The sequence below is a fragment of the Pinus tabuliformis genome, chromosome 6 (assembly GCF_031772625.1).
Source record: "Pinus tabuliformis cultivar Carrire ecotype Pingquan chromosome 6, CPIR1, whole genome shotgun sequence".
In the NCBI taxonomy this organism is placed as follows: domain Eukaryota; kingdom Viridiplantae; phylum Streptophyta; class Pinopsida; order Pinales; family Pinaceae; genus Pinus; species Pinus tabuliformis.
In genome coordinates this window covers 16,271,875-16,343,963 of record NC_142292.1, presented here as the reverse complement: position 1 = coordinate 16,343,963, position 72,089 = coordinate 16,271,875, and positions in this window count along the sequence as shown.

The window sequence follows — 72,089 nt, the reverse complement described above, 5'->3', positions numbered from 1 at the left end:
GGACAGGTTTGTGGTCCGAGCTGAGCTTTGGAAGGATCTTATTGATGACTATTCTTTTTCCCATCATTATAGAGCTGCTGATGAGGAATCTATCCAGCCTTGCTGCGATATGATTTTCTCCTGTTCTGTTGTTGGTCCATGTGTATTTGCCTTTAACTGGCTTGAAGTCTACTAAATCCCTCTGTAATATTATGTTCTCCACTGTGGTTAGAAAAGGGTCTCTTAAGTAAGTCCCTCCTCTCTTCTCTTTAGGATCAAGAATTATATTCAGGTCACCTCCTATAATTATGTTCCTGGGATTGTTATGGTCTAGAAACTCTGAGAGTGTCTTCCAGCACTCTCTCTTTTCCTCGTAGTGAACAAGAACATACATATTAAACAATTCTAAGTTGAGATTACTTGTTATATGTCACAGTTCAGTAAATATCCAATGCTGGGTCTCGAATGATCTTTCTAGAGAGAAGGAGTTTTTTACCCAGAATGTTCCTATTCCTCCAGCCATGCCTCTTGCACTCACAACCTTTCTAGAGTTGAATTTCCATTTGGTGTTACTGGTGCTTAGAAGGATCTCCCCTTCTACTTTTGTTTCTTGGAGCATGAGGATGTCCGTGGGTTCCATTTTCAAAAGGTCTTTTATGGCTTCTGCTTTTGTGGGATTCCCCAAACCCCTGCAGTTCCAAGAGGTCAGCTGCATCATTTACCACTTGTAGGGGTAGGCCCTCCTCCCTTGGGAGCCCTAAGCCCAGTATTCCTCCCAAGTGTCATTTCTATGGTTGCTTGACTGCCAAGGGTTTTTTGTCTTTCTGACTCCTCTTCTCTAGTTTCCCTGTTTGTTCTTCTTCCAACCTTTTTTGCTGGCCTTTCAAATGTTTCATCGTCTGATGAGCCCATATTCTCTGTGGTTTTCTTCTTTTGTTTGATTATATCTGCATAGGAAGGGGAGGAAATATTGCTTGGGGTGGGGATTGGGTTATTACCTGGATCTATGGTGTCGTTATTCTCCAGCTGAGGTGGATCTTCTCTCTCTGCCTCTGGAGGGTCTGAGGGTGGCGTGAGAATTTCAAAGGGGTTTTTGTCCCCCTCATTGCTGTTTGTGTCTCTGCTTCCGGTGTTTTGATTGCTTGCACTTCCATTACCTGCTTTATTCTCTGTCTCTTTAGCCTTATTTTTGTTGTTCTGTCTGCTGCTTGTTGGTTTCTTTGCCTGTTTCCATTGTTCTCCCTTTTCCTTCTCTGATGCCTCCTTGTTTCTCTTTTTGCAGTATCTTGTGAAGTGCCCGTACTCATGGCAGTTTCGACACTTGAAGGGCAGTTGTTTGTAGTCGAGCTCTTGGATGTGAGTCCAATCTGCCACCGATAACTTTATTGCTTCAAGAAGCCCGATTTCCAGGTCAACCTCCACACAGATCCTAGCGCAGGAGAATTGATCCTTCCTCGGAGCCTGATCTATGTATCTCCCTAGGGCATTGTCGATGGATTGAAGTGAGTTTTGACTCCAGCAATGAAGGGGAAGGTGCGGGAGGCGCACCCAGACAGGTACAGCCTTGGGCACATCTTGTGCTGGGTCGAAATCTGGAGACCATTTGTTCAAGTAGAGGCCTTGAGGGCCCATGAAGTATAGCCCATTTTTGAAGATCAGGCTTCTATCCTCTGCATTGTCAAACACGAAGACGAATAACCCTTTGCCTACAAAGCGACTCTTTATTCCTTCGTTGACCAGTGGTAAACAGTTTCTTTTAACCCATTCTTCGACTGCTCTTGGGGATGGCCACAGTCTGGTAAACTGGCCAATGAGGCCTCTTTCTGCGAGTTTCAGCATTGATCTGCAGGTTTCTTCCACAGGAAAGGTCACCGTGGGGATGCTATCCAGTTTTTTAACAAACTTTTGCTGCGGGCCTGAGGGCTGGTGTTTCCCTGCAGCAGCTACTAGAGCTTTGAAGGCTTCGAGCTCCGGGGTTAAGGGAGGAGGGGCCGCAGGGCCACCTCCAAGCTCCATGGGGGAGATCGCGTGGAGGGGAGTCGATTCAGGCGGCGTGGCTAGGGTTGCAGCAACGCAACGATCTTTACTAAGGATTATTATTCTTTGAAATACACCTTTTTCATCTGAAATATTTTAACATATTTTTTTCCAAAGTCCTTTATATAATGGTTAGTTAAATTATAATTATATATTGTTTAAATGACATTTTTAATATCAATTTTGCCAAATACTTTATTCATTTTCAAAGGTCATAAGGTAATTAATGCAAATGTAATTTTTTTATAAATTTTTGACAATACATTGGAATATAATTATGAAAGTCATGGTCAAATTGTCACTAGTCAATTTTACCTAAAATCAGATAAAAATTAATTGAAATATCTTTAAATTATTATGCATTCAAAAATACATTATTAAAAAAAAATCATATTTTTGTTCAAAATTATATCACCTAAATATAATAATGTAATTGTGTATTTAGTACATAAAACATTACAACATCAACATTTTCTTAATTTATTAGTTTGTTTATTTTATTGTGTTTGATAAAAATCTCTACTTGAGTGTTCGTTTCACTTGTGTAGAACATATACTTTTTGTTCATGTTTAGTATATTCATATATATTTTTGATGTTTATCTTGAGCATATTCATATGTATTGGTACAAATGTAATTTTGGAATTTGATGAGAGGGTATATATATATATATATATATATATATATATATATATATATATACTTGCAGTTTTAGTTAGCACATTTCCAATGCAAGATAACAATATTTTTTTTATTATTTTTGGTAGAAACATTTTTTGAAGTATGGTTCTAGAATTTTGGTTCCAAAGTTCAGATACTATAAGTCGGAGGTCATTTGCAGTATTCTATGGCTACTAAAAAAACTTTGTTCATTCATTCATGTATGTCTTTATTGTTTTTTACTCTAATTTAAACTTATTTAAACTAAGCAAGAATATCTACAAACATGGCCCTTGTTCAAATACCACAATTAATTCATATTTTCAAAATTTCAATAATTAAACAAAATCACAAAAAACGCTATACAGCCTTATTATAATTAAAAAATTAACCTCCACCTTAACAAAATATTGATATCCAACTTCATAAATTAAATCGATAGAGTTAGAATTATTATGCGTATGGATCAGAATGTATCTCACAAGCCGATGGTTTAATGGAAAAATGAATTTCAAATTCTCAAATTCAATCAGGGCGTCAAAAGGTTTTTTCCTGTTTTGTTTTGGCCTGGTTTCAGAGTTCAGCATCAACTTTATTTAAGCAGACAACAGCGTGAGTTGGTTATCGTTTTTAAAAAGAACCAAAATATGAATTGGGTATATATTTTATTTGCTATAAAATATGATGAACTGCTTGTCATTTTAGATTTGGTGGACCATTTCTTAAAAATGAACAAATGTGCAACTCTATTTTGGTGGACCATTTCTTAAAAATTATAACGTTGGACACTGTTATGAAATGTGACACTGTTTATAAAATATGCCACCGTTCGATCTTCCAACCATTTATGAAAATATGACACTGTTTATGGAATATGACACTTCCATTTCTGTATGTGTGGAAAATGATCTGACATTACTTGTTGCCATAAATTCAAATGTTTCATATCGTTTATTGAATGCGTATGTCACAAGTAAAGAATCAAATTTTATTTTAGACATTTGTGAACTGTTAGAAAGCAATTCACATGATAGTTGATCATATTCGTTCTGATAATAAGGAAACTTGCCTACCAAGCCTCGTATTGATCGTAAGGAAACTTGCACACCAAGTCAATATTGTTGTTATTAATATGTGATAAAATAAATACAAAGCTATTGTTTTTAAGGTGGAAAAAAAATAAATTGCGAAGTTTGTTATATAAATTATGGAACATGGATGGTATAAAGGAAAGTTTAGGAGTTTCTTCTAAAATGTATTGTACACACCAGACATGATGCAATAGGTTATGATCAAACAAATTTTAAGTGTGAAAAGTTGTGTTGTAATTTTTGAAATTTTGGGTATGAGATGCACATTTCAATTTCATGTGTATTATACTTAAGAAAAAAATTGGTTTGATATCTCGAAGAATCAAATTATGAAAGTGTCTTTTGTTACAAATATATATCTTTCACCAAACATGACACATCACATGAAGAGCTTTTCTTTCATGTGACATGTCTTAGAGAAAAATAATCTTACATTATGTCTTTGATGCAGGAAAACCTTGCGTTTACCCACAATATGCATATTGAAATGCATAAACCATTTTTCCCCAGGAATTAATATGACCTACTGGGTCAAATCTTCATTACATAATGGTTAAGGCCCCTTTTACTAATTCTCGGCGGAATGATTTATCAACCTCTGCGGAAACAATTCCATAAACTAATTACAATTCATGCCCTTCATCAATCCTTTCAATCGGGACTTTATTTAACCCTCATAACCTTCACATATAACTTTAATGAACCCTTCGTTAACCCTTAATGCCCGCACATATATAACCTTACCCACTCTTTATCCATTGGTTATATTGGACTTAACCACAAATCTATCTATCGGTGTTATTTCTATCATGATTCTCATACAATAGAAATATTCACAAAAGCATGCGTTACCATACCTTTTCCACTTATTCCTCGTCTCTGCACATTTCTCGATGCATGCCTTATCACAATCACAATTGCAATTGCAATTCTTCGCGGGTCACACTAATGCATGACTTCCTCCATCACATCCTATGTGATAACACATCGGATTCCAAACTACAATAAACCTGAGTCCATTACCTTCTCGGGTCCACTCTTATCGCATGTTGCAAAGCTTCTCTGTCTGCTTACATCGCACTTCGCAATGTCACACATCGCAATTGCTTATGGTTGAAGGTTCATCCCTCATAATTGAAACATTGCGATGCGGGTTTTAACAATGATTCTCCACTGTTGATCTGAGCACCCAATCCGACGGTTAACAATCAGATCGCATTTCGCAATTGTAATCATCCATCGCTTAAGGCCGCTTTACTCACTCTTGAGATATGTTGCGATGCGATTTCACTTATCATGTTCTCTACGACTTAATCTTGTCTGTTGATATGTTAGATCCAACGGTTACTGTGTATCAATACTTTACTTCCTCGTTCCCCTTTTCACTTGGATTATATGCCATTTCTTCAGTTCAACTGTGGTTTCAGATTACTCTAAGGTTTCTCACCCTTCGTTGTTCTGCTGCGCAATTCCTCCTGAGCTTAAGTATGTGTGTTCTTTCATTACTGTCCCTCTAGAGCTTTCACTTTGATCCTTCGAATAGTTTCAAAGGTCCATTATGATCCTCTATATTATTCTTCTCCTCTGTGTATTTGCTTGGACTCTGCCTGCATACATATGTTATACAAAATACTCTGATTCATTCATAATTCATCATTCGATACTCAAACCACACATTTACACACTTTGGAATTAATCTTCTGTATATAAAAACAAACATTTACACAATCTCACTATCTTTGGCCTGATTTTCTAATGTTAGTAGCCTCTGTTTACAATCTGCCCGTAGGCTTATAGTCACCCTCTAGTTAGCTTAACTGTCTAACTATCTCACCCCCTAATCTATGCCTTTTAGGCTTACATTTATACAAAAGGATTCTAAAACCAATTCTTGGTTTAGATCCATAAGCTTCTCAACAAAATCCTAAAATCTCTTCCTTATCCCTAAGGATTCTCTCAAATCCATAAAATCATGAACTAACTCCTAATTTGAGTTTTACAATCAATTCTCAAATCCCTCAGTTCCCTCAACTATCCTAAATCTCTCATATTCTCCTATATTCGAGAAAATTTATAGATATGTCTTACAATATTCAATTAAATCCTATTCTCATTAAAATCACTCTAAAGCCTAAATAATTACATTAATTCAATACTTAGGAAACCAACTTCCCTGAAACACAAAACCCCTATGTCTACTAAAATACAAAGATAATGTTGAGATGAATGTTCTTGCATCAATCTCTCATATCCCTTCTCTATAACTTCACAAGACCTAATGCCGTAATCCAACAAACCCTATCGATTGCATCTTGAAAGGACACCTTGAAAAATGTTCCAATCCAATGTTATCCTTGCGTCTTTTATATACCAAACAAATGAATCACCTCCTCTCCAAGGTCTTGTAGACAAACCCACTAATTAAATAGTTGTAGGAAGCAAAATCTTGTTAAACACTTGTTTTTATTCCTACAGGCACACACATTTCTCATATATCTTAATGATTTTATTAGTCACTAAGACTACAAGCATAAACCCACTTTTAATTAGATAATTGTGCACATTCCTCCCCTTCAAATTCAATTCATGCAACACCATGACATGCAAACATAACTTATGGAATCCATAGGAATATCTTGTTGGCGTATATTTCTAAAAATCTTCATGTCTTCCTTCAATGTCACTGATGAAAACGAATTTTGGGTCTCTTCGTTTTCAAAATTTTTACAAGCCTGATCTTGGGACCTGTGGGTTATGGGTCCACGAAACCTATCTAAGACTTCTCACAGTCTCCTCAACATGATTGCGCAGCACTTTCCATTGATCCAACCACAATGAAACACATCTCTCGCCAGGCAGCTGCTTCCTGATCTCGTCAGTTCGTGACTGTCTTTATCGTCTTCATCTTTGTCACCATAACCAAAATCTTCACTACCATCATCCTCGTCCTCGCTCATGGGCGTGTGACCACCCAGCGTAATTTCTACAGTTACTTGCTGGGCATCCAGATTTTAAGAGCCCGATTGCAGATATCCTTTGCAGGCCGCCCAGTTCAGGTTTGAGAATGCTCTACATGGGAGCCTTCGTTCTTCTAGCCGCACTGGCATATTATCCTCTCTCAAACCGAGGTCTCCAATCATCTTCATCCTTCTTCGCAGATGGCCATATTCCCTCTCATGCTTTTCTCTAGTCATATCTTCTTTATCTCTGAGATCCCTAATGCTTTGGGTTGCCGCCTTTGGGTCTGACAACACTAGTTGCTCTGGATCGTGGGTAGGTTCCCACCAGATCAACACCCGCTTCTTGTTCTCTGTTAATACTGTTCTTCCCAACTTTTTAGCAGTGAAACCATGTCAACCACGTACGTTCGATCAATGGCTTTTCGTGTTTCTCTATCGTGTGGGATATGGTGCCTGCCAATCTGCTGAACACCAAGAAAACGATATCAACGTCTTTCGCCAGATCTGCTTCCTTCGACTAAGGACATATCCCAAACCTTAGCATCGTTTACAGTGTTGGCGAGTCCTTCAAAGGCATCGTAGGGCACTCTTGCGCCTTCACGAGGCCCTGCACTCAGCATGCTCACCAATCCGCAAAACCGGCTAGTATTTGTTACACAAATACGCCATGGATTCTTCATTATTATCGGCTTCCAGGGATTAAAAGGAAAACAAACAATTAAGGCGCGAAATCAATCAATTTCAATCACAAAATTGTCGGAGGGGCCTGACAAATAAAATAAAAAAACACAGATAGACTTAAATTCACTTCAGAGTATTTCTATTATTTACAGAGTCGATTACAAATTTAAGGCATCTCAGCCTTAATCAAGATTTCTCCAGCCACTACATCTTGCCCTCTCTCTCACACACAATCTTTCTTTTTTTCCTCTCCTTCTTGAATTTTTTCACGAATCTTTCATTTTTTATTATACATACATTCAGAGACATTCAGTTTTAACTGATTTTTAACTAAAATTAGTTTATTAACTGAATCTTGTTCAAGATTGGCCTGGCTGTCCATGTGGTTGTCCACCTTTCCTCTTTCTCTAATTTTCTTTCATTGAGGTGTCCAGATGCTCCTGCATCAGACTCCTGAGGTACAAAAATTATGACCTCCTGGTCATATGCTCCCGAGGTACAAAATTATGACCTCCTGGTCATATGTGTTTCCTTCGCAATTCGCAATTCTACCCACTGTTTCACTTCGTCAGTGGAACTGCCTTCTGTGAGCTGCAACCAAACCTCTGCCATAGCAAGTCCTCCCTGCTACCAGATGCCCTACCAAGCTTCTCTGCTGAGCTTAGTCCTCTCGGCATCTCCGCGGTTCTCTCCTCTCGAACCCATTGAGCACTCTTGCTCTAGGTTTGCTGCAATCTTCTCACCTTCACAAACAAACTGTACCTCTTTTTTCTTCGTACCATTTTCTTTGCATGCAAAAAAAAAAAAACTTCTCTCCGCAGGAAATCTTTTCTTGCTTTGATACCACTTGATGAAAACGAATTCTGGGTCTCTTCGTTTTCAAAATTTTTACAAGCCCGATCTTGGGACCTATGGGTTATGGGTCCACGAAACCTATCTAAGACTTCTCATAGTCTCCTCAACATGATTGCGCAGCACTTTCCGTTGATCCAACCACAATGAAACACATCTCTTGCCAGGCAGCTGCTTCCCGATCTTGTCAGTTTGCGACTGTCTTTATTGTCTTCATCTTTGTCACCGTCCCCAAAATCTTCACTACCATCATCCTCGTCCTCGCTCATGGGCGTGCGACCCCCCAGCGTAATTTCTACAGTTACTTGTTGGGCATCCAGATTTTAAGAGCCCGATTGCAGATATCCTTTGCAAGCCGCCCAGTTCAGGTTTAAGAATGCTCTACATGGGAGCCTTCGTTCTTCTAGCCGCACTGGCATATTATCTCTCTCAAACTGAGGTCTCCAATCATCTTCATCCTTCTTTGCAGATGGCTATATTCCCTCTCATGCTTTTCTCTATTCATATCTTCTTTATCTCTGAGATCCCTAATGCTTTGGGTCGCCGCCTTTGGGTCTGACAACACTAGTTGCTCTGGATTGTGGGCGGGTTCCCACCAGATCAACACCCGCTTCTTGTTCTCTGTTAATACTGTTCTTCCCAACTTTTTAGCAGTGAAACCATGTCAACCACGTACGTTCGATCAATGGCTTTTCGTGTTTCTCTATCGCGTGGGATATGGTGCCTGCCAATCTGCTGAACGCCAAGAAAACGATATCAACGTCTTTCGCCAGATCTGCTTGCAGTCTGCTTCCTTCGACTAAGGACAGATCCCAAACCTTAGCACCGTTTACAGTGTTGGCGAGTCCTTCGAAGGCGTCCCAAGGCACTCTCGCGCCTTCACGAGGCCCTGCACTCAGCATGCTCGCCAATCCGCGAAACCGGCCAGTATTTGTTACACAAATACGCCATGGATTCTTCATTGTTATCGGCTTCCAGGGATTAAAAGGAAAACAAACAGTTAAGGCGCGGAATCAATCAATGTCAATCACAAAATTGCCGGAGGGGCCTGACAAATAAAATAAAAAACACAAATAGACTTAAATTCACTTCAGAGTATTTCTATTATTTACAGAGTCGATTACAAATTTAAGGCATCTCAGCCTTAATCAAGATTTCTCCAGCCACTACATCTTGCCCTCTCTCTCACACACAATCTTTCTTTTTTTCCTCTCCTTCTTGATTTTTTTCATGAACCTTTCATTTTTTATTATACATACATTCAGATACATTCAGTTTTAACTGATTTTTAACTAAAATTAGTTTATTAACCGAATCTTGTTCAAGATTGGCCTGGCTGTCCATGTGGTTGTCCACCTGTCCTCTTTCTCTAATTTTCTTTCATTGAGGTGTCCAGATGCTCCTGCATCAGTCCCTTTCTTGGTTATAATATAATCCGAAATGCTCACACTAGTTGCAATAATATCAACATTGTAGGATTCCCTCACTTGACCTTTGACAAAAGTTGGCATTTGTCTTGATGTGTTTACAGAGGTGTAAATGGGACTAACCATGTATTTTTCCCCAGCTGTAATGAAATAGTGGACCTCTTTGGGTGTTTGAGAGCTTAGAAACCTAGAAAAAAAACATGGGTGTAATCATATGGGAGTTGTTTGCCTCTTACTTTTGAAAGGGTCAATTATTATCTCAAGGTGCTTATCCCTATAGCTCTCTACATCACTACATTGAAATCAACCCTTCATATGTTGCTTGAATAATGTGGAATATTCATTGATCTTGACTTGAACAGTGACAAGAGAAAACACGACAAAGTATGACAAGGGGTTTTGGCCATCTTCGATGGACCAGCACATGCTTTGATGAGCAATGATGACAGTGAGGTAAATAAGGGCATGTGGGGTTTTGATCTAAAAATCGTGATCCCCCCTCACACACACACATTACCATACACACTTAAATTTGAAACATAGGTGATTGCACCTTGTTACTCGAATACTTGTTTTTATTATGGACAAATACAATTATTGAGAGGGATATAATTATATTAATATTAATATTATATAGTTTTTTACTTATTAATTTAATTTATGTACATTATTTCTTAGCTTTTAATTAATTAATTAAGTAATATTTTAAGATATAAATTATTCACTGCAATTTTATTCATTAAATGACATTAATAACTTGTGTAAATATTTTTTTAATAGTTAAGAAAGAAGAAGAATTTTATAATGCTTCTTGATTAGTAAGAAAAACAATAGGCATTAACATACTTTATAGAAGAATTTCCCCTTTACCATGCTCGATAAAAGAATTCCCATAATAACTAATTATACTAAATATCATAAATTAAACAAGGGTTCATAAAGTTTACATAATATAAATGTCAAAGATCCCACCACCAAATTGGCATATTTATGTTACCCTTGGTCTTCAACTAAATTGACGTGTCACCTTTACTCTTTGTAAATGATCCTTTCTAAGCATTTCTCTTATTATCTTCTCACAAAATGATATTAGATTTCAATCCAAACAATTCAATAATCTAAGAAAAAAAATGATGAACTAGAGAACTGGTATACATCACACACAAAATTATGCATCTGACATCATTAAATTATGGGCTTAATATAGTTTCAATAATTTTAATCCAAATGCCAATTTAATGGTTTTATGGGGTTGGCCATAGAATAAAAGATAAACTTAATGTTTGTTAGGAGCTCTAAGAAGTGTTTTCCATGGATGGAACAAACTAAAAGAAGAAGATGAGAAATACTTAACCTTGTCACATGTAGTTCCCAATATACTTGATTAAGAAACAACTATAATGCAATTCTTACCTGTTCTTCCTACACTTAACACTCTTAGTCTCTCTTTTTTTTCCATGGTCATGTTTATAAGTATCTTTACCATATTACATTTGAATTTTCAAATTATATTCATTCATTACATTTCTCATTTCTATGGATCCCTTTCCAGCTAGTTCCCTTAAGTATTTGAAATTATTTACCATTCTTACAATAGATGGAATGTAAGTTTAAGGGAGCTTCATTATGACGGTTCAAAGACTAAACAAATGATACCCCTCAATATGTTACAAATCAAAAACTTGACGCCTCCTTAGGAAAAACATGAAAAAAATGAAACATGCATACATAAAATTTATAGAAGAGATCACCATTTATATCTTCTTCTTATTGAGCTTGGTTGATGCATATCCTATTCAAGCTAGACTATTTTTCTTGATTCTAAATATCTTCATCGTTGCAACACATATGAGCTTTGGTACTATTCTAGTCTTCAAGAAATAGATTAAAGGGTTGGTAATCACATGAAAAAACCAACCTACTCAATCTATTAGAACAAAAAGGAAATACAAAGGAGAATTTGACGCGTTGAAGATGACCCCCAATTCCTTAGATGATTTAAAGCTATTTTTTCATTTCTTTGGATACACCACCTTACCAATCATACTGCCTCCATAATATGCAACTTTAAAATTCCAACTAGCATTACCCTTCCCTCTCAATGAATTAGGAACTATCACATTTACATTGTTACTCTCAACCACAAACTGACACAATACACTATTTTTCATCAGCAATATCACAACAAAATAGAAATCCAGTACCCCTTTACCAATATCATTCCTTCCAACAACAACCCCTCTTTTAAGTCTTTGGCTCCCTTAAGTTCTTAATGTCCTCATAACCCACCTAATATATATAATACATAACATCGAAGAAATGAGAAATATGATGTAATAACAATGAAACTCAATAAAATTCAAGGAAACTCTTTCAAGTATTACAGTAAAATTTTAATAATGATTTGGGTGTGGGAAGTGTTAAAAGAACATGAAATTGCTTGAACCCTTTAAGGAAAAATGTCCTAGTTCAAGCATCAACTAAAACAATAGATTGAAGATTGTGTGAAATTGTTTAGACCCACTTAAGGAAACATTAATATTAATATTAGAGAAGAACATACCTTGAGCAAGTTGATGTTAGGCAGAACCTAAACTATTCATAGGAGAGAAACACATTGTTATGGACAATGTAGCATTATACATTTAAGGATATGCATACCATGAAATTGACATGTTTTTCACATGCATAACGATGGGAAATTAAGAGTTTATTACTTCTTGCTATAATGAATTGAGCATTTTACAAATTTCATTTTATTGGGTATTCATATTTTTACATACATTTCTCACAGAACCCTTGTAACCCTAATAAACCTAAAAATTGGAACAAGAATTCAAGTTGGCAATAACTAACCATAATTTAGCTCACTTGGAGCTAATAAATTGTGGCTCTTTATATTTTTCTTCTTGAAATTATGTTGAAGCTTGAAGGCCTCTTGTAGTCCATCCTTGACCACTAATTCAATTTCCTTCATGACCTTGGAAGCTTTGGTCCTATACTTCTCCACATCCCTAGCACCCTTGTCATAGTGGGGGGCATTCTTCTTCATACTATTTGTCTATTTCCTCATGTAATCCTCTATAATATTCCTCCACCTTCCACTCCTCCAATTCGTAGAATTCACATGGAAAAGCCTTTGTATGCCCACTTCCTCTGTAAAATCTTGGGGGTGGCCCCCTATAAAAGAGGGCCTAACCCCCCCTTGTTGGATCTTAGATGGAGGATATGGAATTGTGGGTATAAGTTTTCATGAATTGAAAATAGAAGGGTGTTATCAGTGAAAAGTAGGGTATATTCAATGGAATTGAATTCAAGAAGTGTGTAGTGGACATGTGGCAAGTTTACATAGATTGTAAAATGGATGATGGACACCACGCCAATGGTTGTCTAACCAAAATCAATAAGTATGATAGCCTTTAAATGTCACATCGAAGCATAAGGTGCATTAAGGGTGTGGTTTAGGTAAATTCTCAGTGCGGACACAAACAATTCCTCTAGCTCGAGAGAGCCAGTCTAGCCACAATCAAACAATCTATGGAAAAGTTCCGTAAGCTAGAATCAAATAAGAGGGCATACCTCTTAGAACGCTATTCTGCTTGGTGATGATCCTGCTTCCTTACTCCAGCTACTTTCTGTTTCCTTCCTTAGAATACCTGAAACAAGAAAACAAACAACAACAACAACAACAAACATGATAGCATACAAATTGCATTCAACCTACTTAACAGGTCAAGGAACATTAAGCCATCAAATGTAAGATAACACTTCAATGTAGGAAATCAATCAATAGTTGTATTCATATAAGTTCAGAAAGAGATTACAACCAATTCCTTGATGTTGTTGGTCTCCTCCGATGTATCTGGGTTCCCACACTTCTGCTAGCATCTCATGGATAGCCCCAACAATGGAAGTTTTAAGGCCTCTTCCCTTTAGTCTCAAACCAAACCAAACACACTATTCTCCCTCAAACATAAACTAGAGAGCTACAAGCTATAGATGTCTTGCTGATTATTCAAGCTCCAAAAATACCAATACTGAAAACTAGTGAAGCTTGTAAAAGGAGGGGTTTATATAGCTTGGATAGAGGGGAGATGGTTCCTCTTATCATGGGAGAAGGCTTTATCTCTTGGGTTGGTTCCATCCTAATAGGGGAAAGGAGCCCAAATTGACTTCCTCGACTCCATCCAGCCCAACCATTTACCAGACTTTCGTTACGAAGCTTCTAGACTTGGAAGCTTCAACTCCATATTTAAAAACTTGCCAAAATAGGATTGAAGCAATTGAGAAAACGCTCAGTAGCTGATCTGATAATGAGATCTTAAACAATTATTAAGGTATTACAGACTCATGTGCATGGATTTTCCTATGTTCTTTTGTGCAATGGATCGATAAGATTGCGAAATACATAGACAATGAAGCAGTTAAAGAACATAATATACAAACACACATAAACACAACAAGTTTAATAAGGAGTTCACCCAAGAATCTTGGGCTATGTCTCTTAGTCCAACCTTCAGTGGTGACCTCTCTATTATGTCTTCAGAAGTAGAGTTTTTACAAAAGTGAGATCAATTTGAGTCTCACATAACAGATACAAAACAACAAGGCTTTACTTGGATCCCCAAAGTCTTTCTAAGTACACAGACTCTCCTCACTGACTCTCTGTCTCTGCACTTCTTGTTTCTGTCTCTGTCAGTCTGTGGCTTTAAATCCAATCAGCGTTGTCTGTTCATTTCCCCTTCTCGGGCTCTCTGGCTCCTCGGCCTCTGTCCGCTCAGATCCCCCTTCGAGCGTTAGCAATCATTGCTAAACACCTTCAGGGATGGTGGCCAACTGTTCTGTAACGGAATGGACCATCGGGCCTTTGAAATCCCCAAAATAGTCGTTCTTTGTTTACACAGAGAAATACATTCAAACACGGGAAAAATCTGCCAAAACATTGTTCATCGGACTTCAAATATCCATAAATCCACCGTATACTTCTATCGGGTTCGCCTTTTAATTGATTATCACATCTCCACCGTTGATCTGAGAGATCTGGATCGAATGGCGGAGGTTCATTTCGGGCGGCCCATGCGTATGGGGGTTACCTACCCGAAAAGGGTGGTTTTCTCTCTCCGGCGCCTAGACACATGGCAGCCAGTGTATGGGCTCGGGCGGAGACGGCCAAAACCACTTACCGCCTACGGCCCACCCGAAATCCTGCTTGTTTCATGATTTCCCTTTGTATTTTTTAAAAATACATGAAAACAGTGAAAAACCCCATAAAATGGCTTTAGATAGACTTGAAATATTATATATTTTCATTCATAAACCTTTTAGGGTCCGGTTTCATTGCATTGGCACATTTCCTTCGTATTTCGTTTATTTAACGAAAAACGCAAATACAAAGGAAAATGTTGTTTTCTGGATCTCAAAATATATGAAATATCACCTATATCTCCATCGGGTCTGGCTATCACGAGTTATGTTTATATCGGCCCCACTCCATTGTAATGCTCCAATGCGATGTTGCGATGCGATTGATCGCAATCACATATCGCACATACCCCTGGGCCGTTTGTAAGTGCTCCTCTGTGGTTTGCCGACGCGATATTGTGATTCAACTTGGGCCGTCGATCTGCATGCTTGATTGACAGTCCTCATTGACCTTGCAGATCGCTATCGCCTATTCCATGTGGTCTCCATCGATAGCCTCTGCTTGCCACCGCCGATTGCGATTTGCCGATCGGATCTAGACCATTGATCGGCCATATCCGACGGCTCTTGTCCATTTCTCCGTTGACCTCCGATAGGCTTCATTTCACTATTTTCTTTATGTTTTTGCCTCCCGACAGTGTTATCCGACTTTTCTAAAAGTTCTTCTCATGTGATAGTTTTGAATGTTTGAAGACTTCGAGGGTGTTTTGGATCCATTTTGGATCACGCCTTCCCACTAAAAAATCTCTTGGACCACCAAAAGTTGGTTTTTAAGCATCAATCAAGTGAGGATACAACTTCCTCATTTTTCCATTCTCTATCCATCTTGCACTGCTTGTTTTTGAACCTTTGAGTCTGATTTTGAGGTACTCAACATCCCCTTTGCATGTAGTTCTCACCTTCATGTCCAGAACTATATCTTCCTACAACTCATTGAGATATTCAGGCAACAGATCATCAATAGAAGGCAACTAACTTTGCTCTTCGAGATCTTCAATCAATGAAGGTTCAAACAGTCTCAAGTTCTCTGCATTAACTACTGAATAGATGTGCATGCAAGCTGGCAAATCAAGGCAAAAAGCATTCTCACCAATTTTCTCAAGTATCTTGAAAGGCCCATACCTTATTGGCTTCAACTTCTTACCTTCACCTTTCATTCTGTCTTTGGTGATGTACAGCCAGACTTGATCACCAACTTGGAAGATATGCTCAATTCAATGCTTATCATGCCTTGCCTTGTACTTGGCTTGGCTCTTTTCCAACTATTCCTGCACTGCCTGGTGAATTTCTTGGATCTGTTCAATGAACTTGGTTGCTTTGTCCACATCACTGTGTCCATCAACTGCTATGTCTTTACTAAAGACAAAATCCAAGGGATACCTTGGTGTAAAACCAAAACAAGTCTCAAAAGGAGATCTTTGTGTAGAAGAGTGCTTAGCACGATTGTAAGCATGTTGCACATAACACAAATGTTCATCCCAAAGCTTGGGATGCTTGCTACAATAGCCTTTGAGCAACTGGATCACTGTCCTGTTGACCACCTCTGTTTGGCCATCTGTTTGTGGATGAAATGATGTGCTATTTTTCAATCTGGTGTCCATCAACTCCCATAGACTAGATCAGAAATTCCCAACAAATCGGGAATGTTCATCAGATACAATAGAAGTGGGTAATCCAAAGTGAACCCATACATGCTGAAAGAACAACTTTGTTGTTTGTTCCGCTGTAATGTGCTTGTTACAAGGTATTAAAATACACATTTTGTTGAACCTATCCACAATAACATATAAATAATCACGACCCTTTCTAGATTTTGGCAGTCCCCCAACAAAGTCCATGGAAACGCTTTCCCAAGGATGAGAAGGGACTGGAAGTAGAGTGTATAAGCCTAGTTTTCTATTGCTGGGCTTGCTTTTAGCACACATGGTATACCCCTTAATATATCTAGAAATTGTTTCATGCATTCTTGGCCAATAATAGAATATTTGCAGCTATGCAACTGTTTTACTTACACCAAAATGACCTGATATTAGAGAGTGTGTGCTTCTCGGATTATGTTAACTATTTTAGTTTGAGGAATGCATAACTTTCCCAAATGATATAAGAGTTGGTCCTTAACATGATAATCCAATTCTTCTACTTGTTTGGCATGACTTAAAGTTTCATATACATCTTTAAAATCTACATCTTGAGCATATTGTTCAATGTAGCTTTCATGCAATACTGAGTTATGCTTAAGTATAGTAGATGCATTTATGATTGGTTTGGATAACATATCTGCAACCTTATTTTGTATGCCTTTCTTATATCTGATGACAAGATGAAACTGTTGTAGAAAACCCATCCACCTATAATGTCTTGATTGCTGCAATTTAGTTTGTGAGTGTAAATATTGAAGTGGTTGATGATCAATATGTATAACTATTTCTTTGCCCATTAGGTAATGCTTCCACTTTTTCACACTCTGTACTAATGCATACAATTCTTTATCATATGTAGGATAATTAACTACTGCAGAATTAAATGTCTCAGAATAATAACATATGGGTTTACCATGTTGCATCAACACTGCTCCCATGGCATAGTCACTGGCATCTGTTTCAATCTCAAATGGTCTTTGAAGATCTGGAAATGCTAGTATTGGTGCTGTACTAATCTTTTCTTTCAAGGTGTCGAAGGCTTTCTGCTTTTTGCCTCCCCACTAAAACATCTTGTTCAATCCTGTCAAAGCATGTAAGGGAGCTGCAATCAAGGAAAAGTTAGCAATGAACTTTCTCCAATATTGTGCTGCTCCTAGGAAGCTCCTAACTTCTGTAGCAGATTTGGGTTTAGGCCAGTTTACAATGACTTCAATCTTAGAGGGATCTATCTTCAATTCACCACCCCCTACAATATGACCCAAATAATTCAAAGATGTTTTTCCAAATTCACATTTTGATAACTTAACGTAGAGATTTCTCTTTTCAAAACATCTAGTGTCTTCTTTACATGCTTTAAATGTTCTTCCCATGTTTTACTGAAAACATGAATGTCATCTAAATATACAATTACAAAATGATCAATAAAAGACCTGAGTACATCATTCATAACTCTCATGAAAGTGGTAGGAGCATTAGTTAAGCCAAAAGGCGTAACCAACCATTCATACAGCCCTTGCTTGTTTTGAAAGCAGTCTTCCATGCATCTTGTTCTACTACTTTGACCTGATGATAGCCACTACACAAGTCCAACTTGGAAAAGTAAACAACTTCTTTCAGCTGATCTAATAGATCATCTATGCGAGGAAGAGGATAATGATTCTTGATCGTTATTTTATTCAGTGCTCTGTAATCAATGCACATCCTCCACGAACCATCTTTATTTCTCACCAACACAATTGGAGATCCACATGGTGATGTGCTTGGCCTTATGAACCCTTTATCGAGCCTGTACCTGCTTCTTGATCTTTGCATTCTCTAAAGCAGATAACTTGTACATTCCGATGTTAGGCAATAGAGCATCTTGCTACAAATGAATATCATGTACTATTTCCCTTTTGGGTGGCAGACCTTTAGGTTCTTGAAATAGGATATCATATTCGGAAACAACTTTTTCTAAATCAGCTTTCTGTTTAGCATCACAACCTTCAAATGCATTGGTTTTATTAGGATTCTTTTCCTTTACAACCATTAGTAAAAATTGCTTGCATGAATTTACAATTCTTTTCATCTGCCCTGAGTTTATGAGAGTGTAGTTATTTATGAGCTAATGTGCTCTTACAATATATTCTATTCCATCTTTTCTGAGTTGATACTTATTTTCAGTTCTATAGAAAATGGCCTTTCTATCATACAAGTAAGGAATTCCTAAAAAAATACGACATATATCCAAGGGAACTATATCTAGCTCAACCTCATCTACAAAATTTGACCCAATAGCAAACCTAAGTTTACATTGTCTAGTCGCTTGTAGCTTTGCTTTATCACATACCCAACCTAATGGATATGGCTTCTTATGAGGTGTTGTTAGTAAGCCCAACTTCTTTACAATTGTTTCAGAAATCAAGTTTACTTGTGAACCACTATCAAATAAAGTATCAATCTTTTGATGCTTGGAGATAACTCTAATATGAAAAAGCTCATGTCTTTTCCTCTCATTATCTTCATTATCAATAGATTGAGCAAAATTACTTGTATATGCTTCAGAATTTTTACCTTTTATACTTGTGGCTGTGACTGTTGTTTCATCACCTGATTCTAACCCCAAATCTTTCTGAATAGCAGCAGCAGTCTTCTTCTTCTTACCACCAAACTTTTTGGGTTTCAGCTCCGGATGAAAAGACTAGCAGTGTTCATCACCATGCCCATCCTTCTTGTAGTGAGTGCATGAAGGTTTGTCTTTCTGTACAGTGTTTGTCTTCCTCTCCTTCCATTTTTGCTTCTTCTTTTCCTTGTTCTTGCTTGCAGTGGGTTTTGATGATCCCCCAATCTCTGGGTTCACATTCTTGCCTCTAGCCTCTAGATGTGTAGCTTGAACGGATACCTCATATATTCTAGTGGGGTTAAACCTGAGAATGGTGTACCTCAAATAGCTGTGCAGACCACCTATATACTTTAACAAAGTTTCAGGGGAGTCTAGAGAAATGCCTAGAATTAAAGCTCTTTTTCTAAATTCCTGGGTATAGCTTTGTACACTTTGGCCCTTTAATTGGTGAAGAGTTTGCCAACTCATCATTGCTTGCTGCATATAAGCTAGTGGATAGATTTTTTTTTTAATGGCAGAAACAAATTCATTCTAGGTAGAAAGAATTTTACCATGCTTCTTCAAATCAGCTTGTGTCTTTCCTTCCCACCACACTAGGGCAGTTCCTCCAAGGCAAAGGCTAGCCAGCTGAATCTTTCTCCTTTCTGAATTGATTTTTTGCACCCTGCAATATACATCAATCTGTCTAATCCAGTTATCTAGCTTCTCTGCATTTAATTCACCATCATAAATTGGCAAATCAAATTTAATCACAACAGTTTTCTTCTTTTTCTTTTCAGGGCTAGTTTTATGTGAAGAAGATGATGAGGATGGTGATGATGGAGTAGATGGTGGAGAGGGCCTCTCTTCTTTCCCTTTTCCTTCTGGATGGCCATCTAGAAGAGGTTCCTCTGCTCCTTTTTCTCTTTGAGATGCTGAAGTGCTTTCACCTCGACCTTTCTTAAATTCTCTATACATCTCTTCCACCATGGCTCTCATGGTCATGAAACTATCCATGAACTAAGAGTCTGATTCTAATGAGGTTTGTTCTGCCATCCTCCTCCAAGGATAGACTCTTCCAATTTCTGGATTAGTCTCAACAAGTTCTCTTTCTCCTAGTTTGATCTTTGATCTAGTTAGCATTCAACAATCCAACACAAGCTTGTCTAACCTTAGAAAACCTAAATCTCTGATACCACTTGATCTGATAATGAGATCTTAGACAATTATTAAGGTATTACAGACTCATGTGCATGGATTTTCCTATGTTATTTTGTGCAATGGATCGATAAGATTGCGAAATACATAGACAATGAAGCAGTTAAAGAACATAATAAACAAACACACATAAACACAACAAGATTAATAAGGATTTCACCCAACACTCCTAGGCTACGTCTCCTGGTCCAACCTTCAATTGTGACCTCGCTATTATGTCTTCAGAAGTAGAGTTTTTACAAAAGTGAGCTTAATTTGAGTCTCACACAACAGATACAAAACAACAAGGCTTTACTTGGATCCCCCAAGTCTTTCTGAGTACACAGACTCTCCTCACTGACTCTCTATCTCTGTTTGCTCTCTGTCTCAGCACTGCTTTTTTTGTCTCTGTCAGTCTGTGGCTTTAAAGCCAATCGGTGATGTCTGTTTGTTTCCCCTTCTCAGGTTCTTTGGCTCCCTCGCCTCTGTCCGCTCAGATCCCCCTCTGAGCGTTAACAATCATTGCTAAACGCCTTCAGGGATGGTGGCCACCTGTTCTGTAACGGAATGGACCATCGGGCCTTTGAAATCCCTGAAATAGCCGTTCTCTATTTACACAAAGAAATACATTCAAACATGGGAAAAATCCGCCAAAACATTGTTCATCGGACTTCAAATATCCATAAATCCGCCCTATACTTCTATCGGGTCCGCCTTTTAATTGCTTATCGCATCTCCACCGTTGATCTGAGAGATCTGGATCCAATGGCTGAGGTTCATTTCGAGTGGCCCATGTGTACGGGGGTTAACCGCCCGAAAAAGGTAGTTTTCTCTCTTTGGTGCCTAGAGACATGGCAGCCAGTGTATGGGCTTGGGCAGAGCCCGACGAAAACCACTTATTGCCTATAACCCACTTGAAATCCCGCTTGTTTCGTGATTTCCCTTTGTATTTTAAAAATACATGAAAACATTGAAAAACCCCGTAAAATGGCTTTAGATAGACTTGAAATATTATATATTTGCATTCATAAACCCTTTCGGGTCCGGTTTCATCGCATCGACACATTTCCTTTGTATTTCGTTTATTTAACGAAAAACGCAAATACAAAGGAAAATGTCATTTTCCAGATCTCAAAATATATGAAATATCACCTATATCTCCATCGGGTCCAGCTATCGCGAGTTATGTTTATATTGGCCCCGCTCCATTGTAATGCTCTGATGCGATGTTGCGATGCGATTGATCGCAATCGCATATCGCACATACCCTCGGGCCATTTGTAAGCGCTCCTCTGTGGTTTGCCGACGCGATATTGCGATTCAACTTGGGTCATCGATCTGCGCACTTGATCGACAGTCCTCATTGACCCTGCTGATCGCTGTCGCATATTCCATGTGGTCTCCTCCAATAGCCTCCGCTTGCCACCATCGATTGTGATTGGTCGATCGGATCTGGACTGTTGATCACCTAGATCTGATGGCTCTTGTGCATTGCTTCGTTGACCTCCGATAGGCTTCATTTCACTATTTTCTTTATGTTTTTTCCTCCCGATAGTGTTATCCGACTTTTCTAAAAGTTCTTCTCATGTGATAGTTTTGAATGTTTGAAGACTTAGAGGGTGTTTTGGATCCATTTTGGATTAGTAGCGCCATATGACACTAGTCCTAGTTTTAATCTCTGCAAATCGGCACGAGGAGGAAACTGGTCATTAGCGTCGGTCTTGTAAACTGGGGTAAAAGGAAGATTCTTGGGAAATGATGCAAAAGGGAATTATTCTGCTCATGAAGAGGGACATAATGGGAGTTTCTTCATGATGTAAAAGAATGTAGGGTTCACTGTAGAGGTCCTCCAGGATTGTGGAACGGGAGTATAGGGACAATGACAAAATGTTGTGTAACAGATGGCCCCTAAAGCATGAAGGCCGAACTAGAGTGAGGGGTAAAATTTTTTACAAGTAGATGCGGGGAATCGGAGTCCATCGTCGGAAACCTGCAAGCAAGTATAGATACATATACATCACTGAAAACTCTGATAAATGATACATGAATCATGGTATTGATGCAACCATCCAGAGAATGTTCATGTAAATGAATCCAAGGCATGGGCGGAGCCATTCGATAGAGAGGATCATAATGAAACCAAGGTATGGTCGCAAACATCCAATAATGAGAAGGAGCACATATAACAACTCATGGTATGGCCGCAACCATCCATCTGAAAGAGACATGTATATCAACATGATTATTTCACATTACCTTGCAACCTAGACTTGTGTAATCTGAGCCCAGGGTCTTGCACTCCAACATGACCCGATCAAAGTACAAATCCTAACATGTGAATGAATGTGTTGAAGTCGAACATGCTATAGAGTCGCTTGATTACCGGTCAATGATGTGAACCATTAACAAGCGCGAGAGAAACCACCAATAATGACAATGACTCCCAAGATACTAGTAGCATAGTCCACAGAATATGAGTAAAGGAACTGAAGTCGAACACCCGTGAAATCACCCTATCGAAATCCAATGATGTGAACTTTTCATCGAGTGTGAAAAACTTTCCATGAGGGCATGAAAACTCTAAGGTATTGGAAGGGAGTCTCTCGGCCAGCTTCCTGGATAATGAGCTGAAGTCGACAAGAAGCGACCGCGTCAAAAGAGGGCCATGATGTATCCCACATCATCGACACGAGACAATGGGATGCAATGATTTTAGATGATACAGAGAATTAGGAATAAGTGTAACTGTAGAAGGACTAACTCTTGAACATATCAGCGACACGACTCTGGAGTTTGGCAGCTTTTGGATCCATCGGATTGATGGTCATGATGACGTGGCAGACGTCAAATGGAAAGCAAAAATGAATGGCCCAACCCAGGAAGGTTAAAGATGAAAGGGAGGATATCCAAACCTGACACAAAGAAGAAAGTGTCATGTTCAAGAGTGAGCTACCGACACAACTAATAGAATTCCCAATTTTCCCCCACCATTTCTAGCAAGTACCCAATTATTTTTTATCGCAAGTTTGAAGGGGAAAGCATGTGCTTTCATTTAAGTTCATCCTTTGGACGAATCTGACCTAGCAAGTCTAATGAGCCCTAGGAAGGTGAAGCTCATGTCCGTCACAGTGACAAATCCAATGTCGTTTAATATTTTAGCGAGTCTGACAAAGTTGTAACTCGATATATTTTTCATATTTAGAGAGTTTCAAAAAGACATGGAAAAGAAAATTCCGCATGGTCCCTTTTCGTACATTTATTTCTCTCGAGCCTGAAAAGGTAGAAAACGATACTTGAGAGAACCGCTTGACCATTTCAGTCGAGTACATTTTTCATAAAGTAGTTTATCCTAGCCTGAAAAAGGGGTAAACATATACTGGGTAAATGACATTTCGTAGCCTTTAACGAGTTCAAAACGACAAAAGCTCGGCAATATTTTTGTGTTTAAAGAGTTGGAAAAGAGATTGAAAATAGACCCCCATTTTTATTCTCTTTTATGTGTTTAAAAGGGAAAAATACCCGGCTATCTTTTCATTTGAGTTTTACGAGTTTAGAAAAGGGCTTAAATGTGACTCCAGTACCATCATCAGTAATCCGTCACTTGTCGTTGCACAAAAGGTAAATGCATTATCTAATTTCTAAGGCCAAATGGATTAAAAATACTTTTAAAACCCTAATATTTCATGAAAAATGAATAAAAGGAGGAAAAAGTAATTAATTTTTTACCATTTTATCATTTTACCTTGTGTGAAGAACTTTGCACCCATTTGTGCCCTAGATTTTCAGGAGAAGATTGCGAGAGATCTGGGAGGCCATTCGACGATCTGTCAGGTGCAGGTAAGAGCCAAGACCTTTAGCTTCATTTGATGCTTATTTTGCCTATTTTTAACCACTTTTTGGATTTCTTGAGGAGGATTTGGCAAAAAAAATCGCCCTCGGTCGGCGCGATTTTCGGGCATGGAATCGTGTTGATCAGGGGTTATTAACATTGTCAAGTGTGTCATCAGTGCTACTATTTTTAAAATAGTTGCGCTGGTGCCATGAACACAAAATTTTAAAGTTTTTCCCAAATTTCTCTGATTTGATCCAAATTTCCCTAGCCAAGGATGATTATTGACTTGATTTTATGGTTTTTACAAGAAAAACATCACAAAAAATGGTTGATTGGAAGGAACATGATCATGAGGACATTGATACACAAGCAATGGCAGACCCAAATTGCTTGAATGCCCTGAGGAACTGTGGGCTCCTCAAATTCTTCCTCACACCAGGTCTGTAAGCTCAACCCGAATTGCTTCTCTGGGATGTTAATCGGGAAGTTTTTATGATCTGGGACCAAGAACTGGAGTTGGAAAATTCTGACATTTATTTCATCATAGGATTGTCCCGAAGAGGGGAACTAGTCAATATGTATGGGTCCAATACTATTGGGGCAAGTATGAACATGTTGCTCGCATAACACTGCCCGGAAGCACTAAAATCAAAGAGTGGCAAGATAGAGATCATGAGTGTTCAGGATCTTGTGCTAAAAGTGTTGTTGTTGACCATCAACAGAGTGGTTGGGTCTCAAGCACAACATGAGTCCAACAAGTCGAAGTTTCAGTATGCTATTGACTGTATGGCGCCAACTATCTTCAACTAGGCAGAAGCCAAGAAGGTAAACATGAAGCGCCAGCTATCAAAAGCCAAGACAGGGAACCCGAAATAGTTCTGCTATGGTTCCATTCTAGTGACCTTCCTTTTGGAGTGGGTCCTGCTATTTCACTACCAGCTTGCTGAGGTGGAACCGCCATTGCCATGAGACCCACAAATGGTCCGTTGGAGTGCATTGATACCTAGGATTATCGGGGGCCAATATATGTCAGATAAGCCTGCCTTCTTCTCATGGCTATGGCAACAACTAATCATAGTAGAGGATTGGCCTTATAGCGGTACCAACTTCCGTGATGATCTGGATATGCTGCTCCCAGAGGGAGAAGATTACGACGATGGAGCTAAAAAGAAACAATTTCAATTTTTTATTTTTTATTGTTTTTGAAATACATGCATTCATGACATTTTGATTTTGTAAATGCAGATGTGGGACCACAGCTTCCTGTCGGGATGTCCCCAATTGCCAGGAGCGTTGCTCGGCAGTTTAACATCGCTCCTTATTAGGAAGGAAGCGATAATGAGGAGGAGATCACGTGGAACCTCGAGGGATTGACCCACAATATCCTAGAGTATGCTTGGGTGGGAGACATCCCACGCCAGTATTAGAGGCACATAGTGGGGGTATCAGACCAGATTCGTCGACAGCTAAATTTTGTAGTATGAGCAATTATGTGCTACCTGTTAATGTCAGTATCTTCATCCCTCCATCAGTGATCAAATTCTCTTGTTGCATTGCATGTTAGGTGTCTCATCCAATCAGCTGCATTCCATTAGGGTCATGGATCATCTGATGGTAGTGGCATATTATACATTTTCCCTCATGTTCTTTACTTGTTGGCCCATTTTCATACATATAAATCATCTGCAGTCATTTTTTGTCTTTAAATATGCAAAAGTCATTTTTTAGGGTTCTAGGTCTCATTAGGTCTAGGGTTTCGTCAATAAGGTCTTGTCAACGCTCAATAACAGTCAACAGGTGCATGAGGAGGTCAAATAAAGTCTCAGCAACAATAATTTCAATAATCACATGCTCAGTGATTGATTTTTCCTCAAAACCCTGTTTTTAGGAAAAACAGAGTTTTTTATGTTTCATGTACAAATTTTATGTAATTTCATTTTTCTATATGTAATAATTTCAAGAGGCAGCCTTGGTCACCTTGCCAAGCCTATGCAACTCTAGTTCCTGCAAAAGAAACAAAATGTCAAAGTATTTAGTCCATCAAAGGCAAAAAGTAAAGCAAACTGCCCAAAAACAGAGTTTTTTAAAGCAAGTGAAAATCAAACATTAGGAAAGTGGGTTTTCTTGAGTCAAAAATTAAAGCCATTGCTATATAAAGTGTTTTCATGACAAAGAAGGCTCATTTGTGTCCACAAGTGAAGGAGAGCAAGTGCATTTCCATCTTCAAAGCTGAGAGAGCGATTTTCCATTCAAAATAGGGGAAATTGCAGGCGTGACGCACCTAGGTTAGAGCGAGGCGCACCGAGCCAGCACGGCGCACACAGAGCACGGTTTGTGTTGAAATTTTGTATTGGTGCGATGCACCAAGCCAGCATGGCGCACAGGTCTACAACACATTAACTGCATTCAAATCTTCTTCAGAGACTCTCAAATTATAAATTCTTCATTTCCCAAGTAAGTTCACACTCCAATATGCCCGATGCATGAGTTTGTCTTAATATTCATGGTGATTCAATAGGGAAATATTGAAACCCTAGCTCCTTGCACAGTTTGATGAAAAAACACTGCTTAGGGTTTTACAAATCACTTTTTTGCTGCTAAATCCTACCCCTATAATTTTCACTCCCTCACTACCTCACTTCATTTTCTTCCTCCCTTTTCACTCATATTTACCCATTCCCTATTCCCCATATCCCTAAAAATACTAACCCTAATCCCTAATCTCATTACCCCAAACCTTAATTGCTATCCCTAAACCCTAAATATCATTCCCAAACCTTTCCATTTTCCAAAACCCTACCAGCAGCATTCCCAAACCCCTCATACACAGTCCCTCCATAGTCCTTACTATCAATCCCTATCATTTAGTAGCAAACACCTATTGACACTCTAAAATATCTTCATACTCATCTAAGAAAACTCAAGCATTGGCAAACATGGAGTCAGATTTTTCCTATGATAGAAATGAGGAAACAGTCAATGACTCTTCCAGAGAAATTCATGCACCAAAGAGACCTCATAAGAGTGGAAAACATAATCGAGAGGAGCCTACTTCACTCACCGAGCTGTTGGCTTGTCCTCTTGCTGTCACATGCTTCCAACACCAATCTTGTTATCAATTTTGTGAGATGGTGGAAAGAGTCAAATACCACCATGAGCTTTCCAGACTGTTTGTGCTCCATCTTCACAATGGCCAAGTCAATTTGGTAGGTGTGACATTCCCCTTGACACCTGAGACTATAGCTCAAGCAACCGATATTCCAAATGTAGGTGAGCAGTGGAATAAGGGGTAGCTGGTTGACAGAGGTCATTCGGGAGAAGCAAGATGACATTCATCATTTGTCTCTCAACCTGGAAAGAGCCAAGTGGATAATAAACTATTTGGAGTAGAGAAAAAAACAATTAGAGGATCAGCAAACCATCATGGAGCTCCAAAATATAAGGGCAAACCGGCAAGCTGCCAAGAGGAGGAAAACCAAGTTGACATCACTAGAACAAGAAATTCAAGCTGATCGTGAATCTTGGCTTGAGAGGAAAAATTTGCACTTGGAGAGGATTCTGGAGAAGGCCAACAGAGAGAAAAATATGTTGAGGCACATGTCCTACCACTACTTGGCAAGAAACAAGGTGTGCAAAGCGAGAATTAGGATTTTGAAGGCCAAGTTGAAGAAAGCATTGAGGAAGAGAAAAGAGCAAGATAGACTCCAAATCTTGGTTGAGGCTTCCTTAGCCCAACACAACACTTGATGAAGGACACTCAGCCCAAATTTCAAGAAATTTGGGAGACTTTTTGCAAATTTTGAATTTTTTGAACTAAAAAACAGGTTTTTTTGCCTGGTGTGCCGCGCCACCTGGAGCGTGCTTTTGCTAGGGACCTTCTTTTGAGGAAAACTCAGCATTTTGGATTCCTCATGGAAAAATATGAATGCCCTCACATGGCCAAGAAATTTTGACAAGTTTTGAGCTTCCAAAAAGGTCAAAAACACCTCAAAAATGACCTTTCTGCCCCTTTTTGGCCACACTTGAAGCAGTGTTGGGAGAACTCATTTTTGGAGGGGCAAATGGAGACCCAATTCAGAAATTCCACTTTTTCTGGAAAGTAGACAGGTAGAAATTTCTAACAAGCCCACTTGAAGCAAATTTGGTTCACAAGAAGGCCTCCAAAATTAGCTCCAAAGTAGCACGGCGCACAGGGACAGGAGCGCAGTGCACAGGATGAAATTTTCTCATTTTGGCAAAAAAACTTGTTTTTCGCCTAGTTTCTTCTCAATTTGACTTTTCTCTTTCTAATAGTCAAACTCATGATGTAATTTAATGTGACTTGATGGATTTTGATGTAAATATGCTAAATTTTCACTCATGGAGGTAGATTCATCATGAAAAGGTAGTTTGTAACTGAATGAATCAGTTTCCTAGGTTTTAGAGGCAAGCTGTTCCACTGCCTACTTTTCAGTTCTTAGTTTAGATCTTGTTGAAACAGCTCCTAAACTCATGAATTGGAACCCTAAAGCCTAGCATGAGTTTTTGGTTGCCTATATCTAGTAGTTTTTCAGTCATTGGTAAAGGTTGGACTCTTGTGGATGCTTTGAGCATTATTGTACACTCATATTTTTAGTTTGGCAAAGGAATAGACCAGGGTTTGCAGCACTTTATGGGATTCTTGTGGCAACTTGATTTTGTATAGTTTTTCCTTCTGTAATTGCAAGTTTACATGTGTTTATGTATGCCATCATCTCTATCCGTTAATCTTACCTAAATGAAACAAGGATAAAGGTAGAATTCATTGAAGTTGCAGTGCTCTACCTAGGGTTTGTTTACTTATTTATGCTTTCAGTTGTTTGAAGAGGATCCCTGAGATTTTCATGCCCTCTCCAACTCCTCACCAGTCTAAAATCTCTCCATCTCACTCAATTTGAAGTACTAAACCATTTTCCTACCTCACCCCATAGATATCTCTGCAAGACTGTGTCCATTCCCCAGACCCAAATCTGCCTTTCACATTTGAGCCAGCAAAAAAAAATTAAATTCATTCAAACTCCTCAGCTTACATACCTGGCCTAAAATCAGTCTATACATCAGTCATCTCAAGCTTTATTGGCCATATTTTCCTGAGATTGACAAGGAGAGAGCCCTCTCCTGACCTGGTAGGGCTAGCTACCAGGTTAAGCGTGGTTTGATGTTACCCTAGATCCTGCCTTTCTCAGCCTGAGGTAGATTTAGGCCCTAACACTACCATGAGCACCATGCTGAGTAGTTCATAGGTCTAGCATTCCACATTTTTGAGGCCTATGAGCCATAAATGTATAAGGCCTGCGAGCCATGGATGTATTTGAACATACATATTATTTTTTGGGGGTTTTGATGTATGACAAACATTATCGACACACACACACACACACACACACACACACACATGTATATATATATTTCCTTGCTTCTATGGTACAAATGTTTTGTTTTTTATTTTCACATGTTTCACAAATGTCTGTCCAACACATAATTAGCTAATGCATCTGTCAAAGTATTCATCTGTCTAGGAATATGATGATATGTAATGTAATCAAAATTTCTCTCCAATAGACGAATACGCAAATACATTCGTGATATTTGAGGGTTTCTGATGGAATATTGCTTGTTGAGTTGAAGATAAAACAAGTTGTGAATCAAGGTTGACAACCAATTCCTGGATGTCAAGAGTGATAGCTTCTGACAACAATTCGATAACTGCGCTATACTCAACAATGCTATTAGTTGTTTGACCTAGACAAATACCTTGAAGATCAATCAACTCACCTGGAGGTCATAAATGGCCCATGTCGCAAATGATATATTCCAAGTACTACAGCAAGCACCATCAACGAAACCGATGTGAGGATTCACAGACATTTTCAAAGAAAGTAGAAACATAATAAGCAGGGAAGTTGCTTGTAAAACAACACACCAAACCACACTGAACAAAAATGAATAACACACTATTGTACAAAAGTAGCCATGCAAGATGACCTAGGCATAATACTTTTTGAGATAAAGCCCATTATGGGGCTTGTCTAAGGGATTGCCCTCATAATCAATCAGCTCATAAGCCCCTTTCTGTAACACACGTTTAATAATGTAGGGCCCATGCCATGTGGGTTTGAACTTTCCTACCCCTAGCTTATCATTAGCCTGATCATACAGAAGAACCAAATCGCCCTCAGAAAAAGCTCGAGGAGAGACAGACTGATCAACATGGGACTTGACTGACTTTTTATGTGCTTCGATGACCAAAGCAACAAATTGACGGTTTTCATCCAGTCGTTCTAAATACAAGAGGCGCTCTTCCTGAGGTGAGGTCTCAGGGAGAACTTCGATACCCAGCTTAAGTGAGGGAATTTCACACTCAATCGGTAAAGTTTCTTCCAGACCGTAAACTAGCTGGAATGGTGTGAATCCGATTGCGTCCTTGGTCGAGGTTCGGTAAGCCCGTAGATCTAAAAAGAGCATGAGATGCCAACTTGACTTGTGTATCCCAATGGTGCGCTGAAGCATCGTAACCAAGACTTTGTTCACATCTTCAACTTGGCCATTGGCATGAGTGTAATATGGGGTTGAGCCATCATGCCACAAACCCAAAGTAGAAGTCAGCTCAGCCATCATGTAATCTCAAAAATGGGAGCCATGGTCGATGAAAATGGCTTAAGGCACTCCAAACCTGGAAATAACATGATTGAATAGAAATTGAGTCGTCGTTTTACCATCCACAGATTATGTAGGCATCGCTTCCACCCATTTGGTGAAATAATCCACAACAATGATAATATAACCATGCCCCCCAGCCGAACAAGGGTTACATGTCATATAGTTGATGCCCCATTTGGCAAAAGGACCAATGGTAATAACAGGGTGTAGTTGAGCGGGTGGGGCAGGAATTTTACGTTGATAAATTTGGCACTCATGGCCGTTTCTGGGAAAACTAGTGTCTTTTCAAACGACTAACCCTCTAGGTTTGGTAGCTACCCTAGAAACAACGGTTTAAAGCAATTCATGATTTCTTCTATGTATAATAGATAAGAGAAAGACAATGGGACCAACCTAGAACTTCCGCTTAATCCCTTGCTTGATCTCTCTCCCCCTTGACAGAGCTTGCAACTCCTCCCCGTACTTGTCCCACCAGGAGAGTACCTGTAGAAACACAGTAGCAAAGAACCATCAAATCATCTTGATCTATTATATCATACATGTTACAGAATAAGATATATAATGAACATACAATAGCATTCACAAATGATAACATTCACAATTGCACAATCATATGGAAGAAAACTTGAAGAAATTTATTAAATAGAAGGGAGAATTACAACCCATTTGTCTGATTCAGCATCATCCTCCCAACATCAATCCCTCTTCACCTCATGGAATAGCAAGATCACACCAACAATACAATGCTCTTTCCTCAAATACAAACTATCAACACTTCCTTGCAATTCACAATATTCCAGCCTCTGGATCTCTTAGATGAGGGATCCATTTATAGATATGTGCAAGGGTGTGAGTCATCTCTAGGGTTTTGATTAGTGTCATTCCACTTGTTACAATTGGTTCCACTTGGAGATTTCTTGGATCTCTTACTCATCCCTGGGCGAATTCAGAGAGGCAAGTGCCATAGGAGAGGTTTCTAGAAGATTCCATGAGCAACCACCTAGAAAACTGTCTCGGACATTTGTCAATCCTTGCCCATCACACCCTATATAAGGCCTAATCAGTATGCATCGCACCTGAGCAGTGTACCACTTAGTATGCATCGCACCTGAGCAGTGTACCACTTAGTATGCATCGCACCTGGCCAGTGTAGCAGTCAGTATGGTTCAGTTTAGGCCATTTCTGGATGGTTTTTCAAGTGGAACTTTTGGGGAATGATGTAATCAGATGACCATGTTCTTTTAGGGTATGAAACAACTATTTTAGGGGTTGATGATCCCTAGTTTATCAACATATAAGATTGGGGTTGAAGTGCCCAAATATGTCTATAATAGCTGCCCCCTAAAGCATGAAGTCATAAATCTTGATGTCGGGTGAAATGCTTTATCATGAGGATCCGAGGTTTCGAACTGGAAGGTGACTTGTATAAGATACAATACAGTACATCATCATAATATAATTTTTCATGATCTAGCTGAGGCGGGCATTCCCATGCTAAACTTTATAAATTCATTTCATGTACATAGATCAGATAGTCATCTGTAGATGCAGACTGATGATTCTTTAGATGTAGAGTCATCATCCTTGGTTCGGATGACCATCTATGCAGTGTATTTGTACATTTGATGTTTTTATATCCCTGAATATATCGCAGCCCGGATGGATGAAACTAGATCCGGGGTCTTCAAAATCGTTCAATCTTCACCCGATGTACAAGTCAATCCATGTGAAGAGATGTTCTGAAGTCGAACATGGAAAGACATTGCCTGATTACCAGCCAATAATGTGAGCTGTTAACAGATGTGAGAGGAATCACCGATAATGATAATGACCCTCAAGGTACTACAGTACAATTCACGTGGTGTGAATATATGATTCGATGTCGAACACCACGCAAAATCTTTTGGTCGAAGGCCATTGATGTCAACCTGTCGCCAGAAGTGAGAAACTTGCCATTGAGGTATGCAAGCTTCAAAGCACTGAAAGGGGTGTTTCTAAGTCAACTTCTTGGATAATGAGCTGATGTTGACAAGAAGTGACCTGTCGTAGGAGGGCCTTAATGTATCCCACATGTCCGACACAAAACGAAGCGAATGATTTTTGGAGGTGAAAACGACCTGACGACACAAGGTTTAGGAATGGTGGTTATGAAAAAAATGAAGGATGGATGTAGGTATTGCAGTGGATGAGGCATTAACCGGATTGTGGTTTCTCAACTGAATGACTTCTCTTTAACATGTCGGTGACACTGAGGTGGATTGGTAGTGTCAAACCCAAAAGATGGATGGTGTGAAAGACCAATGGTGAGATGACTGGTGAACAGAATAATCCAACCCGACTCAATAATGGTGATGGAGTGAAAGTGTCATGTTCAAGAGCAACTTGCTACCATAAATTTCTTCAAGTTTCTTCCCTTTTTCCCCAGTCATTGCTGACCAGTACCTCTTTGTTTTGTCAAGCTTGAGGAGGATAACATATGCTTGTTCTATAATTTTCCCTTTGGGCAAACCTGTCGCTATGTTTTAACGAGTCTAGCGACAGTGAAACTTGTTCTTGTCTAGAATGGACAAGTTTGTCGCTATTGTTTTAATGAGTTTAACAACAAGGATAACTCGGTCCTTTTCATGTTTAGAGAGTTTGAAAAGGGATGAAAAGGAAACTCCAGAAGCTCTTTTTCGTAAATTAATCCCTTAGGTTCGAAAAAGGATAAAATAATACAAAAGGGATGACTTTTTCGATCACTTTAATGAGCCGAAAAAGACAAGCGCTCAAACTTTTTTGTGAGATAATCCCTTGGCTCCAAAAAAGATCAAAATATACAAGAGGGATGGCACTTCCATCACTTTAACGAGCTGGAAAGGCCAATTTCTCGACAATCTGGCACTTCCATCACTTTAACGAGCTGGAAAGGCCAATTTCTCGACAATCTTTTCATATTTAACGAGTCTGAAAAGGGTTTAAAGGAGACTCGATTTTGAGGAACGAGTGGTGTCTAGGATATTAACTAGTTCTAGTGAATTTGGAACTTCTCAAAACATGGTGAATTCTATAAAGAAGCTGGCTAATAAGACCACTTGTTGCAACTGTTCCTCAAAAGGGTAAACAACCAAGTGGAAGCGTATGATTGGCCAAAAGAATGGAGGTGATAAGAGGTACACAACCAAGGCTCAAAAGGCTGAAAGAACGGCAATCACAAAGGGTATTTACTCGAAGGTGGGTTCATTTTTTAACGAGCTTGAACCCTGGGGGAACTATGCTGGGTTTTAGTTTCATTTTTACACAAGCTAGAAATGACAAAACTAAAAAGCTAGAAACGACAAAACTAAAAAGCTAGGAACGACAAAGCTAAAAAGCTAGAAAATGAAAATTGAAAAGGGTTTGCACGCCCCCAACAGGATGAAAAGGAGAGTCTCCTGTAACCATATGAGAACTACTGAGGTTAGGCAGGATGGTTTCATCCAGAAGACAAAACACTTCCTTGGCTTCATCCGTAGAATAGACAAAGGTGAATGGTGTGCCAAACCAATCACATAACCTATAGGGAAACTTATCTTTTCAACTGGGTTCATCTGCAGAATAGACAAGGGTGCATGCCCCCTAAGCTTCGTTACATTCACCAGACTACTCATGGAAATTAGGTGGATGGAATGAAGGTTCAAGAGATATCGGTGATGAAAAGGGACCATTTAGGGATGACGATTGACTTGGAGCTATGCTTGGACCGGGAAATGAAAGCTGGTCAACGATGACAATTTTGCCTTCATGTGAGAAACACATCACTTGGAAGAGTGTTGAAACAATAGCCTCCATGTTAAAAACATAGTCACGTCCAAGGAGTAGATTGTAATCTAACGGTCCTAGGACTACCATCACGTTAAGATGAACAGTTTTCCTTCCCAAAGTGATCGGTAACTTAGGAAGGATCCCTAATGGTCGACTGGTTCCTTTATTAAAGCCTAACAGATTTTGTGTAATAGGCATAAGCGATGGCGAACCAAGCGCTTTCCAAGAAGTTGAGGAAAGGATACTCACTGATGCCCCCTCATCTATGATAGTGCCAGATATGATCATTTTGTAAACTTGTACTATGATCTGGAAAGGTACGTAAGAGGGAAGGCAGGATCTTGCTAGTCAATTCCAATCAAGGAAAGTGACTAGACTACTTGGAGGGGGTACTGAATAACAAGAGAAATAACCCCTTGAGTGACGAGAGCCGGAGGGCTTTCCTCTTGTCTAGATGGAACAGGTGGATTGCCCCCAAGTTCATCGGATTTTGAAGTAATAAAAAGAATTTGAACAGTACGATTTTCTGAAGGTAAATCTGCGTCAATTGTCGCCTCGACCTGTTGATTTTGGTCGGGTATAGACTCATAAGATTCACTTTTAGAGAGAGTGGTTTCAACTGATGGTTGATTTAAGTCAGTCGGTTTTTCAACTAGTAAAAGACTTGGGGAGAGTTTCTTGTAGCCAGATGGAAATCGCTGTTGTGAAGCAAGACGGTTATCCAAAACTCTTTTGGCTTCATCTAAAAAGGGACAAAGGTGAAGGGTATGGTTCCCTTCACATAACCAACATGGAAATATAATATTTCTCATCTATCCATGAACTTTATCATCACTAGTTGAAGGTGTGTTATCAACCTGGTCTCCAGATGTTGATGACACAAGATGTTGTGAACAGGGAGACCATTCTCTCAAGATCCGAGGAAAGCAAGGATAGTCTCAAGAAAAATGGTCACCCGCACAAATTACGCATGGAAATTTGGCTTTGGAAAGTCTAATGTGTGGATTTTCACCAGATGAAGTATGGTTTCCCCCTTGCTGAATTGGCTTCTTCTTCTTCTCCTTCCCTTTCTTCTTTTTCTCAGCCACCTGGTTACTAGCATCACTACTTTCACCAAGCGAAGAGGAAGAAGGGGAGGGAGAAACAAATGAAGAAGAAGGTGAAGGGTCAACTTCAGTATCAACTAGATTCTGATTCGATTGCGGAGGAATCACGGTATTTTGAACCAAAGAGGTTGAGAATAGCCATACTGGCAGGCCAATGGTAATTGCCAGAAGGGACAATGTGGCCATATACGGAGCACCAATGTTTCCCTAAGAAGAAAAAGGACTAGGATTCCCATCAAAATGGATTCCTGGATTGGTGGATCCCGGATTTGTCTCCATATAATTCAACCTCAGATCAACTAAGGAACGGAGATGTTATTCCGAATTCAATTAATTTTAATGACGCTTTGACACAACTTTGCTTTTTCAGTTTTTAAGAGTCGAGAAAAAGCTAAAGATGACTCTAGTCCCCTTCGATTTTTAATGAGCCTGAAGTGACAAGTGATTAGATGGACCTTTTCTTTTAAAGAGTCGAAAAGGAACGAAAGTGACTACTCTGGGAAAACTAGTGTCTTTTCGAACGACTAGCCCTCTAGGTTTGGCAGCTACCCTAGAAACAACAGTTTAAAGCAATTCACGATTTCTTCCATGTATAATAGATAAGAGAAAGACAATGGAACCAACCTAGAACTTCCGCTTAATCCCTTGCTTGATCTCTCTCCCCCCTGATAGAGCTTGCAACTCCTCCTCGTACTTATCCCACTTGGAGAGTACCTATAGAAACACAGTAGCAAAGAACCATCAAAGCATCTTGATCTATTATATCATAAATGTTACAGAATCAGATATATAATGAACATACAATAGCATTCACAAATGATAGCATTCACAATTGCACAATCATATGGAAGAAAAATTGAAGAACTTTATTAAATAGAAGGGAGAATTATAACCCAGTTGTCTGATCCAACATCATCCTCCCAGCATCAATCACTCTTCACCTCATGAAATAGCAAGATCACACCAACAATACAATGCTCTTTCCTCAAATACAAACTATCAGCACTTCCTTTCAATTCACAATATTCTAGCCTCTGGGTCTCTTAGATGAGGGATCCATTTATATATGTGTGCAAGGGTGTGAATCATCTCTGGGGTTTTTATTAGTGTCATTCCACTTGTTACAATTGGTTCCACTTGGAGATTTCTTGGATCTCTTACTCATCCCTAGGCGAATTCAGAGAGGCAAGTGTCATAGGAGAGGTTTCTAGAAGATTCCATGAGCAACCACCTAGCAAACTATCTCGGACATTTGTCCATCCTCACCCATCGCACCCTATAGAAGGCCTAATCAGTATGCATCGCACCTGAGTAGTGTACCACTTAGTATGCATCGCACCTAGCCAGTGTAGCAGTCAGTATGGTTCAGTTTAGGCCATTTCTGGATGGTTTTTTAGGTGGAACTTTTTGGGAATGATGTAATTAGATGACCATGTTATTTTAGGGTATGAAATAACTCTTTTAGGGGTTGATGAGCCCTAGTTTATCGACATATAAGTTTGAGGTTGAAGTGCCCAAATATGTTTATAACAATGGCATTTGTGAACAACAAGGATGAAATCCTTGAAGATGGAGGGCCAAAAATAACTAGCGTGAAGGATTTTTTGAGTAGTAGCATATCCAAACAAATGACCACCACATGCGCCGTAATGGCAGCCATTTAAGACTCTCTCAGCCTCCTCGAGAGTGAGACAACAACAAAGAATTGAATCGACACTGATGCAGTATAAAGTATCTCCAATGATATGGTAAGGTTGGGATTGATGTCAAATGTGTCGGTGATCATCCTTGGTCAACGCAGACCAAAAGGTGGATGTCTGGAGATACATGATGATATCACCATACTAGGGTGTTGAAGCCCCAAAAATTGGGTCTACAACAAGGGGGATACCCACCCGGTCTGGACCTTGAAAGCAGCTCCTTTTCCATTTGGGATGGTGGGTCCGACTGGGGATAATGGGACCAGTTTCCCAATTTGTGTGTGATGATAAGAATTGATATTTCCCTTTCTAAAGATTTCTAAGTAAAATGCTTTTAATCTAAGTCTAATTCAAAACATGCAATTATATTCTAATGAGCAACAAATATCTAACTCTAAAACTAACTCGAGATTTAACTTTTTGCTTATGCAATCTAAAATAGTTTCTAACAGCAATTGGTAATAAAGATCATTCAATCGCTACGAGAAAAGAATTTGTTAAAAATGAATTGTTTCATATAAGAAATTAGCCGAAACAATTGTGAGAAGCATATCACATAATAATTCATTCATACATTAAGTATAAACATAATAGTCATCACCATACAAAAGTGCCAAATGATAACTCAAACATTCAAGCTTTCATATATAAATAACTGAATATAAAATATTACTTTGACACATAAGCAAAAATCATTAAGAGATAAAAGTACCATTGATAACAAGTCCTACTCATGAGCTTCAGCAATATAGATTTATCTCTTCCTAATTCAATATCTACTAAGAGTACAAAAATGCATTTCAGTAGCAGACATTAAACACATATATCAATAAACCTTGTTCCATTCATTCATCAAAACCTCCTCCGAGGGTGCAGAAGTGCATGTTCTGAGGAAACGTTTTTGACAAATTTTAGGACCCCTCTCTAAATGCATGAGAGGGGTTAAAATACTACTACCTAAATACTAAAAATAGTTTATTACAAAAATATAGGAGGAGGTTTAAATGACCGTCCTCATCTAAGGAAAAAATAAATAAAAAAATAAAACTAAAACTGTATCTTGAAATTAACTATCTATGTATCTGTTCTCTGAGATCGCAAGCATTCAGCATCAGTTGGCCAACCTCTGATTCTAGTTGTCCTATGAAAATAGAATTGGCAAGTGTCTGTGCTAACTTCTTGGCAGAGTTTGTAAGGCATTTGAGAGTCATGCGTTGACTGTGCGGTTTAACCAAGTACTGCCAGTAAGTGTCCCAATTCAACTTGGTTAACTTCTTGATGGACTCTGCCTTTTCCTCAGCTTTCTGTCTCTAGGTTTTTTGCAGTTGTTGTGCCTTTGGGAGAAATCCTAGAGTGGTTTTTGATATTAGGTTTTCTCTATGAAGATTTTCATTGACACAGTCAATGACTTTGTTCGCCACTTCCTCCGCTGCCTGTTCTGCCTTTTTAATCTGTGTGTCCCACTTATGGAAAAGCATTTCTTTGTGGGCTTCATTGATTCTGAGCAAGCTTGCTTTCTTCCCTTCCTTCGATTCCTACCATTTCAAATAATCAGAAATTCTTTTATCAAGCAAATCATAATCGAGTCGCAAATCCATGAATTTATTTGTAATTTTATCGGTCATCTCGCAATGGGAACTCCATTGCAATATTATTTGGCATAATGCCTCTTACTGTTACAAGAGTTGTCCGTTTAAGGCAAGGGCTTCTGAGACAAACTCTGTAATTTTGGGGTCATCTCTATGCAATTCTAGCATAGTCTGTAACTAATTTTCCTTTTTGGCCAAATTGTTTTGATACCCCAGCTGCATCTGTTGAAAATCTTGTTGTAATTTTTCTAACTTCTCCTCTGCTTCTTGGTTAGCACTGGCCAGCTGCCTTTGTTGCTGCAAAACTTGGATTTGTTCCTCTCTATCCTTAAGTAATTGTTGTACCTCGGATGCTTTATCAATGGTAGTAGAAGCATAGGCTCCTGCGATCTGGGATAACTTAGTCAGATTTTCAGTAGGGTCAGTGGTAGGGTCTCGCCAAAGGACATCTAGCTGCTCTGCCTCAGGTGAGAGCATGTTGTCCAATTTCCTTTTCTTTCTTTGTCTTCTTACCACTGCCTTGTGCTGCGGACTATAAAATACATCTAGAGGAGGAATCTCCTCTATCTTGAGCATGATTTCAGACGATGGGGTAATGGGAATATGCTCCATTTCTGGAGCATTGCTGACTGTTCCAATGATCATATCTGTCATTGTCTGCACTGTATTCTTAGGTGTCTTCGTGTTCTGCTCCTCAGTATTAATCAATTCATTGAATGTTTCCCACTCTTTATCTAGCTCATTTCTCACTGGCTTTGGTGGTTGGATGAGGGGAGGGGGAACCTTTACCTGTGGTGTAGTCAAGACCTGTTGCTCTAGGCGCTCTTTAGATTGGGCAGTATCTCTAACTGACCCTTCACTTTTATTATGGTCGCTTTCAGACCGCTTAGAGCATTCTGGTGATTCTTTCCCAGACTTAGACCTGGACTTGCTTGTACCCGAACTTCCACTTAAACTGATACTGGGAGTTGGCTCCCTTATTGGTTCTAAGCGCAACTTATCCAAGGGGATGTTTTCTAGTCTCCTTTCTCTGTACAATTTGAATTCTTGGAATTCCAATAGGGGAAATTGAATTTGAGCCATATGCAAAACTTCTTTCAGTGTGCTTTTCTGTTGGAAGATATCATCAAAAATATCATCTTCTTTAGAAAATACTTTTATCTTGACAGCAGTAGTAAAATTCTTAATGACATCAAAGGGGTCGAATTGTCTCCCTGGAAACTTGAACAGTTGTAGACTCAACATATTGTCTACTTCTTTGAATGCATGACCTAAATCAAATAGTGAAAAGGCCCCACAGGCCACAGGAAATTGCGGCCAGATGGCCTTCTTCTTGTCTTTCAACTCTTTTCTCATTCCTCCCACCCCGCAGGTCTGGTAGGCAATTTCTCGAGCCAATAACTTATCAGGAACATATAAGGGTAGCACATGAGGGGAAGCAATGCTTCCAAATACTCTGACATAGGTGAAAAATTCTTCCCCAAACCATCTTCCGACAGGGAGAATATCAACTTCCACTTCGGGGGAAAATCTTGGGGCGTCCCTATTATACAACATTCTGTGAAGAGGTAACATAATTCCATGAAAAATTCTATAAAAATATGGGATGAAATTGGAATCCCATAATTCCTTATGATAAATGTGAATGGGCAAGGGTTTCTGTATATTTCACTTCCAACCCATTAAAGGAAATTTGGAAACATAACAAATTGCATCCATAACATAAGCAGCTAAAAAGAAAGGAGGATAAATCCTCTGAGAGATAGTTATTTTAGATCGGTAGTTCCAAATAGCCGAAGCTAAATTATTAGAAAATATCTGAGCCCAATCCATAATAGTGGCATTAGTGGCTACATCTAATAGGGGTAGCCACTCGGATGAAAATTTGTTGATGTCGGGCCTTCCAGATAGCCTACATAGCATAGCAGCAGAAAAACAATACGGGGAGAAGAGGGAACTAGTACTGTACATATCGTGTTTTTTCTTTTTCAATGGATCTTCGCTTGCCGACAAGTTCTTGGTGCACTCCGCCAAATCTTCATTTTCTTTAGCGACCTTCTCCACGAACTACTTGTTGTAGCTTGCCTGCGGCTCTGGTAGATGATACATAAGCCTTAAATTGTGTGGGGTGAATGACCTAATGAGGTCTTGGCTTTGAGACTTGAATTGTCTATCTGTTATATCAACACTGTCCAGTACCCACTTGACCATGTCTGTGTATGGAAGTATTTTAGGCCTTTCCGCTATTCGATGAAGGAATGAACATGCAAGTTTAGTAATTGATGCCTCAGATGACCTGCGTGAGTTTGTTGTTGCTTTAACTTCCATAACTCTGGGGTTTCTTCTTCGAGCAGACTGTACATTACTCCCCAAGTGGTTATGTCGGCATCTTTGGTACAGGTGGTGTTTGTGAATGAGGGCATCATCTCTTTGTCCTCAACAACCGAAGATTTTCCCTTCTTTCCCATTACGTTTTTCACATTGCTGCGTATATTATTCTGCTTGCCACTCTTGCAAATTTACAAGTAAGGAAAGAATGATGGTAAGAGATAAGGTGACGGGAAAGCTCTTAATTCCGAAATCATATCAAATATATCACCCTACGTGAAACAACCTTCCGATCAAATCTAAATCTTATCTCATAAATGACCATCAACTTACCACTAAATTGACATTAATGCCCATAACTCGGTATCGAATTATGAGAAATACTTTATTGAACAATGAGCCCTGTCGATCTACGATAAAACGATTTTGTGATTTGCTTCACAATATTGTAGATCGCAATATCACAGATTGCAATATCGCTAATCCTTTTTGTTAACAATCATTTATTACCTTATGCGTCTACAAAATGCGATTCGTGAGATGCCTTATCGCATATCGCCGAATCGGGATATTTTATCTTAGGTGATACTTGCGGCATATGAAATCCGCGATGTGTGATGATTCTTTAAGGCACACGATCTCGCATCGCTTTTTTCACAATTTCGAAAGCTTGTTTATATGATGTCTTCCATTAACCTTTGCGATGCGATAATTTATTGTTAAGAGAATGATTTTATTCGAAACTTATCATAAAACTTAATTTTTTTGGGTTTTGCAGGTGTTTTCCTAAGCTTATGATAGTATGTTTTATTCAAAGGGAAATATAAGTGCTAGTATTTTATTTTTAGAAAAGGGTCCCCATTTATTTAGTTTTATTACTAATGCTAAATAAAAAGGGGGGGTTGTTGCTGTCCACAACACAGGGGTCGAGGGTGCTAATCAAGAAAAGAGTCTCGTTCGGGAGCTGATCATCAGCACTAGCAAGAAGAGAAGCAGAGGCAAGAGAGAAAATCAACTCAGCAAAGACCAGTGATTTCTTATATTTGGCAGTATTGAACACAAAATCAAATTCTTGGAGGATGACAATCCACTTCAAATAATTTCCCCCTAGCAACTAACGAGTCGGGATGTAGTTCACGGTGTTGCATTTGGAAATCACATGGTAGTGCAGAGGAGAATATAATGCCGAAAACACTGAACAAACTGCATGGCAGCCAAAGCCAACTTCTCGACATGAGAATAACGCGTCTCATTGTCAAGGAGGTTGCAACTGAGGTAGTAAATAACATTTTCATTGCCTTCGCCATCATCCTATACCAGCACCTTAACAATGGTACTAGAGGTCGTAACTAGATAAAGGAAGTAATCGTGATGATAATTCGGAGGGTGAAGCAAAGGAGCATTGATGAGGACATATTTTAGGCCATCGAAAGACTTTTGGGCAACCTTATCCCAAATAAATGGGGTTCCTTGATTGAGCAACCGGGTGAACCCTGAAGCTAGCTCAGCATAGTTCGGTATGAAATGACTGAGAAAATTTGCTTTTCCTTGCAGACTTTGCAGTTGATGCAATGAAGATGGAGGCGGTAAATTAACAATGGCCTCGACTTTAAGAGGATCAAGGCGAATTCCTTCTTTAGAAACGATAAAGCTGAGGAGTCCTCTGGATTCGATGTAGAAGACACATTTATGAAGATTTAGCTGAATGTTGTAGTGTCTACAGTGAAGAAAAATTTGTCAGAGATGATCAGGGTGATCATGGCATTTATGAGAATGATCGAGGAGATCATCCAAATAAGGCTGAACGATGTTTTGAAGGTCGTGGAATGCATAATACATCTAATATGAAAATAACTCATGAGTGATCTGAGTTAAATAATTAGTGAATGAAGGTATTACAGACTCATGTGTTGGTGTGTGTCTATGCTATCTTAGGCAATGGATCAATCAGATTGCAAAATACACAGACACTGGAAAATGGAAAACAGTGAGAGAAACACATTAAGCAAATACAAGAACACAACAAATTAATAAGGAGTTCACCCTATTCTCCAGGGCTACATCTCCGGTCCAGCTTTCAGTGGTGGCCTTCTTTTATTGTGTCTTTAAAGTAGAGATTTACAATGAGGAGCTCAATTTGAGTCTCCTAAAATAGATAATGCTTGGCAGGGTGGTTCTTGGATTCCCCAAGCCATTAGAGTGCACAGACTCTTTTACTTTCCAAGTCTTGACCTCTCTGGTCTTTAATGGGGGGGAGCCCAATGCGATGCTCAATTCCCGACAGATCCTCTTAGGGATTGCGTGAGCCTCTCAAGATTTCTGTCTGCTCGATGCTACCTTAGGTCAGCTCGGCTCTCTGTTTTCTGCTTCTTGCTTCACTGTCTTTTCTTCGCTCTTGCTCTCTCTGTCTTCATCCTTTTCTTCTCTTTTATGTTCTATTGTCTGTTCATGGCTTAAAGCCAATTTGTCCTTGACTGTTCACTTCCTCTTCCGCCCCTTCGGATCGCCTGATGCTGTTCGCTTGGAGTTCCCTGCCTCTGCGTCATCGCCAACGTCTCACAGGGAAGTGGCCACTTGTCCTCTCATGAACTGCGCCAGCTCGTCCCCAACGATTCGATATTTCAATTACACTATGGAATGACTCATTCGCGAACTCAATGGTCAAATTAGACTTCAGACTTTATATGTCGTGGCTTAATTCCCTAGTCAAATCCAGTTTCTCCATCGGGTGCAATCTCCGCCATCAGATCTGGAGCCCTCAGAACCTACGGTGTTAGATCATATCGCGCGATTGACTTGCTCAATCGTTAGCATGCGATGAGAGGCGGTTTTCTCTCTCATCTGCCGGACATGCATCATGCACTGAATGGAATCACTCATTTTCAGCCAAATCCGCTTACCGCCCAAGCGTGCACTCGATATACTACCAGTTTTGGAGCGCAGGACCCGCCTTTCACCTTAGCGCTTTTCCCACGGTTTCCCGGTTTCCCATGTGACTGAGCACTTCGGGGCTTTCCTTCTTAAGGGGTTTTTCCTAATCGCACATCAGAAATGGCCTCCGTTTCCCGATTCAGGCTTCCCAAGTGCTATTTTTGCCTCCTGCACGGTCTACATGGGCCTCGGTCAGCGCGCTTTGACCGAGGTCCTCGTCGTTCCTTGCTAGCTGCAAACTTCCACTGTCCAGAGGTCTTCGTGATCGCTCTCTATTCACAAATTTGAAGTCTGTCCTGTTTTGATTCATTCATGGCACTTTGATAACCTTCCTGGATCCAATTCGGATCACGACCTCCCCACTGAAAAAGCTTTTGGACCACCAAAAAGTTGGTTTTCAAGAATCAACTAAGTGAGGGTACAATTATCTCACTTATCCAATCTCAATCCACTTTGCACTGCTCGGCTTTGAACCCTTGAACCTAATTCTGAGGTACTCAACATCTCCCCTGCACGTCATCCTCACCTTCCTGTCTAGAACTGTGTCTTCCTGCAATTCATTAAGATATTCAAGTGGCAGGTCATCAATAGAAGGAAATTGACTCTACTCTTTGGGATCTTCAATTAGTGAAGGTTCAAACAATCTCAAGAAATCTGCATTCATGACTGAGTAGATGTCCATGTAAGCTGGTATATCAAGGCAAAAAGCATTCTCAAGAATCTTCTCAAGTATCTTGAAAGGTCCATACCTGATAGGATTTAGCTTTTTACCTTCACCTTGCATCCTGTCCTTGCTGATATACAACCAGACTTGGTCTCCAACTTGAAAACTATGCTCCATCCGATGCTTGCCATGCCTAGCCTTATACTTGGCTTGGCTCCTTTTCAGTTGTTCCTATACTGCCTGGTGGATCTCCTGGATCTGTTCAACGAACCTAGTTTCCTTGTCCAAATCATTGTGTCCATCAACCATGGTATCTTTACCAAAGACAAAATCCAAAGGAGACCTTGGTGTGAAACCAAAACAGGTCTCAAAAGGAGATCTCTGGGTAGAAGAATGTTTTGCTCTGTTGTAAGCACGCTGCACATAACATAAATGTTCATCCCAAAGCTTAGGATTCACGCTGCAATATCCTCTAAGTAACTGGATCACTGTCCTGTTAACTACTTCTGTCTAGCCATCAGTTTGTGGACGAAAAGATGTGCTTTTCTTCAGTTTGGTGTCCATCAGTTCCCACAAACTTGACCAAAACTTCCCCACAAATCGGGTGTCACGATTAGATACAATGGATGTGGGTAATCCAAAATGAACCCATACATGTTCAAAAAATAGTTTTGCAGTTTGTTCAGCTGTAATCTGTTTATTACAAGGTATCAAAATACACATTTTGTTGAACCTATCCACAACAACATATAGATGATCATGACCTTTCCTAGATTTCGGCAATCCTCCAACAAAATCCATGGAAACACTTTCCCAATGGTGAGAAGGAACTGGTAATGGAGTGTACAAGCCTAGTTTTCTGTTGCTAGGTTTGCTTTTAGCACACATAGTACACCCTCTTACATATCTAGAAACCGTCTCGTTCATTTTTGGCCAATAACAAAATCTTGCAGCTGTGCAACTGTTTTACTTACCCCAAAGTGACCTGATATTAGAGAAGTGTGTGCTTCTCGAATTATCTTTACTCTTTCAGTTTGTGGAATGCATAACTTCCCACAATGATATAAGAGTCGGTCCTTTACATGATAATCCAATTCTTCTACTCGTTTGCCTTGACTTAAAGTTGCATATACATCTTTGAAATCTATATCTTGAGCATATTGTTCAATGTAGCTCTCATGTAACACAAAATTATGCTTAAGTATAGTAGATGCATTTATAATAGGTCTAGATAACATGTCTGAAACTTTATTATGTATGCCCTTTTTATATCTGATGACTAAATGAAACTATTGTAGAAAACCCATCCATCTATAGTGTCTTGACTGCTGCAACTTAGTTTGGGAGTGTAGATATTGAAGTGGTTGACGATCAGTATGTATTACTGTCTCTTTGCCCATTAAGTAATGTTTCCACTTTTTCACACTTTGTACTAATGCATACAATTCTTTATCATATGTAGGATAGTTAACTACTACAGAACTAAATGTCTTAGAATGATAACATATGGGTTTACCGTGCCGTGTCAACACTGCTCCCATGGCCTAGTCACTGGCATCGGTTTGGATCTCAAATGGTCTTCGAAGATCAGGCAGTGCTAGTACAGGCGTTGTACTAATCTTTTCTTTCAAGGTGTCAAATGCTTTCTGCTGTCTACCTCCCCATTGAAACACCTTGTTCAATCCCGTTAAAGCATGTAAGGGAGCTGCAATTGAGGAAAAGTTAGAAATGAACTTCCTCCAATATTGTGTTTCTCCTAAGAAGCTTCTAACTTCTGTAGCAGATTTGGGTTTTGGCCAGTTTACAATGACTGCCACCTTAGAGGGATCTATCTTGAATTGACCACCCCCTACTATATGACCCAAATAATTCAAAGATGTTTTGCCAAATTCACATTTTGAGAGTTTAACATGAAGTTTTTCTCTTTTCAAAACATCTAGTGTCTGCTTAACATGCTTTAAATGTTCTTCCCACCTTTTGCTGAATATCATAATGTCATCCAGATACACAATAACAAAATCATCAAGAAAAGGTCTGAGTACATCATTCATTAATCTCATGAAAGTAGCAAGATCATTAGTTAGGCCAAAAGGCATAACCAGCCACTCATACAATCCCTGCTTTGTTTTGAAAGCAGTCTTCCATGCATCTTGTTCTGCAACTTTGACCTGATGGTATCCACTATGCAAGTCTAGCTTGGAGAAGTAAACAGCTTCTTTCAATTGATCTAAGAGATCATCTATGCGAGGAAGGGGATAACGATTTTTTATTGTTACCTTATTCAGTTCTCGGTAATCAATGCACATTCTCCACGAGCCATCTTTCTTTCTCACCAAAACGATTGGTGACCCACATGGTGAGGTGCTAGGTCTGATGAACCCCTTGTCAAGCAACTCCTACACCTACTTCTTGATTTCAGCATTCTCTAAAGCAGACAACCTATACATTCCAATGTTAGGCAATGGATCATCTTGCTGCAAAATAATATCATGCACTATTTTCTTTTTGGGCGGCAGACGTTTAGGTTCTTGAAACAAGATATCATACTCTAAAACAACCTTTTCTAAATCAGCTTGTTGTTTAGCATTACAGCCCTCAAATACATTGGTTTTATCAAGTTTCTTTTCCTTTACAACCATCAGTAAGAATTGTTTACATGAATTTATCATTCGTTTCATCTGCCCTAAGTTTATGAGAGTATAATTATTCTTGAGCTTATGAGCTCTTACAAAGTATTCGATTCCATATTTAACAAGTAGATACTTGTTCTCAACTCTATAGAAAATAGATTTTCAGTCATACAAGTAAGAACTTCCTAAAACAATTCCACATATATCCAAAGGAATTATGTCTAACTCAACCTCATCTACAAATGTTGACCCAAAAGAAAACTTGAGTTTGCATTGTCTAGTCACTTGTGGTTATGCTTTATCATTCAACCATCCTAATGGGTATGGTTTCTTGTGAGGTGTAGTTACTAATCCCAACTTCTTTACAATTGCGTCAGAAATTAAATTTACTTGTGAGCCACTATCAAACAAAGTATCAATCTTTTGATGTTTGGAAATAACTCGAATATGGAAAAGCTTGTCTTTTTCTCTCATTTTCTTCATCAATAATAGATTGTGTAGAATTACTAGTAGATGCTTCAGAATTCTTACCTCTTATACCTGTGGCTGCAATGGTTGTTTCATCTCCTGAGTCTGACCCAAAATCTTTCTGAATAGCTGTAGAATCCAACAATGTTCATCATCATGCCCATCCTTTTTACAGTGAGTGCATGAAGCCTTGCTCTTCTGTGCAGTGTTAGCCTTCCTTGCTTTCCATTTCTACTTTCTTTTCTCCTTGATCTTGCTTGCAGTGGGTTGGGATGATCCCCAACTTCTGGACTTCCATTCTTTCCTCTAGCTTCTAGATGAGTAGCTTGTACAGATACCTCATCTATACTAGTGGGATTAAACATGAGGATAGTGTGCCTCATGTAGTTGTGTTGACCACCAATGTACTTCAACAGAGTCTCAGGTGAGTCTAATGAGATCCCTAGATTCAATGCTCTCTTTCTAAATTCTTGAGTGTACCCTTGCACACTTTTCCCTTTCAACTGTTGAAGAGTTTTCCAACTCATCATGGCTTGCTACATCTAGGCCAATGGATAGAACTACTTTTTGATTGCAGAAACAAATTCACTCCATATAGATATAGTCTTACCGTGTTTTTTCAGGTCAGCTTGGGTCCTGCCTTCCCACCAAACCAAGGCAGTGCCTCCAAGGCGTAGGCTTGCCAATTGAATCTTGCTCTTGTCTGAGTCGATACTCTGCACTCTGTAACAAACATCAATTTGTCTAATCCAATTGTCCAGCTTTTCTGCATTCAACTCTCCATCATATATAGGTAGATCAAATTTGACATCTAGTTTGATCAAAGATGCTTTATTTTGTGTTCAGGGCTATTAGGAGGTGTGAGAAAGCTTTCATCTTTCCCTTTTCCTTTTGAGTGGTCATGGAAGTGAGACTCATCTTCTCCTTTGTTGGAAATAACATTGAGAGGGGGGGTGAATCAGTATTATCTAGCAATTTAACAAATCTTCCTTATTTGATCTTTTGAATTATTCTTGCATATCAGTACCATAAAATAATGAGCATGAACAAAGAAAATAGACAGTCACACCAAAGAACACAAGATGTAAGGTGGAAACCCAATGTGGGAGAAAACCACCTACTGCAATATGTCTCTGTCTTCTTTCAATTTAGAAACTTCTTTTACAATGATTTTGTACTGGTGCAGTCCTTTACCAGTACGCAGGCTGCAACCTGCAGAGAGCTACAAATCTCTCTCTTTCTCGTTTTCAAGTCTACTCCTGAAAGGGAGCTACAACCCCCTACTTCTTTTCATAAAGCATCAGATGATCAACAAGTACATAACAGATATAGACCACTACAGATATCAGATCAGCAATAACAGAACTAACCCAGAACACCTTATCAACAGAGAAATTCAATCAACAGAACATCTTAAAACAGAGACGCCGTTTTTCCTTCTGTGGCCTGCAACTAGATGCAGTAAACCTTCTGCTACTCTGCATCCACACGTAGATATCCTTCCGCTGCGCTGCGTGCCCACGCACTGTTCCTTTAACTGTTCTGTGTTCTGTTGCTTCAGGGACGCACCAAAAGATACTATCACGCCGCGTCTTTTGCTACAAAGACGCACCTGAACACACTATCGCGCCGCGTCTTTTGCTTCAGAGACGCACCTGAACACACTATCGCGCCGCGTCTTTTGCTTCAGAGACGCACCTAAACCTTGATTGCTCTGCGTCCCCACGCAGATCTACAGTCACTGAGCTGCGTCCCAGACGCACTTGAACTTCGTCTGCCCTACGTCCCCACGCAGATCTCCAGACTCTGCACTGCGTCCGGCGCGCTTTTCTTCCACTGAACCTGCGTCCCTTCAGATATAAATGATATGAAGACTTCAGGACTAACCCAAACAGTCAGATCTACAGATCTGATCATGCGCCATAGAGATCACAGTCCATTAGAAGATTCGCCCTCTTAGATCTGGACTAGATCTCACCAAATAAGATATTCAACCAAAGACGATACTCAATCCAAATGAACTCCTTTGCTTTATATAGGCAAGCTCCTCCCCAAAACATGGAACAATACCACGAGCCGACACCATAGAAACACAAAACCGTCGGCCAGATACCACACAAGAAACCCCCACATGCTTTTTCTCTGCCTTGAAATGTGTGCACTGGGTGGACGCACCCCCTGAACGGTTGGCCAGCGTCGCTGGACGCGGACCCTGCATGGTGTACTTGCGGGTACGCACCTCCTGAACTGGTTTCCTGCGTCCTTCTTAATTTTCAACAAACTGAGAGCCTTGCCACTGGAGTTGCCATCAAGTACAACATCTGTAACATACAGTCATACCAGAAAACATAATGCCAACAATCTCCCCCTTTGGACTTGATGGCAACCTTACAAACTTCAGCTTCATTCTCCCCCTTTGACATCAAGGGCAAAGGGTATGCTCCCCCTAAGCTCATGCTCCTCCAGATCTGCAACAAATAACCAGAGATCCACCATGAAAGAGATAGAGACATATTGCAGCTATTTCCAAGATCTCCTTCTCCATAATGCCAACAATGCATTATGTGCTCCCCCTGAGCCTGTACCACCAATAAGAAGATGTTCAACAATAAGATGATGCATCAACAACCCCCAGCTTTTGCCTGAGGTATTCAAACGTGCCCCTGGGCAATGGTTTGGTGAGAATATCAGCAACTTGTTCCTTGGAAGGAACATACTCTAACTTGACTTTCTGTTCAAGCACTTGTTCTCGGAGAAAATGGTACTTGATTGGTATGTGCTTGGTTTTTGAATGCATAACAGGGTTCTTTGAGATGCTGATTGCACTTGTATTATCACATAAGATGGGGATTGGTGGTGTACAAGTGATTTGAAAATCCTGCAAAGTCTGCATCATCCAAAGAAGTTGGGTGCAACAAGATGCAGCAACGACATATTCCGCTTCAGCTGTAGACAAGGCGATCGAACTCTGTTTCTTGCTGAACCAAGATACCAGTCTGGAACCCATAAAGAACGCACCACCACTTGTGCTTTTCCTGTCATCCACGCTTCCGGCCCAATCTGCATCTGTATAAGCATGAAGAGTAAGATCTGTATCTCTAGGATACCATAAGCCATAATTTTGAGTCCCTTGAAGATATTTGAAGATTCTCTTTACTGCCTGAAGATGAGTCTCCTTCGGATTTGCCTGAAATCTTCCAACTATTCCAACTGCATGCATGATGTCCGGTCGGGTACCTGTCAAATATAGTAAACTTCCAATCATAGATCTGTAGGTTGGTTGATGTACTGCTGCAGATTCATCATTTGCACTGAGACTACATCCTGTGACCATGGGTGTACATACTGGTTTTGCATCTTCCATGCCATATTTCTTCAAAATCTGTTTGAGATACTTGGTTTGAGATAAAAAGATTCCTCCTTCCTTTTGTTGGATTTGCAAACCAAGGAAATATGTCAGTTCTCCTAACAAGGACATTTCAAATTCTTTCTGCATGACCGAGGCAAAACTTTGACTCATAGCTTCTTCATTGCTGCCAAAAATAATGTCATCTACATACACAACAAGTATTAGCAATTTGTCATTTTCAACTTTTATATACAGATTGCTATCTGCTGAACCTTTTGAAAAACCTTGTTGATGAAGATATTTTTCCAACCGGTAGTACCAAGCCCTTGGAGCTTGTTTGAGACCATAGAGAGCCTTTTTCAATCGGCATACAAGATTTGGATCATTTCCAAGAATGAACCCATCTGGCTGTTCAATGTACACTTCTTCTTCCAAGTCTCCATTCAGAAAGGCTGATTTCACGTCCATTTGAAATACTTTGAAGTTTTGAAAACTTGAGAGAGCAAGGAACATTCGGATGGCCTCAAGTCTTGCAACAGGAGCAAAAGTTTCTTCAAAGTCTATTCCTTCTTGCTGCGCATACCCTTTACAAACAAGTCTGGCTTTGTTTCTAATTAGTTCTCCATTTTCATTCAATTTATTTTTGAAGACCCATTTTGTTCCGATAACATTCTTATCCTTTGGTCTAGGAACCAGCTCCCAAGTGTTGTTCTTTTCGATTTGCTCAAGTTCTTCATCCATTGCTTTGACCCAACATTCATCTTTGCATGCTTCTTTCACATTTTGTGGTTCAGTAGAGGATAGTAATGCCAAATAGCTTGAGGCTTCTGCAACTGTTCTTCTTGTTTGTACACCTACTTCTTTCTGCCCCACAATCTGAGATTCTGGATGATTCTTCTGAACATATCTGGATGGAGTTTTCTCTTCTATTCTTGTCTGCTCCTCTGGTTCTTCTTGAGGTTCTTCTTTAGGTTCTTCTTCTTCATCATTCTGTCTTTGAGGGTAGCCTTCATCTTCTTCGATATCTTCCCGATGTACTTGCCTAGGAATGTATCCCTTCTCATCAACCACCACATCAATGCTGTCAACAATTCTGCCAAGTCTTTTATTGTAGCACTTGTATGCTTTGCTATGTGGAGAGTAACCAAGAAGAATGCCTTCATCTGCTCTAGGTTCAAGTTTGCCAAGCTGCTCATCAGTATTCTTGATATAGCATTTGCTCCCAAAGATTTTGAAGTGCTTTACCGAAGGAGTTTTACCACTCCAGAGCTCATGAGGAGTTTGAGTGCTGTTCACCCGGACATTTGTCTTGTTGAGAATAATAACCGCAGCATGTGCAGCTTCACCCCAGAAAGTTGCGGGAGTTCCTGATTCATCAAGCATAGCACGAGCCATTTGTTGGATTGTTCTGTTCATTCTTTCAACAACTCCATTTTGCTGAGGAGTTCTAGCTGTAGAGAATTCTCTCCTTATGCCATGTTCATCACAGAAATCGAAAAATTCATTTGAAGTAAATTCCCCACCTCTGTCGGATCTGAGGCACTTAATTTTGTGACCTGATTCATTTTCAACCAAGGCTTTGAAGGATTTGAATTTTTCGAAAGCTTCATCTTTGTGCTTCATAAGTCCTAACCAGACAAACCTGGAGAAATCGTCAATAAATAATATCAAGTATTCCTCTCCTCTAGGTGTTCTTTTCCTGAATGGACCACATGTATCTGTATGTACTAGCTCAAGAGGCATGCTAGCTGATCCTTCCTTCTCTGGAAAGTTAGTCCTGGTTTGTTTTCCAAACTGACATGATCTGCATATGGTGTTGTCAGGAATTTTGATATCTGGAAGATCGCGAACTGCCTGATATTTGCATGCTTTCCTTATTTGTGAGAAGCTTAGATGTCCCAACCTTCGATGCCATAACCAGTGCTCTTCATCCTTGCTCAGATAGCATTGTTGTTGTCCTTCTTCAAATATGTACAGATTATTTGGAGTTCTTTTGCCTTTGAGTACCGTTTTACCTGTATCAAGATCACGAACAAGACATCCATTCGATCTGAAAATAACCTCGGTTCTTTGATCACACATCTGGCTGACACTTAGAAGATTATGCTTCAATCCATCAACATACAAAACATTTCCGGCCTTGACCTTTTCTTTTAAAGGAGAAATCCCTTTTCCTTTATAGTTGCAGGAGTATCATTTCCAAAAGAAACTTTCTTTCCCTTTTCTAAAGTAGAATAAGATTCAAGTTTTTCTTTATCACCTGTCATATGTTTCGAACATCCACTGTCAATGTACCATAGATTTTCCTGTCCTTCTGCATAAAATGCTATCCCACATCTTTCTGTTTGAGGTTCCTTTATTCTCCATGTTTGGTGCTTGTGGCTTGTTCCTTTTTCCGCTCTTGTTCCTTTTTCTCCTGAAACCTGCTCCTGCATTCAGAATCTTCATGACCAAAATTATTGCAAATAGAACATTCAACTTCATTTTCAAGAGCCGAAAAGTTGTTATAGGTCCTTTTTGTAATCCCTGTCATACTTCTTTGTTTTTGAGCTTCCCTAGTCATGATTGTTTTATATGCAACACATTGAGCTGCTTTGTGACCAAAGTTATGGCAAGAAAAGCATTGTCCATTGAAGAAGCTTCTGCGGTTATTGAATCTACCAGCCAATTGATTGTAATTTCTATTTTCATCTATTCTTGAACCAAACTGAGAAAATTTTACCTGTGGCTGGTTGTAGCTTTTGTTCACCCTTAAGATGGATTGCCCCTGATAGTTTTTGTTTGTAATTCGTCCCTGCTTTACCTGATTATCTTCATTGTTCTTCTGCTCATTTCTTCTTGCTGCATCGAGATAACTTTTTGAGGTGGATGCTTGAGAGGTTTCTCCATTATAGCCCAAACCTGTCTTGTTTAGAGGAGACCGCTGCACATTGATAATCTCATCCAAAGTTTCAGATCCTTTGACAAACTTAAGATTAATAGCTTTTGTTTTCTCAATTTCTTTTCTGAGACCAACAATTTCACCTTCTAGTTTTTCAAGATGTTTTTCCTTTTCATCAATTTGAAATTGTAGAGTATCAATGATCACATTCTTTTCTTCTATACATCTCTTGAGTCTAGTAATTTCATCATAGAGATTATCCACATCTACAGCATCCTCATAATCATCATCTTCAAATGCCATTAACAGCTTATATTTATTACCTTGTTCATCTTCATCACTGTTTGATAAGCCATCACTATCTTCATGGGTGTAGTAGCTTTTCTTATTTGCACTTTGTTTCTTGTTCCATCTAGCAGGTTCCTTTCCTTTATCCTTATAAGGACATTTTGCAGCATAATGACCTACTCTTCCACAAGCAAAGCATTTAAAAGGTAGCTTACCTCTGAACCTCCAGAACCCCTTTGAAGATTTATGACAAAGTTTGATTCTTCTTCCTCTTCTTCTGGAACATGGCTTGCTTCATAGTAATCTTCTTTGCCTGATGCCTTAAAAGCAGCTTCCCTTCTGTCTGATGGACCTCCCTTTCTCATTTCATAAGCAGTTAGAATTCCATGTAGCTGAGACATAGTGAGAACACGGAGATTTTCCTTTTCTTCTATTGCAGATACTTTAGATTCAAACTTGGGGATAATGATCTTAGAATCTTTTCAACTACTATAGCCTCTTTTATTTCTTCACCCAAATTTTTCATACAATTAACAATCTCATCTACCCGAAGAAAATAATTAGCCACACTTTCATCATTATACATCTTGAGAGTCTCATATTGAATCCTGAGAGTTTGAAGTTTAGCTCGTTTTACCTGTTCATCTCCTTCATAGCTTGTGACCATTTTGTCCCATATCTCTTTTGCTGATTTGAAGTGCATTACCTTCATGAATTCTGTTTGGGATATACTTCCTAATAGAGTACTGACTGCTTTTGCATTTGTTTCATACTTCTTTTTCTCAGCTGGATCTGTAGGAGTAGCTGAAGGAAAAGCATAGCCTGTTTCTACAATGTCCCAAACTTCTGTACCAAGAGATTGAAGATATGCAGTAACTCTTACCTTCCAATAATTGAAGTTTGTCCCATCAAAAATCGGTGGCCTGATTGATGCTTCTCTCTCGTAGTTGCTCATGATGAACGATCTACCTTCAAGCGATCAAGCTTCTCTGAAGGACCTGCTCTGATACCAATTGTTGGAAATAATACTGAGAGGGGGGGTGAATCAGTATTATCTAGCAATTTAACAAATCTTCCTTATTTGATCTTTTGAATTATTCTTGCATATCAGTACCATAAAATAATGAGCATGAACAAAGAAAATAGACAGTCACACCAAAGAACACAAGATGTAAGGTGGAAACCCAATGTGGGAGAAAACCACCTGCTGCAATATGTCTCTATCTTCTTTCAATTTAGAAACTTCTTTTACAATGATTTTGTACTGGTGCAGTCCTTTACCAGTACGCAGGCTGCAACCTGCAGAGAGCTACAACTCTCTCTCTTTCTCGTTTTCAGGTCTACTCCTGGAAGGGAGCTACAACCCCCTACTTCTTTTCATAAAGCATCAGATGATCAATAAGTACATAACAGATATAGACCACTACAGATATCAGATCAGCAATAACATAACTAACCCAGAACACCTTATCAACAGAGAAATTCAATCAACAGAACATCTTAAAACAGAGACGCGTTTTTCTTTCTGTGGCCTGCGACGAGACGCAGTAAACCTCCTGCTACTCTGCGTCCACACGCAGATATCCTTCCGCTGCGCTGCGTGCCCACGCACTGTTCCTTTAACTGTTCTGCGTTCTGTTGCTTCAGGGACGCACCAAAAGATACTATCGCGCCGCGTCTTTTGCTACAGAGACGCACCTAACACACTATCACGCCGCGTCTTTTGCTTCAGAGACGCACCTGAACACACTATCGCGCCGCGTCTTTTGCTTCAGAGACGCACCTGAACCTTGATTGCTCTGCGTCCCCACGCAGATCTACAGTCACTGAGCTGCGTCCCAGACGCACCTGAACTTCGTCTGCCCTGCGCCCCACGCAGATCTCCAGACTCTGCACTGCGTCCCGGCGCGCTTTCTTCACTGAACCTGCGTCCCTTCAGATATAAATGATATGAAGACTTCAGACTAACCCAAACAGTCAGATCTACAGATCTGATCATGCGCCATAGAGATCACAGTCCATTAGAAGATTCGCCCTCTTAGATCTGGACTAGATCTCACCAAATAAGATATTCAACCAAAGACGATACTCAATCCAAATGAACTCCTTTGCTTTATATAGGCAAGCTCCTCCCCAAAACATGGAACAATACCACGAGCCGACACCATAGAAACACAAAACCGTCGGCTAGATACCACACAAGAAACCCCCACATGCTTTTTCTCTGCCTTGAAATGTGTGCACTGGGTGGACGCACCCCTGAACGGCTGGCCAGCGTCGCTGGACGCGGACCCTGCATGGTGTACCTGCGGGTACGCACCTCCTGAACTGGTTTCCTGCGTCCTTCTTAATTTTCAACAAACTGAGAGCCTTGCCACTGGAGTTGCCATCAAGTACAACATTTGTAACATACAGTCATACCAGAAAACATAATGCCAACAATCTCCCCCTTTGGACTTGATGGCAACCTTACAAACTTCAGCTTCATTCTCCCCTTTGACATCAAGGGCAAAGGGTATGCTCCCCCTAAGCTCATGCTCCTCCAGATCTGCAACAAATAACCAGAGATCCACCATGAAAGAGATAGAGACATATTGCAGCTATTTCCAAGATCTCCTTCTCCATAATGCCAACAATGCATTATGTGCTCCCCCTGAGCCTGTACCACCAATAAGAAGATGTTCAACAATAAGATGATGCATCAACAACCCCCAGCTTTTGCCTGAGGTATTCAAACGTGCCCCTGGGCAATGGTTTGGTGAGAATATCAGCAACTTGTTCCTTGGAAGGAACATACTCTAACTTGACTTTCTGTTCAAGCACTTGTTCTCGAGAAAATGGTACTTGATTGGTATGTGCTTGGTTTTTGAATGCATAACAGGTTCTTTGAGATGTTGATTGCACTTGTATTATCACATAAGATGGGGATGGTGGTGTACAAGTGATTTGAAAATCCTGCAAAGTCTGCATCATCCAAAGAAGTTGGGTGCAACAAGATGCAGCAGCGACATATTCCGCTTCAGCTGTAGACAAGGCAATCGAACTCTGTTTCTTGCTGAACCAAGATACCAGTCTGGAACCCATAAAGAACACACCACCACTTGTGCTTTTCCTGTCATCCACGCTTCCGGCCCAATCTGCATCTGTATAAGCATGAAGAGTAAGATCTGTATCTCTAGGATACCATAAGCCATAATTTTGAGTCCCTTGAAGATATTTGAAAATTCTCTTTACTGCCTGAAGATGAGTCTCCTTCGGATTTGCCTGAAATCTTCCAACTATTCCAACTGCATGCATGATGTCCGGTCGGGTACCTGTCAAATATAGTAAACTTCCAATCATAGATCTGTAGGTTGGTTGATGTACTGCTGCAGATTCATCATTTGCACTGAGACTACATCCTGTGACCATGGGTGTACATACTGGTTTTGCATCTTCCATGCCATATTTCTTCAAAATCTGTTTGAGATACTTGGTTTGAGATAAAAAGATTCCTCCTTCCTTTTGTTGGATTTGCAAACCAAGGAAATATGTCAGTTCTCCTAGCAAGGACATTTCAAATTCTTTCTGCATGACCGAGGCAAAGCTTTGACTCATAGCTTCTTCATTGCTGCCAAAAATAATGTCATCTACATACACAACAAGTATTAGCAATTTGTCATTTTCAACTTTATATACAGATTGCTATCTGCTGAACCTTTTGAAAAACCTTGTTGATGAAGATATTTGTCCAACCGGTAGTACCAAGCCCTTGGAGCTTGTTTGAGACCATAGAGAGCCTTTTTCAATCGGCATACAAAGATTTGGATCATTTCCAAGAATGAACCCATCTGGCTGTTCAATGTACACTTCTTCTTCCAAGTCTCCATTCAGAAAGGCTGATTTCACGTCCATTTGAAATACTTTGAAGTTTTGAAAACTTGAGAGAGCAAGGAACATTCGGATGGCCTCAAGTCTTGCAACAGGAGCAAAAGTTTCTTCAAAGTCTATTCCTTCTTGCTGCGCATACCCTTTACAAACAAGTCTGGCTTTGTTTCTAATTACTTCTCCATTTTCATTCAATTTATTTTTGAAGACCCATTTTGTTTGATAATTCATTCTTTCCTTTGGTCTAGGAACCAGCTCCCAAGTGTTGTTCTTTTCGATTTGCTCAAGTTCTTCATCCATTGCTTTGACCCAACATTCATCTTTGCATGCTTCTTTCACATTTTGTGGTTCAGTAGAGGATAGTAATGCCAAATAGCTTGAGGCTTCTGCAACTGTTCTTCTTGTTTGTACACCTGCTTCTTTCTGCCCCACAATCTGAGATTCTGGATGATTCTTCCGAACATATCTGGATGGAGTTTTCTCTTCTATTCTTGTCTGCTCCTCTGGTTCTTCTTGAGGTTCTTCTTCTTCATCATTCTGTCTTTGAGGGTAGCCTTCATCTTCTTCGATATCTTCCCGATGTACTTGCCTAGGAATGTATCCCTTCTCATCAACCACCACATCAATGCTGTCAACAATTCTGCCAAGTCTTTTATTGTAGCACTTGTATGCTTTGCTATGTGGAGAGTAACCAAGAAGAATGCCCTCATCTGCTCTAGGTTCAAGTTTGCCAAGCTGCTCATCAGTATTCTTGATATAGCATTTGCTCCCAAAGATTTTGAAGTGCTTTACCGAAGGAGTTTTACCACTCCAGAGCTCATGAGGAGTTTGAGTGTTGTTCACCCGGACATTTGTCTTGTTGAGAATAATAACCGCAGCATGTGCAGCTTCACCCCAGAAAGTTGCGGGAGTTCCTGATTCATCAAGCATAGCACGAGCCATTTGTTGGATTGTTTTGTTCATTCTTTCAACAACTCCATTTTGCTGAGGAGTTCTAGCTGTAGAGAATTCTCTCCTTATGCCATGTTCATCACAGAAATCGAAAAATTCATTTGAAGTAAATTCCCCACCTCTGTCGGATCTGAGGCACTTAATTTTGTGACCTGATTCATTTTCAACCAAGGCTTTGAAGGATTTGAATTTTTCGAAAGCTTCATCTTTGTGCTTCATAAGTCCTAACCAGACAAACCTGGAGAAATCGTCAATAAATAATATCAAGTATTCCTCTCCTCTAGGTGTTCTTTTCCTGAATGGACCACATGTATCTGTATGTACTAGCTCAAGAGGCATGCTAGCTGATCCTTCCTTCTCTGGAAAGTTAGTCCTGGTTTGTTTTCCAAACTGACATGATCTGCATATGGTGTTGTCAGGAATTTTGATATCTGGAAGATCGCGAACTGCCTGATATTTGCATGCTTTCCTTATTTGTGAGAAGCTTAGATGTCCCAACCTTCGATGCCATAACCAGTGCTCTTCATCCTTGCTCAGATAGCATTGTTGTTGTCCTTCTTCAAATATGTACAGATTATTTGGAGTTCTTTTGCCTTTGAGTACTGTTTTACCTGTATCAAGATCACGAACAAGACATCCATTCGATCTGAAAATAACCTCGGTTCTTTGATCACACATCTGGCTGACACTTAGAAGATTATGCTTCAATCCATCAACATACAAAACATTTCCAGCCTTGACCTTTTCTTTTAAAGGAGCAATCCCTTTTCCTTTTATAGTTGCAGGAGTATCATTTCCAAAAGAAACTTTCTTTCCCTTTTCTAAAGTAGAATAAGATTCAAGTTTTTCTTTATCACTTGTCATATGTTTCGAACATCCACTGTCAATGTACCATAGATTTTCTGTCCTTCTGCATAAAATGCTATCCCACATCTTTCTGTTTGAGGTTCCTTTATTCTCCATGTTTTGGTGCTTGTGGCTTGTTCCTTTTTCCGCTCTTGTTCCTTTTTCTCCTGAAACCTGCTCCTGCATTCAGAGTCTTCATGACCAAAATTATTGCAAATAGAACATTCAACTTCATTTTCAAGAGCCGAAAAGTTGTTATAGGTCCTTTTTGTAATCCCTGTCATACTTCTTTGTTTTTGAGCTTCCCTAGTCATGATTGTTTTATATGCAACACATTGAGCTGCTTTGTGACCAAAGTTATGGCAAGAAAAGCATTGTCCATTGAAGAAGCTTCTGCGGTTATTGAATCTACCAGCCAATTGATTGTAATTTCTATTTTCATCTATTCTTGAACCAAACTGAGAAATTTTACCTGTGGCTGGTTGTAGCTTTTGTTCACCCTTAAGATGGATTGCCCCTGATAGTTTTTGTTTGTAATTCGTCCCTGCTTTACCTGATTATCTTCATTGTTCTTCTGCTCATTTCTTCTTGCTGCATCAAGATAACTTTTTGAGGTGGATGCTTGAGAGGTTTCTCCATTATAGCCAAACCTGTCTTGTTTAGAGGAGACCGCTGCACATTGATAATCTCATCCAAAGTTTCAGATCCTTTGACAAACTTAAGATTAATAGCTTTTGTTTTCTCAATTTCTTTTTCTGAGACCAACAATTTCACCTTCTAGTTTTTCAAGATGTTTTTCCTTTTCATCAATTTGAAATTGTAGAGTATCAATGATCACATTCTTTTCTTCTATACATCTCTTGAGTCTAGTAATTTCATCATAGAGATTATCCACATCTACAGCATCCTCATAATCATCATCTTCAAATGCCATTAACAGCTTATATTTATTACCTTGTTCATCTTCATCACTGTTTGATAAGCCATCACTATCTTCATGGGTGTAGTAGCTTTTCTTATTTGCACTTTGTTTCTTGTTCCATCTAGCAGGTTCCTTTCCTTTATCCTTATAAGGACATTTTGCAGCATAATGACCTACTCTTCCACAAGCAAAGCATTTAAAAGGTAGCTTACCTCTGAACCTCCCAGAACCCCTTTGAAGATTTCTGACAAAGTTTGATTCTTCTTCCTCTTCTTCTGGAACATGGCTTGCTTCATAGTAATCTTCTTTGCCTGATGCCTTAAAAGCAGCTTCCCTTCTGTCTGATGGACCTCCCTTTCTCATTTCATAAGCAGTTAGAATTCCATGTAGCTGAGACATAGTGAGAACATAGAGATTTTCCTTTTCTTCTATTGCAGATACTTTAGATTCAAACTTGGGGGATAATGATCTTAGAATCTTTTCAACTACTATAGCCTCTTTTATTTCTTCACCCAAATTTTTCATACAATTAACAATCTCATCTACCCGAAGAAAATAATTAGCCACACTTTCATCATTATACATCTTGAGAGTCTCATATTGAATCCTGAGAGTTTGAAGTTTAGCTCGTTTTACCTGTTCATCTCCTTCATAGCTTGTGACCATTTTGTCCCATATCTCTTTTGCTGATTTGAAGTGCATTACCTTCATGAATTCTGTTTGGGATATACTTCCTAATAGAGTACTGACTGCTTTTGCATTTGTTTCATACTTCTTTTTCTCAGCTGGATCTGTAGGAGTAGCTGAAGGAAAAGCATAGCCTGTTTCTACAATGTCCCAAACTTCTGTACCAAGAGATTGAAGATATGCAGTAACTCTTACCTTCCAATAATTGAAGTTTGTCCCATCAAAAATCGGTGGCCTGATTGATGCTTCTCTCTCGTAGTTGCTCATGATGAACGATCTACCTTCAAGCGATCAAGCTTCTCTGAAGGACCTGCTCTGATACCAATTGTTGGAAATAATACTGAGAGGGGGGGTGAATCAGTATTATCTAGCAATTTAACAAATCTTCCTTATTTGATCTTTTGAATTATTCTTGCATATCAGTACCATAAAATAATGAGCATGAACAAAGAAAATAGACAGTCACACCAAAGAACACAAGATGTAAGGTGGAAACCCAATGTGGGAGAAAACCACCTGCTGCAATATGTCTCTATCTTCTTTCAATTTAGAAACTTCTTTTACAATGATTTTGTACTGGTGCAGTCCTTTACCAGTACGCAGGCTGCAACCTGCAGAGAGCTACAACTCTCTCTCTTTCTCGTTTTCATCTACTCCTGGAAGGGAGCTACAACCCCCTACTTCTTTTCATAAAGCATCAGATGATCAACAAGTACATAACAGATATAGACCACTACAGATATCAGATCAGCAATAACAGAACTAACCCAGAACACCTTATCAACAGAGAAATTCAATCAACAGAACATCTTAAAACAGAGACGCAGTTTTTTCCTTCTGTGGCCTGCGACCAGACGCAGTAAACCTTCTGCTACTCTGCGTCCACACGCATATATCCTTCCGCTACGCTGCGTGCCCACGCACTATTCCTTTAACTGTTCTGCGTTCTGTTGCTTCAGGGACGCACCAAAAGATACTATCGCGCCGCGTCTTTTGCTTCAGAGACGCACCTGAACACACTATCGCGCCGCGTCTTTTGCTTCAGAGACGCACCTGAACCTTGATTGCTCTGCGTCCCCACGTAGATCTACAGTCACTGAGCTACATCCCATACGCACCTGAACTTCGTTTGCCCTGTGTCCCCACGCAGATCTCCAGACTCTGCACTGCATCCCGGCGCGCTTTTCTTCACTGAACCTGCGTCCCTTCAGATATAAATGATATGAAGACTTCAGGACTAACCCAAACAGTCAGATCTACAGATCTGATCATGCGCCATAGAGATCACAGTCCATTAGAAGATTCGCCCTCTTAGATCTGGACTAGATCTCACCAAATAAGATATTCAACCAAAGACGATACTCAATCCAAATGAACTCCTTTGCTTTATATAGGCAAGCTCCTCCCCAAAACATGGAACAATACCACGAGCCGACACCATAGAAACACAAAACCGTCGGCTAGATACCACACAAGAAACCCCCACATGCTTTTTCTCTGCCTTGAAATGTGTGTACTGGGTGGACGCACCCCCTGAACGGCTGGCCAGCGTCGCTGGACGCGGACCCTGCATGGTGTACCTGCGGGTACGCACCTCCTGAACTGGTTTCCTGCGTCCTTCTTAATTTTCAACAAACTGAGAGCCTTGCCACTGGAGTTGCCATCAAGTACAACATCTGTAACATACAGTCATACCAAAAACATAATGCCAACAATCTCCCCCTTTGGACTTGATGGCAACCTTACAAACTTCAGCTTCATTCTCCCCCTTTGACATCAAGGGCAAAGGGTATGCTCCCCTAAGCTCATGCTCCTCAGATCTGCAACAAATAACCAGAGATCCACCATGAAAGAGATAGAGACATATTGCAGCTATTTCCAAGATCTCCTTCTCCATAATGCCAACAATGCATTATGTGCTCCCCCTGAGCCTGTACCACCAATAAGAAGATGTTCAACAATAAGATGATGCATCAACAACCCCCAGCTTTTGCCTGAGGTATTCAAACGTGTCCCTGGGCAATGGTTTGGTGAGAATATCAGCAACTTGTTCCTTGAAGGAACATACTCCAACTTGACTTTCTGTTCAAGCACTTGTTCCGGAGAAAATGGTACTTGATTGGTATGTGCTTGGTTTTTGAATGCATAACAGGGTTCTTTGAGATGTGATTGCACTTGTATTATCACATAAGATGGGGATTGGTGGTGTACAAGTGATTTGAAAATCCTGCAAAGTCTGCATCATCCAAAGAAGTTGGGTGCAACAAGATGCAGCAGCAACATATTCCGCTTCAGCTGTAGACAAGGCGATCGAACTCTGTTTCTTGCTGAACCAAGATACCAGTCTGGAACCCATAAAGAACGCACCACCACTTGTGCTTTTCCTGTCATCCACGCTTCCAGCCCAATCTGCATCTGTATAAGCATGAAGAGTAAGATCTGTATCTCTAGGATACCATAAGCCATAATTTTGAGTCCCTTGAAGATATTTGAAAATTCTCTTTACTGCCTGAAGATGAGTCTCCTTCGGATTTGCCTGAAATCTTCCAACTATTCCAACTGCATGCATGATGTCCGGTCGGGTACCTGTCAAATATAGTAAACTTCCAATCATAGATCTGTAGGTTGGTTGATGTACTGCTGCAGATTCATCATTTGCACTGAGACTACATCCTGTGACCATGGGTGTACATACTGGTTTTGCATCTTCCATGCCATATTTCTTCAAAATCTGTTTGAGATACTTGGTTTGAGATAAAAAGATTCCTCCTTCCTTTTGTTGGATTTGCAAACCAAGGAAATATGTCAGTTCTCCTAGCAAGGACATTTCAAATTCTTTCTGCATGACCGAGGCAAACTTTGACTCATAGCTTCTTCATTGCTGCCAAAATAATGTCATCTACATACACAACAAGTATTAGCAATTTGTCATTTTCAATTTTTATATACAGATTGCTATCTGCTGAACCTTTTGAAAAACCTTGTTGATGAAGATATTTGTCCAACCGGTAGTACCAAGCCCTTGGAGCTTGTTTGAGACCATAGAGAGCCTTTTTCAATCGGCATACAAGATTTGGATCATTTCCAAGAATGAACCCATCTGGCTGTTCAATGTACACTTCTTCTTCCAAGTCTCCATTCAGAAAGGCTGATTTCACGTCCATTTGAAATACTTTGAAGTTTTGAAAACTTGAGAGAGCAAGGAACATTCGGATGGCCTCAAGTCTTGCAACAGGAGCAAAAGTTTCTTCAAAGTCTATTCCTTCTTGCTGCGCATACCCTTTACAAACAAGTCTGGCTTTGTTTCTAATTACTTCTCCATTTTCATTCAATTTATTTTTGAAGACCCATTTTGTTTCGATAACATTCTTATCCTTTGGTCTAGGAACCAGCTCCCAAGTGTTGTTCTTTTCGATTTGCTCAAGTTCTTCATCCATTGCTTTCACCCAACATTCATCTTTGCATGCTTCTTTCACATTTTGTGGTTCAGTAGAGGATAGTAATGCCAAATAGCTTGAGGCTTCTGCAACTGTTCTTCTTGTTTGTACACCTGCTTCTTTCTGCCCCACAATCTGAGATTCTGGATGATTCTTCTTCCGAACATATCTGGATGGAGTTTTCTCTTCTATTCTTGTCTGCTCCTCTGGTTCTTCTTGAGGTTCTTCTTGAGGTTCTTCTTCTTCATCATTCTGTCTTTGAGGGTAGCCTTCATCTTCTTCGATATCTTCCGATGTACTTGCCTAGGAATGTATCCCTTCTCATCAACCACCACATCAATGCTGTCAACAATTCTGCCAAGTCTTTTATTGTAGCACTTGTATGCTTTGCTATGTGGAGAGTAACCAAGAAGAATGCCTTCATCTGCTCTAGGTTCAAGTTTGCCAAGCTGCTCATCAGTATTCTTGATATAGCATTTGCTCCCAAAGATTTTGAAGTGCTTTACCGAAGGAGTTTTACCACTCCAGAGCTCATGAGGAGTTTGAGTGCTGTTCACTCGGACATTTGTCTTGTTGAGAATAATAACCGCAGCATGTGCAGCTTCACCCCAGAAAGTTGCGGGAGTTCCTGATTCATCAAGCATAGCACGAGCCATTTGTTGGATTGTTCTGTTCATTCTTTCAACAACTCCATTTTGCTGAGGAGTTCTAGCTGTAGAGAATTCTCTCCTTATGCCATGTTCATCACAGAAATCGAAAAATTCATTTGAAGTAAATTCCCCACCTCTGTCGGATCTGAGGCACTTAATTTTGTGACCTGATTCATTTTCAACCAAGGCTTTGAAGGATTTGAATTTTTCGAAAGCTTCATCTTTGTGCTTCATAAGTCCTAACCAGACAAACCTGGAGAAATCGTCAATAAATAATATCAAGTATTCCTCTCCTCTAGGTGTTCTTTTCCTGAATGGACCACATGTATCTGTATGTACTAGCTCAAGAGGCATGCTAGCTGATCCTTCCTTCTCTGGAAAGTTAGTCCTGGTTTTTTTTCCAAACTGACATGATCTGCATATGGTGTTGTCAGGAATTTTGATATCTGGAAGATCGCGAACTGCCTGATATTTGCATGCTTTCCTTATTTGTGAGAAGCTTAGATGTCCCAACCTTCGATGCCATAACCAGTGCTCTTCATCCTTGCTCAGATAGCATTGTTGTTGTCCTTCTTCAAATATGTACAGATTATTTGGAGTTCTTTTGCCTTTGAGTACTGTTTTACCTGTATCAAGATCACGAACAAGACATCCATTCGATCTGAAAATAACCTCGGTTCTTTGATCACACATCTGGCTGACACTTAGAAGATTATGCTTCAATCCATCAACATACAAAACATTTCCAGCCTTGACATTTTCTTTTAAAGGAGCAATACCTTTTCCTTTTATAGTTGCAGGAGTATCATTTCCAAAAGAAACTTTCTTTCCCTTTTCTAAAGTAGAATAAGATTCAAGTTTTTCTTTATCACCTGTCATATGTTTCGAACATCCACTGTCAATGTACCATAGATTTTCCTGTCCTTCTGCATAAAATGCTATCCCACATCTTTCTGTTTGAGGTTCCTTTATTCTCCATGTTTTGGTGCTTGTGGCTTGTTCCTTTTTCCGCTCTTGTTCCTTTTCTCCTGAAACCTGCTCCTGCATTCAGAGTCTTCATGACCAAAATTATTGCAAATAGAACATTCAACTTCATTTTCAAGAGCCGAAAAGTTGTTATAGGTCCTTTTTGTAATCCCTGTCATACTTCTTTGTTTTTGAGCTTCCTAGTCATGATTGTTTTATATGCAACACATTGAGCTGCTTTGTGACCAAAGTTATGGCAAGAAAAGCATTGTCCATTGAAGAAGCTTCTGCGGTTATTGAATCTACCAGCCAATTGATTGTAATTTCTATTTTCATCTATTCTTGAACCAAACTGAGAAAATTTTACCTGTGGCTGGTTGTAGCTTTTGTTCACCCTTAAGATGGATTGCCCCTGATAGTTTTTGTTTGTAATTCGTCCCTGCTTTACCTGATTATCTTCATTGTTCTTCTGCTCATTTCTTCTTGCTGCATCAAGATAACTTTTTGAGGTGGATGCTTGAGAGGTTTCTCCATTATAGCCCAAACCTGTCTTGTTTAGAGGAGACCGCTGCACATTGATAATCTCATCCAAAGTTTCAGATCCTTTGACAAACTTAAGATTAATAGCTTTTGTTTTCTCAATTTCTTTTCTGAGACCAACAATTTCACCTTCTAGTTTTTCAAGATGTTTTTCCTTTTCATCAATTTGAAATTGTAGAGTATCAATGATCACATTCTTTTCTTCTATACATCTCTTGAGTCTAGTAATTTCATCATAGAGATTATCCACATCTACAGCATCCTCATAATCATCATCTTCAAATGCCATTAACAGCTTATATTTATTACCTTGTTCATCTTCATCACTGTTTGATAAGCCATCACTATCTTCATGGGTGTAGTAGCTTTTCTTATTTGCACTTTGTTTCTTGTTCCATCTAGCAGGTTCCTTTCCTTTATCCTTATAAGGACATTTTGCAGCATAATGACCTACTCTTCCACAAGCAAAGCATTTAAAAGGTAGCTTACCTCTGAACCTTCCAGAACCCCTTTGAAGATTTCTGACAAAGTTTGATTCTTCTTCCTCTTCTTCTGGAACATGGCTTGCTTCATAGTAATCTTCTTTGCCTGATGCCTTAAAAGCAGCTTCCCTTCTGTCTGATGGACCTCCCTTTCTCATTTCATAAGCAGTTAGAATTCCATGTAGCTGAGACATAGTGAGAACACGGAGATTTTCCTTTTCTTCTATTGCAGATACTTTAGATTCAAACTTGGGGGATAATGATCTTAGAATCTTTTCAACTACTATAGCCTCTTTTATTTCTTCACCCAAATTTTTCATACAATTAACAATCTCATCTACCCGAAGAAAATAATTAGCCACACTTTCATCATTATACATCTTGAGAGTCTCATATTGAATCCTGAGAGTTTGAAGTTTAGCTCGTTTTACCTGTTCATCTCCTTCATAGCTTGTGACCATTTTGTCCCATATCTCTTTTGCTGATTTGAAGTGCATTACCTTCATGAATTCTGTTTGGGATATACTTCCTAATAGAGTACTGACTGCTTTTGCATTTGTTTCATACTTCTTTTTCTCAGCTGGATCTGTAGGAGTAGCTGAAGGAAAAGCATAGCCTGTTTCTACAATGTCCCAAACTTCTGTACCAAGAGATTGAAGATATGCAGTAACTCTTACCTTCCAATAATTGAAGTTTGTCCCATCAAAAATCGGTGGCCTGATTGATGCTTCTCTCTCGTAGTTTCATGATGAACGATCTACCTTCAAGCGATCAAGCTTCTCTGAAGGACCTGCTCTGATACCAATTGTTGGAAATAATACTGAGAGGGGGGGTGAATCAGTATTATCTAGCAATTTAACAAATCTTCCTTATTTGATCTTTTGAATTATTCTTGCATATCAGTACCATAAAATAATGAGCATGAACAAAGAAAATAGACAGTCACACCAAAGAACACAAGATGTAAGGTGGAAACCCAATGTGGGAGAAAACCACCTGCTGCAATATGTCTCTATCTTCTTTCAATTTAGAAACTTCTTTTACAATGATTTTGTACTGGTGCAGTCCTTTACCAGTACGCAGGCTGCAACCTGCAGAGAGCTACAACTCTCTCTCTTTCTCGTTTTCAAGTCTACTCCTGGAAGGGAGCTACAACCCCCTACTTCTTTTCATAAAGCATCAGATGATCAACAAGTACATAACAGATATAGACCACTACAGATATCAGATCAGCAATAACAGAACTAACCCAGAACACCTTATCAACAGAGAAATTCAATCAACAGAACATCTTAAACAGAGACGCATTTTTCCTTCTGTGGCCTGCGACCAGACGCAGTAAACTTCTGCTACTCTGCGTCACACGCAGATATCCTTCCGTGCGCTGCGTGCCCACGCACTGTCCTTTAACTGTCTGCGTTCTGTTGCTTCAGGGACGCACCCAAAAGATACTATCGCGCCGCGTCTTTTGCTACAGAGACGCACCTGAAACACACTATCGCGCCGCGTCTTTTGCTTCAGAGACGCACCTGAACACACTATCGCGCCGCGTCTTTTGCTTCAGAGACGCACCTGAACCTTTATTGCTGCGTCCCACGCAGATCTACAGTCACTGAGCTGCGTCCCAGACGCACCTGAACTTCGTCTACCCTGCGTCCCCACGCAGATCTCCAGACTCTGCACTGCATCCCGGCGCGCTTTTCTTCCACTGAACCTGCGTCCCTTAGATATAAATGATATGAAGACTTCAGGACTAACCCAAACAGTCAGATCTACAGATCTGATCATGCGCCATAGAGATCACAGTCCATTAGAAGATTCGCCCTCTTAGATCTGGACTAGATCTCACCAAATAAGATATTCAACCAAAGACAATACTCAATCCAAATGAACTCCTTTGCTTTATATAGGCAAGCTCCTCCCCAAAACATGGAACAATACCACGAGCCGACACCATAGAAACACAAAACCGTCGGCTAGATACCACACAAGAAACCCCCACGTGCTTTTCTCTGCCTTGAAATGTGTGCACTGGGTGGACGCACCCCCTGAACGGCTGGCCAGCGTCGCTGGACGCGGACCCTGCATGGTGTACCTGCGGGTACGCACCTCCTGAACTGGTTTCCTGCGTCCTTCTTAATTTTCAACAAACTGAGAGCCTTGCCACTGGAGTTGCCATCAAGTACAACATCTGTAACATACAGTCATACCAGAAAACATAATGCCAACAATCTCCCCCTTTGGACTTGATGGCAACCTTACAAACTTCAGCTTCATTCTCCCCCTTTGACATCAAGGGCAAAGGGTATGCTCCCCCTAAGCTCATGCTCCTCCAGATCTGCAACAAATACCAGAGATCCACCATGAAAGAGATAGAGACATATTGCAGCTATTTCCAAGATCTCCTTCTCCATAATGCCAACAATGCATTATGTGCTCCCCCTGAGCCTGTACCACCAATAAGAAGATCTTCAACAATAAGATGATGCATCAACAACCCCCAGCTTTTGCCTGAGGTATTCAAACGTGCCCTGGGCAATGGTTTGGTGAGAATATCAGCAACTTGTTCCTTGGAAGGAACATACTCCAACTTGACTTTCTGTTCAAGCACTTGTTCCCGGAGAAAATGGTACTTGATTGGTATGTGCTTGGTTTTTGAATGCATAACAGGGTTCTTTGAGATGCTGATTGCACTTGTATTATCACATAAGATGGGGATTGGTGGTGTACAAGTGATTTGAAAATCCTGCAAAGTCTGCATCATCCAAAGAAGTTGGGTGCAACAAGATGCAGCAGCACATATTCCGCTTCAGCTGTAGACAAGGCAATCGAACTCTGTTTCTTGCTGAACCAAGATACCAGTCTGGAACCCATAAAGAACGCACCACCACTTGTGCTTTTCCTGTCATCCACGCTTCCGGCCCAATCTGCATCTGTATAAGCATGAAGAGTAAGATCTGTATCTCTAGGATACCATAAGCCATAATTTTGAGTCCCTTGAAGATATTTGAAAATTCTCTTTACTGCCTGAAGATGAGTCTCCTTCGGATTTGCCTGAAATCTTCCAACTATTCCAACTGCATGCATGATGTCCGGTCGGGTACCTGTCAAATATAGTAAACTTCCAATCATAGATCTGTAGGTTGGTTGATGTACTGCTGCAGATTCATCATTTGCACTGAGACTACATCCTGTGACCATGGGTGTACATACTGGTTTTGCATCTTCCATGCCATATTTCTTCAAAATCTGTTTGAGATACTTGGTTTGAGATAAAAAGATTCCTCCTTCCTTTTGTTGGATTTGCAAACCAAGGAAATATGTCAGTTCTCCTAGCAAGGACATTTCAAATTCTTTCTGCATGACCGAGGCAAAACTTTGACTCATAGCTTCTTCATTGCTGCCAAAAATAATGTCATCTACATACACAACAAGTATTAGCAATTTGTCATTTTCAACTTTTATATACAGATTGCTATCTGCTGAACCTTTTGAAAAACCTTGTTGATGAAGATATTTGTCCAACCGGTAGTACCAAGCCCTTGGAGCTTGTTTGAGACCATAGAGAGCCTTTTTCAATCGGCATACAAGATTTGGATCATTTCCAAGAATGAACCCATCTGGCTGTTCAATGTACACTTCTTCTTCCAAGTCTCCATTCAGAAAGGCTGATTTCACGTCCATTTGAAATACTTTGAAGTTTTGAAAACTTGAGAGAGCAAGGAACATTCGGATGGCCTCAAGTCTTGCAACAGGAGCAAAAGTTTCTTCAAAGTCTATTCCTTCTTGCTACGCATACCCTTTACAAACAAGTCTGGCTTTGTTTCTAATTACTTCTCCATTTTCATTCAATTTATTTTTGAAGACCCATTTTGTTCCGATAACAATCTTATCCTTTGGTCTAGGAACCAGCTCCCAAGTGTTGTTCTTTTCGATTTGCTCAAGTTCTTCATCCATTGCTTTCACCCAACATTCATCTTTGCATGCTTCTTTCACATTTTGTGGTTCAGTAGAGGATAGTAATGCCAAATAGCTTGAGGCTTCTGCAACTGTTCTTCTTGTTTGTACACCTGCTTCTTTCTGCCCCATAATCTGAGATTCTGGATGATTCTTCTGAACATATCTGGATGGAGTTTTCTCTTCTATTCTTGTCTGCTCCTTCTTCCTTCTGGTTCTTCTTGAGGTTCTTCTTCTTCATCATTCTGTC